We start from the raw sequence: 65,360 nt of genomic DNA, 5'->3' as shown, positions 1-65,360 counted from the left end.
AGATGCACTGCAGCAACTCGCCAAGGCTTCTTCGGCAGCAACTCCCAAACCCGCGACCTCTCCCACCGAGCAGGACAAGGGCAGCAGGTGCATGGGAATACCACCACCTCCAAGTTCCCCTCCGAGTCACACACCTACCTGACTTGGAAGTATATCGCCAATCCTTCATCATCACTGGGTCAAAATCCTGGAACGCCCTCCCTGACAGCACTGTGGGAGTACCTTCACCACACGGACTGCAGTGGTTCAAGAAGGTGGCTCACCACCACCTGCTCGGGGGCAACTAGGGATGGTCAATAAATGCTGGCCATGCCAGCGATGCCAGATGCCATTAGCGAATTAAAGAACAGTTTTATGGGATGGACAGTGGAGGCCATGACATGGAAAAGGATGCCAGATGAGACTATATTGAATGGACAAGGAAGGGTTACACACCATGGTCACAGTCACAGAGATTGGAGTTTGTGACGGTTCGGGGCAGATTAGATTTACATCGAAACTGCAGCAGAGAAAGAGTCCATTCAGCTCTAGTGGTCTATGCTGTGTTTATACTCCACGGGAGCCTCCTCCCACTCTCATTACATCTTGACATCGTATCCACATATACGTTCGAGGGCGTTAGACTCGTGACACCAATATTAAATAACATTCAGAACGCCGGAGAACCCACCCTCCTGGAGTGGATTGAGCGAGTTTGTCGCACTCCCCTCACTTCAGAAAGAAATGAGCTCATTCACGTTGGACCTAAAAAGGATCGATCAGAGAATGTTCTAAATGGTTAGAAGTTAGGAACTGTGGATGGGCAGAGAGAACGAGGGGTCCACGTAACCTTAACCGCAGAGCGAGGCCGTTCAGGGGTGATGTTAGAAGTTAGGAACTGTGGATGGGCAGAGAGAACGAGGGGTCCACGTAACCTTAACCGCAGAGCTCGGCCGTTCAGGGGTGATGTTAGAAGTTAGGAACTGTGGATGGGCAGAGAGAACGAGGGGTCCACGTAACCTTAACCACAGAGTGAGGCCGTTCAGGGGTGATGTTAGAAGTTAGGAACTGTGGATGGGCAGAGAGAACGAGGGGTCCACGTAACCTTAACCGCAGAGCGAGGCCGTTCAGGGGTGATGTTAGAAGTTAGGAACTGTGGATGGGCAGAGAGAACGAGGGGTCCACGTAACCTTAACCGCAGAGCGAGGCCGTTCAGGGGTGATGTTAGAAGTTAGGAACTGTGGATGGGCAGAGAGAACGAGGGGTCCACATAACCTTAACCGCAGAGCGAGGCCGTTCAGGGGTGATGTTAGAAGTTAGGAACTGTGGATGGGCAGAGAGAACGAGGGGTCCACATAACCTTTACCGCAGAGCGAGGCCGTTCAGGGGTGATGTTAGAAGTTAGGAACTGTGGATGGGCAGAGAGAACGAGGGGTCCACGTAACCTTAACCACAGAGCGAGGCCGTTCAGGGGTGATGTTAGGAACTGTGGATGGGCAGAGAGAACGAGGGGTCCACGTAACCTTAACCGCAGAGCGAGGCCATTCAGGGGTGATGTTAGAAGTTAGGAACTGTGGATGGGCAGAGAGAACGAGGGGTCCACGTAACCTTAACCGCAGAGCGAGGCCGTTCAGGGGTGATGTTAGAAGTTAGGAACTGTGGATGGGCAGAGAGAACGAGGGGTCCACGTAACCTTAACCGCAGAGCGAGGCCGTTCAGGGGTGATGTTAGGAACTGTGGATGGGCAGAGAGAACGAGGGGTCCACGTAACCTTAACCGCAGAGCGAGGCCATTCAGGGGTGATGTTAGAAGTTAGGAACTGTGGATGGGCAGAGAGAACGAGGGGTCCACGTAACCTTAACCGCAGAGCGAGGCCGTTCAGGGGTGATGTTACAAAGCATTTCTTCAGACACAGTGTAGTGGAAGTCTGGCACACTCGCCCTCAAGAAGCTGTTGAGGTTCGGTCAATTGAAAATGACGAAACTGTGATTGAGAGATTTGTGCTAGGCAATGGTATTTAGGGATATGGAACCAAGGCGGGGAGATGGAGTTAAGATACAGCTCAGCCATGATCGAATTGAATGGAGGAACAAGCTGGAGTGAATGAGTGGCCTACTCCTGTTTCGATGTTCCTGGGCCTCTAATTATAAAGCCAATGCTCCCATATACGTTTCTAAAAGCCTTATCATCCTGTCCTGTCACCATCAAAGATTTCTGTATCTATACCCCCAAGTTTTTCTGTTCCTGCAACCCCTTTAAATTGTACCAGTTGGTTTAAATTGCATCGCCTCATTCTTCCTTCCAAAATGCAGCATTTCACACTTCTCTGCATTAAATTTCACCTGCCATGTGTCTGCCCATTTCACCAGTGTCTCTATTTCCTCCTGAAGTCTTCTGCTGTCCTCACTGTTTACGACTTTTCCGAGATTCGTGTCATCGACAAACTTTTAAACTATGCCCTGTATACCCAAGTCCATGTCACTGAAATAAATCAAAGAGCAGTGGTCCTAATCCCGCCCCCTGGGGACACTGTAAACTTCCCTCCAGTGTGAACAATATCGGTTCACAACTACTGTCTGTTTTCTGTCCCTTCGCCAATTTAGTATCCAGGCTGCCACTGCTCCTTTAATATCATTGGCTCCAATTTTGTTGTAAGAAGTCACACAACACCAGGTTATAGTCCAATAGCTTTATTTGAAATCACAAGCTTTCGGAGCACTGCTCCTTCGTCAGGTGAAGTGGAGAGATGCATATAGACACAGCTTATATAGTCCGAGAATAATGCCAGATGATTACATGTAATCTTTCCAACTGCCATTTATCACACCTCAGCATAGAGATAATCACAGCAATCAAAGGTGTGAATGGTGTCCAAACAGGTCAGTCAGGAAAACATTACATCAAAGAACAGTGAGGTGGGGTCACAAGGGGTCAAATGTTGCAGATGCTGGGGTCTGTATGAAAAACAAAAAACAGACAAAAGACTTTTTTTGCTGGAAATCACAGCAGGTCCGGCTGCATCTGTGTAGAAGGAACAAGCCAACGACCACTCGAGTCTGGATGACCCTACATCATGTGGGGTTACATGTAGTGTGACATGAACCCAAGATCCCAGTTGAGGCCGTCCTCATGAGTGCAGAACTTGGCTATCAGTTTCTGCTCGACGATTTTGCGTTGTCGTGTGTCTCAAAGGCCGCCTTGGAGAATGCTTACCCGAAGATCGGAGGCTGAATGTCCTTGACTGCTGACATGTTCCCCAACTGGGAGGGAACACTCCTGCCTGGCGATTGTTGCGCAGTGTCCGTTCATCCGTTGTCGCAGTGTCTGCATGGTCTCGCCGATGTACCATGCTCCGGGGCATCCTTTCCTGCAATGTATGAGGTAGACAATGTTGGCCAAGTCACATGAGTATGTACCATGTACCTGGTGGGTGGTGTCCTCACATGTGATGATGGTATCTGTGTTGATGATCTGGCATGTCTTGCAGAGGTTGCCGTGGCAGGGTTGTGTGGTGTCGTGGTCGCTGTTCTCCTGAAAGCTAGGTAATTTGCTGCGAACGATGGTCTGTTTGAGGTTAGGCAGCTGTTTGAAGGCGAGTAGTGGAGGCGTGGGGATGGCCTTAGCGAGGTGTTCGTCATCATTGATGACATGTTGAAGGCTGCGAAGAACATGGCGTAGTTTCTCTGCTCTGGGGAAGTATTGGACGACGAAGGGTACTCTGTTGGTTGTGTCCCGTGTTTGTCTTCTGAGGAGGTCTATGCGATTTTTCGCTGTGGCCCGTCGGAACTGTCAATCGACAAGTCGAGCGCCATATCCCATTCTTACGAGGGCATCTTTCAGCGTCTGTAGGTGTCCATCGCATTCCTCCTCATCTGAGAAGATCCTGTGTATTTGCAGGGCTTGTCCATAGGGGATGGCTTCTTTAACGTGGTTAGGGTGGAAGCTGGAGAAGTGGAGCATCGTGAGGTTGTCCGTGGGCTTGCGGGAGAGTGAAGTGCTGAGGTGTCCGTCTATGATGGAGATTAGTGTGTCCAAGAATGAAACCGATTCTGAGGAGTAGTCCATGGTGAGTTTGATGGTGGGATGGAACTTGTTGATGTTATCGTGTCGTCTTTTCAGTGATTCTCCGCCATGGGTCCATAGGAAGAAAATGTCATCTATGTATCTGGTGTATAGCGTTGGTTGGAGGTCCTGTGCAGTGAAGAAGTCTTGCTCGAACTTGTGCATGAAGATGTTGGCATATTGGGGTGCGAATTTGGTCCCCATGGCTGTTCCGTGTGTTAGGGTAAAGAACCAATTTCATCCATTAGCTCATTCAAGTCAGCCAGGTTTGATTTGCCTTTACAAAAAATCCATTTTGTCTGTTCTTCCAAGTGACAGTTAATTTTGTTTCGGAAATGTTGTCCCGAGGAGTTTCCTCAACACCGATGTTAAGCTGAGTCACCTGTAGTTAGTTGGTTCATCACACTCTCCTTTATTGATCAGGGAAGTAATGTTTGCAGCCCTCCAGTCCTCTGGCACCTTTCCCATATCCAAGGATTGGAAGATTGTGGCAGAGCGGGTGACATTTCTACATTGAGCCCTGCCAACCTTTTTAGTTCATCGTCCAATTGCTCTACCACCTCCTCCTTTACTGTATGATTGACAGCATCCTCTCCTTTAGTGAATACGGATGCAAAGTGTTAATTTAGTACCTCAGCCATGCCCTCTGCTTCCACAAGATGGTTGCCTTTTTGGTCCTTAATCGGCCCCACCTTTCCTTGGACTATTCTTTCACTATATGTTTATAAAAGGCGTTAGTGTTCCCTATTATGTTGCCACTAATCATTTCTCACACATTCTCCTTGCCCCTCTGTTGCTGTTGTGTGTTTATTCCACTAGTGGCAGCGTTAGTGAAACAGCAAAGTACTGAATTTTACAAAGACTCAAACTGGTACTGAATTAACTGAATCGCTTTTACATTTCCACAGTGGAGAAAGGAAAGGCTGCTGATTGATAGTTTCAATGGACGCACGTGCGCGGGCTCAAACACAAATGGAGGATTCTGATTGTAAAACAGCAGTCACATCCACCAGTTGTACATTCATGGTGTTTTCTGAGATCCCAGAGCTACCAGCTGCTGTACTGATGGGGGAGGAGGGACTTGATATCATGTTAACAAGGCAACGTTCTCCTTCTCATTAATATTTCTGTCTAGCCCTCCATTAATGCTATATTTGTTACAGAGCATCAGAGCCTGGGAACGCCTGTCACCACCATGGCTGAAGGTCCAGACAGGGGAGAAGATCCAACATCTTCAAGAAGAATGAGAATGGACACAGGTAGGCACACAAAACTCTTTAAATACAACTTCTGCCCCGACAAAAGGTCCAGATCTATTGCCTGAACCTTCAGCTCTCACAGGTCGAGGGAACAGGACAGGGGCTGTGTACAAAGAGGGAAATGAGTGACCATCTAGAGTGACATTGCAGTCACAGGTGGAGGGAGGCCCTGAGTACTGGAACTGTCCAATAGATACCTAGTATTGGGGACTGTAAGGTGGAGAGAGACAGTGACTCAGGACCATATTCTTGAGCAAACAGTGTGGCCCCAGAGAGCAGGAGGCCACCCAGCGGGGCGAGAGTGAGTGGCAGGTGGGGCACAGGAATAGGAGAGCGGGACTGGTGGCAGATTGTATAGTCGGGGGAATAAACAACCTCTTCTGTAGCCCTGAGCAGCTCCTGAATGGTTAGTTACCTCCCTGGTGCTGAGGGAAGAACATCCTTGACCGGTGGGACCACCTCTGGGCAGGAAAGGAGAGCACAATATAGCCATGGTCGGAGCCAGTAACACGGATAGAAATACGTTTATAGAGGGACTATTGAGACTGAGGCACTAAACTAAGAAACCAGGCCTCAAGCTGTTGATCTCTGGATTGTTTTGCACTGGGCTGCTTAAGACGGGTAATATGAGGCTGGTCAATGTGTGGCTGAGGGCTGGAGCAGGAGGGAAGTGTTCACGTTCTTGGGGCACTAGACTGAGTTCAGTTGGAAGGGAAGTGACGGCTGTGATCTGTCCCGACCAACATTAATGGTTTTACAGAAAAGGTGAATGGAGCAGTGGGAGGGTATCTGGATGTGACTGGAGAGTGGGAAATAACCGGATCTCAGACTAGAGAGAGGAATTAATAAAAATGCTGGAGTTGAAACAGAAGATTTAAGAAATAGTGAAAAAGGTATTAGCAAGAAAAAGGAAAGAGGATTTGAAATAGTGAGTGACAAATTCACTTGTTTATTAAAAGAAAAGGGGACAAGTCAACATTCCCAGTGTTGGAGCGAGTATTGAGTTGTGTGAGTGAACAAATCATTCCAAACATTCAGAAACATGAGATGTGATCTAGTATCTATAGAAGAAACGGGGACAAGTCAACATTCCCAGTGTTGGAGCGAGTATTGAGTTGTGTGTGAGTGAACAAATCATTCCAAACATTCAGAAACATGAGATGTGATCTAGTATCTATAGAAGAAACGGGGACAAGTCAACATTCCCAGTGTTGGAGCGAGTATTGAGTTGTGTGTGAGTGAACAAATCATTCCAAACATTCAGAAACATGAGATGTGATCTAGTATCTATAGAAGAAACGGGGACAAGTCAACATTCCCAGTGTTGGAGCGAGTATTGTGTGTGTGTGAGTGTACAAATCATTCCAAACATTCAGAAACATGAGATGTGATCTAGTATCTATAGAAGAAAGGGGGACAAGTCAACATTCCCAGTGTTGGAGCGAGTATTGAGTTGTGTGTGAGTGAACAAATCATTCCAAACATTCAGAAACATGAGATGTGATCTAGTATCTATAGAGGAAAGGGAGACAAGTCAACATTCCCAGTGTTGGAGCAAGTATTGAGTTGTGTGTGAGTGAACAAATCATTCCAAACATTCAGAAACATGAGATGTGATCTAGTATCTATAGAAGAAACGGGGACAAGTCAACATTCCCAGTGTTGGAGCGAGTATTGAGTTGTGTGTGTGTGAACAAATCATTCCAAACATTCAGAAACATGAGATGTGATCTAGTATCTATAGAAGAAACGGGGACAAGTCAACATTCCCAGTGTTGGAGCAAGTATTGAGTTGTGTGTGAGTGAACAAATCATTCCAAACATTCAGAAACATGAGATGTGATCTAGTATCTATAGAAGAAACGGGGACAAGTCAACATTCCCAGTGTTGGAGCTAGTATTGTGTGTGTGTGAGTGAACAAATCATTCCAAACATTCAGAAACATGAGATGTGATCTAGTATCTATAGAAGAAACGGGGACAAGTCAACATTCCCAGTGTTGGAGCTAGTATTGAGTTGTGTGTGAGTGAACAAATCATTCCAAACATTCAGAAACATGAGATGTGATCTAGTATCTATAGAAGAAACGGGGACAAGTCAACATTCCCAGTGTTGGAGCGAGTATTGAGTTGTGCGTGAGTGTACAAATCATTCCAAACATTCAGAAACATGAGATGTGATTGAGTATCTATAGAAGAAACGGGGACAAGTCAACATTCCCAGTGTTGGAGCGAGTATTGAGTTGTGTGTGAGTGTACAAATCATTCCAAACATTCAGAAACATGAGATGTGATCTAGTATCTATAGAAGAAACGGGGACAAGTCAACATTCCAAGTGTTGGAGCTAGTATTGAGTTGTGTGTGAGTGAACAAATCATTCCAAACATTCAGAAACATGAGATGTGATCTAGTATCTATAGAAGAAACGGGGCAAGTCAACATTCCCAGTGTTGGAGCTAGTATTGAGTTGTGTGTGTGAACAAATCATTCCAAACATTCAGAAACATGAGATGTGATCTAGTATCTATAGAAGAAACGGGGACAAGTCAACATTCCCAGTGTTGGAGCTAGTATTGAGTTGTGTGTGAGTGAACAAATCATTCCAAACATTCAGAAACATGAGATGTGATCTAGTATCTATAGAAGAAACGGGGACAAGTCAACATTCCCAGTGTTGGAGCGAGTATTGAGTTGTGTGTGAGTGAACAAATCATTCCAAACATTCAGAAACATGAGATGTGATCTAGTATCTATAGAAGAAACGGGGACAAGTCAACATTCCCAGTGTTGGAGCGAGTATTGAGTTGTGTGTGAGTGAACAAATCATTCCAAACATTCAGAAACATGAGATGTGATCTAGTATCTATAGAAGAAACGGGGACAAGTCAACATTCCCAGTGTTGGAGCGAGTATTGAGTTGTGTGTGAGTGAACAAATCATTCCAAACATTCAGAAACATGAGATGTGATCTAGTATCTATAGAAGAAACGGGGACAAGTCAACATTCCCAGTGTTGGAGCGAGTATTGAGTTGTGTGTGAGTGAACAAATCATTCCAAACATTCAGAAACATGAGATGTGATCTAGTATCTATAGAAGAAACGGGGACAAGTCAACATTCCCAGTGTTGGAGCGAGTATTGAGTTGTGTGTGAGTGAACAAATCATTCCAAACATTCAGAAACATGAGATGTGATCTAGTATCTATAGAAGAAACGGGGACAAGTCAACATTCCCAGTGTTGGAGCGAGTATTGAGTTGAGTGTGAGTGAACAAATCATTCCAAACATTCAGAAACATGAGATGTGATTTAGTATCTATAGAAGAAACGGGGACAAGTCAACATTCCCAGTGTTGGAGCGAGTATTGAGTTGTGTGTGAGTGAACAAATCATTCCAAACATTCAGAAACATGAGATGTGATCTAGTATCTATAGAAGAAACGGGGACAAGTCAACATTCCCAGTGTTGGAGCTAGTATTGAGTTGTGTGTGAGTGTACAAATCATTCCAAACATTCAGAAACATGAGATGTGATCTATTATCTATAGAAGAAACGGGGACAAGTCAACATTCCCAGTGTTGGAGCGAGTATTGAGTTGTGTGTGAGTGAACAAATCATTCCAAACATTCAGAAACATGAGATGTGATCTAGTATCTATAGAAGAAACGGGGACAAGTCAACATTCCCAGTGTTGGAGCGAGTATTGAGTTGTGTGTGAGTGAACAAATCATTCCAAACATTCAGAAACATGAGATGTGATCTAGTATCTATAGAAGAAACGGGGACAAGTCAACATTCCCAGTGTTGGAGCTAGTATTGAGTTGTGTGTGAGTGTACAAATCATTCCAAACATTCAGAAACATGAGATGTGATCTAGTATCTATAGAAGAAACGGGGACAAGTCAACATTCCCAGTGTTGGACCGAGTATTGAGTTGTGTGTGAGTGAACAAATCATTCCAAACATTCAGAAACATGAGATGTGATCTAGTATCTATAGAAGAAACGGGGACAAGTCAACATTCCCAGTGTTGGAGCGAGTATTGAGTTGTGTGTGAGTGAACAAATCATTCCAAACATTCAGAAACATGAGATGTGATCTAGTATCTATAGAAGAAACGGGGACAAGTCAACATTCCCAGTGTTGGAACGAGTATTGAGTTGTGTGTGAGTGAACAAATCATTCCAAACATTCAGAAACATGAGATGTGATCTAGTATCTGTAGAAGAAACGGCGACAAGTCAACATTCCCAGTGTTGGAGCTGGTATTGAGTTGTGTGTGTGTGAACAAATCATTCCAAACATTCAGAAACATGGGATGTGATCTAGTATCTGTAGAAGAAACGGGGACAAGTCAACATTCCCAGTGTTGGAGCTAGTATTGAGTTGTGTGTGAGTGAACAAATCATTCCAAACATTCAGAAACATGGGATGTGATCTAGTATCTATAGAAGAAACGGGGACAAGTCAACATTCCCTGTGTTGGAGCGAGTATTGAGTTGTGTGTGAGTGAACAAATCATTCCAAACATTCAGAAACATGAGATGTGATCTAGTATCTATAGAAGAAACGGGGACAAGTCAACATTCCCAGTGTTGGAGCGAGTATTGAGTTGTGTGTGAGTGTACAAATCATTCCAAACATTCAGAAACATGAGATGTGATCTCGTATCTATAGAAGAAACGGGGACAAGTCAACATTCCCAGTGTTGGAGCTAGTATTGAGTTGTGTGTGAGTGAACAAATCATTCCAAACATTCAGAAACATGAGATGTGATCTAGTATCTATAGAGGAAACGGGGACAAGTCAACATTCCCAGTGTTGGAGCGAGTATTGAGTTGTGTGTGAGTGAACAAATCATTCCAAACATTCAGAAACATGAGATGTGATCTAGTATCTATAGAAGAAACGGGGACAAGTCAACATTCCCAGTGTTGGAGCTAGTATTCAGTTGTGTGTGAGTGTACAAATCATTCCAAACATTCAGAAACATGAGAATGCGATCTAGTATCTATAGAAGAAACGGGGACAAGTCAACATTCCCAGTGTTGGAGCGAGTATTGAGTTGTGTGTGAGTGTACAAATCATTCCAAACATTCAGAAACATGAGATGTGATCTAGTATCTATAGAAGAAACGGGGACAAGTCAACATTCCCAGTGTTGGAGCTAGTATTGAGTTGTGTGTGAGTGAACAAATCATTCCAAACATTCAGAAACATGAGATGTGATCTAGTATCTATAGAAGAAACGGGGACAAGTCAACATTCCCAGTGTTGGAGCGAGTATTGAGTTGTGTGTGTGTGAACAAATCATTCCAAACATTCAGAAACATGAGATGTGATCTAGTATCTGTAGAAGAAACGGCGACAAGTCAACATTCCCAGTGTTGGAGCTAGTATTGAGTTGTGTGTGAGTGAACAAATCATTCCAAACATTCAGAAACATGAGATGTGATCTAGTATCTATAGAAGAAACGGGGACAAGTCAACATTCCCAGTGTTGGAGCTAGTATTGAGTTGTGTGTGAGTGAACAAATCATTCCAAACATTCAGAAACATGAGATGTGATCTAGTATCTATAGAAGAAACGGGGACAAGTCAACATTCCCAGTGTTGGAGCGAGTATTGAGTTGTGTGTGAGTGAACAAATCATTCCAAACATTCAGAAACATGAGATGTGATCTAGTATCTATAGAAGAAACGGGGACAAGTCAACATTCCCAGTGTTGGAGCGAGTATTGAGTTGTGTGTGAGTGAACAAATCATTCCAAACATTCAGAAGCATGAGATGTGATCTAGTATCTAAGACAGGGCCTTGGTTTTCACCGGATTCAGAGGGAAATGTTCCTGGTGATAACATTTTGAAGGAAGAGTGAAAGTTTGTGGCCGCCAGTATTAATAAACATTCTATGACAGCGGAGAACAACAACATGAACAAACGTGTGTTTATATAGCACCTTTAATGTAGTAAAACGTCCCAAGGTGCTTCACAGGAGTGTGACCAATCAAAATCTTACACCGAGTCACATAAGGTGATATTAGGACAGGTGAGCAAAAGCTTGCTCAGAGTGGTAAGGTTTATGGAACATCTGAAAGGAGGAGAGCGAGTGAGAGAGAGAGGGGGAGGGGTTTAGAACATACGGGTGTTCCAGGGAGCAATGCTAAGATGGAATCCATATATAGGGAATTCAGCAACAGTAAGGGAGATAGCCCAATTCTCAGTGGGTTTTACAGGCCAGCGAGCAGTGGAGGTGAGAGAGGTGGGACTGGGGAAACTCGTTGTGGGGGAGGCAATTTTGGGGAGATACAAAATATTTCCTTTACTTTCTAAAAATGGTGGAAGTGAGAATGTTGACGTACTGGAGGAGGATGTGCGTCCACAGTTACAGAGCACTGTAGAGTAGGATTTGGATCTGAGTAAAGTAACCGAGGTGGAGAAGTCACCTGGGCTCAGAATTAATGCACCCCAGACTGTTAGAGGAAGTCAGAGAGGAGATAGGAGGGACTGACCACAGCATTTCAACCCAGGTTTAATATCAGACTGTTGGAGGAAGTCAGAGAGGTGATAAGAGGGACTGACCACAGCATTTCAACACAGGTTTAATATCAGACTGTTAGAGGAAGTCAGAGAGGTGATAGGAGGGACTGAGCACAGCATTTCAACCCAGGTTTAATATCAGACTGTTAGAGGGAGTCAGAGAGGTGATAGGAGGGACTGAGCACAGCATTTCAACCCAGGTTTAATATCAGACTGTTAGAGGAAGTCAGAGAGGTGATAGGAGGGACTGAGCACAGCATTTCAACACAGGTTTAATATCAGACTGTTAGAGGGAGTCAGAGAGGTGATAGGAGGGACTGAGCACAGCATTTCAACCCAGGTTTAATATCAGACTGTTAGAGGAAGTCAGAGAGCTGATAGGAGGGACTGAGCACAGCATTTCAACCCAGGTTTAATATCAGACTGTTAGAGGAAGTCAGAGAGGTGATAGGAGGGACTGAGCACAGCATTTCAACCCAGGTTTTATATCAGACTGTTAGAGGAAGTCAGAGAGGTGATAGGAGGGACTGAGCACAGCATTTCAACCCAGGTTTAATATCAGACTGTTAGAGGAAGTCAGAGAGGAGATAGGAGGGACTGAGCACAGCATTTCAACACAGGTTTAATATCAGACTGTTAGAGGGAGTCAGAGAGGAGATAGGAGGGACTGAGCACAGCATTTCAACCCAGGTTTAATATCAGATTCTTAGAGGAAGTCAGAGTGGTGATAGGAGGGACTGAGCACAGCATTTCAACCCAGGTTTAATATCAGACTGTTGGAGGAAGTCAGAGAGGTGACAGGAGGGACTGAGCACAGCATTTCAACCCAGGTTTAATATCAGACTGTTAGAGGAAGTCAGAGAGGTGATAGGAGGGACTGAGCACAGCATTTCAACCCAGGTTTAATATCAGACTGTTAGAGGAAGTCAGAGAGGTGATAGGAGGGACTGAGCACAGCATTTCAACCCAGGTTTAATATCAGACTGTTAGAGGAAGTCAGAGCGGTGATAGGAGGGACTGAGCACAGCATTTCAACCCAGGTTTAATATCAGACTGTTAGAGGAAGTCAGAGAGGTGATAGGAGGGACTGAGCACAGCATTTCAACCCAGGTTTAATATCAGACTGTTAGAGGAAGTCAGAGAGGAGATAGGAGGGACTGAGCACAGCATTTCAACCCAGGTTTAATATCAGACTGTTAGAGGGAGTCAGAGAGGTGATAGGAGGGACTGAGCACAGCATTTCAACCCAGGTTTAATATCAGACTGTTAGAGGAAGTCAGAGAGGAGATGGGAGGGACTGAGCACAGCATTTCAACCCAGGTTTAATATCAGACTGTTAGAGGAAGTCAGAGAGGTGATAGGAGGGACTGACCACAGCATTTCAACCCAGGTTTAATATCAGACTGTTACAGGAAGTCAGAGAGGAGATAGGAGGGACTGAGCACAGCATTTCAACCCAGGTTTAATATCAGACTGTTAGAGGGAGTCAGAGAGGTGATAGGAGGGACTGAGCACAGCATTTCAACCCAGGTTTAATATCAGATTGTTAGAGGAAGTCAGAGAGGAGATAGGAGGGACTGAGCACAGCATTTCAACCCAGGTTTAATATCAGACTGTTAGAGGGAGTCAGAGAGGTAATAGGAGGGACTGAGCACAGCATTTCAACCCAGGTTTAATATCAGACTGTTAGAGGAAGTCAGAGAGGTGATAGGAGGGACTGAGCACAGCATTTCAACCCAGGTTTAATATCAGACAGTTAGAGGGAGTCATAGAGGTGATAGGAGGGACTGAGCACAGCATTTCAACCCAGGTTTAATATCAGACTGTTAGAGGAAGTCAGAGAGGTGATAGGAGGGACTGAGCACAGCATTTCAACCCAGGTTTAATATCAGACTGTTAGAGGGAGTCAGAGAGGTGATAGGAGGGACTGAGCACAGCATTTCAACCCAGGTTTAATATCAGACTGTTAGAGGAAGTCAGAGAGGAGATAGGAGGGACTGAGCACAGCATTTCAACCCAGGTTTAATATCAGACTGTTAGAGGAAGTCAGAGAGGAGATAGGAGGGACTGAGCACAGCATTTCAACCCAGGTTTAATATCAGACTGTTAGAGGGAGTCAGAGAGGTGATAGGAGGGACTGAGCACAGCATTTCAACCCAGGTTTAATATCAGACTGTTAGAGGAAGTCAGAGCGGAGATAGGAGGGACTGAGCACTGCATTTCAACCCAGGTTTAATATCAGACTGTTAGAGGAAGTCAGAGAGGTGATAGGAGGGACTGAGCACAGCATTTCAACCCAGGTTTAATATCAGACTGTTAGAGGAAGTCAGAGAGGTGATAGGAGGGACTGAGCACAGCATTTCAACCCAGGTTTATTATCAGACTGTTAGATGAAGTCAGAGAGGAGATAGGAGGGACTGAGCACAGCATTTCAACCCAGGTTTAATATCAGACTGTTAGAGGAAGTCAGAGAGGTGATAGGAGGGACTGAGCACAGCATTTCAACCCAGGTTTAATATCAGACTGTTGGAGGAAGTCAGAGAGGAGATAGGAGGGACTGAGCACAGCATTTCAACCCAGGTTTAATATCAGACTGTTAGAGGAAGTCAGAGAGGTGATAGGAGGGACTGAGCACAGCATTTCAAACCAGGTTTAATATCAGACTGTTAGAGGAAGTCAGAGAGGAGATAGGAGGGACTGAGCACAGCATTTCAACCCAGGTTTAATATCAGACTGTTAGAGGAAGTCAGAGAGGTGATAGGAGGGACTGAGCACAGCATTTCAACCCAGGTTTAATATCAGACTGTTAGAGGAAGTCAGAGAGGTGATAGGAGGGACTGAGCACAGCATTTCAACCCAGGTTTAATATCAGACTGTTAGAGGAAGTCAGAGAGGTGATAGGAGGGTCTGAGCACAGCATTTCAACCCAGGTTTAATATCAGACTGTTAGAGGAAGTCAGAGAGGTGATAGGAGGGACTGAGCACAGCATTTCAACCCAGGTTTAATATCAGTCTGTTAGAGGAAGTCAGAGAGGTGATAGGAGGGACTGAGCACAGCATTTCAACCCAGGTTTAATATCAGATTGTTAGAGGAAGTCAGAGAGGTGATAGGAGGGACTGAGCACAGCATTTCAACCCAGGTTTAATATCAGACTGTTAGAGGAAGTCAGAGAGGAGATAGGAGGGACTGAGCACAGCATTTCAACCCAGGTTTAATATCAGACTGTTAGAGGAAGTCAGAGAGGAGATAGGAGGGACTGAGCACAGCATTTCAACCCAGGTTTAATATCAGACTGTTAGAGGGAGTCAGAGAGGTGATAGGAGGGACTGAGCACAGCATTTCAACCCAGGTTTAATATCAGACTGTTGGAGGAAGTAAGAGAGGAGATAGGAGGGACTGAGCACAGCATTTCAACCCAGGTTTAATATCAGACTGTTAGAGGAAGTCAGAGAGGTGATAGGAGGGACTGAGCACAGCATTTCAACCCAGGTTTAATATCAGACTGTTAGAGGGAGTCAGAGAGGTGATAGGAGGGACTGAGCACAGCATTTCAACCCAGGTTTAATATCAGATTGTTAGAGGAAGTCAGAGAGGTGATAGGAGGGACTGAGCACAGCATTTCAACCCAGGTTTAATATCAGACTGTTAGAGGAAGTCAGAGAGGTGATAGGAGGGACTGAGCACAGCATTTCAACCCAGGTTTAATATCAGACTGTTAGAGGAAGTCAGAGAGGTGATAGGAGGGACTGAGCACAGCATTTCAACCCAGGTTTAATATCAGACTGTTAGAGGGAGTCAGAGAGGTGATAGGAGGGACTGAGCACAGCATTTCAACCCAGGTTTAATATCAGACTGTTAGAGGAAGTCAGAGAGGTGATAGGAGGGACTGAGCACAGCATTTCAACCCAGGTTTAATATCAGACTGTTAGAGGAAGTCAGAGAGGTGATAGGAGGGACTGAGCACAGCATTTCAACGCAGGTTTAATATCAGATTGTTAGAGGAAGTCAGAGAGGAGATAGGAGGGACTGAGCACAGCATTTCAAACCAGGTTTAATATCAGACTGTTAGAGGAAGTCAGAGAGGTGATAGGAGGGACTGAGCACAGCATTTCAACCCAGGTTTAATATCAGACTGTTAGAAGAAGTCAGAGAGGTGATAGGAGGGACTGAGCACAGCATTTCAACCCAGGTTTAATATCAGACTGTTAGAGGAAGTCAGAGAGGTGATAGGAGGGACTGAGCACAGCATTTCAACCCAGGTTTAATATCAGACTGTTAGAGGAAGTCAGAGAGGAGATAGGAGGGACTGAGCACAGCATTTCAACCCAGGTTTAATATCAGACTGTTAGATGAAGTCAGAGCGGAGATAGGAGGGACTGAGCACAGCATTTCAACCCAGGTTTAATATCAGACTGTTAGAGGAAGTCAGAGAGGTGATAGGAGGGACTGAGCACAGCATTTCAACCCAGGTTTAATATCAGACTGTGAGAGGAAGTCAGAGAGGTGATAGGAGGGACTGAGCACAGCATTTCAACCCAGGTTTAATATCAGACTGTTAGAGGAAGTCAGAGAGGAGATAGGAGGGACTGAGCACAGCATTTCAACCCAGGTTTAATATCAGACTGTTAGAGGAAGTCAGAGCGGAGATAGGAGGGACTGAGCACAGCATTTCAACCCAGGTTTAATATCAGACTGTTAGAGGGAGTCAGAGAGGTGATAGGAGGGACTGAGCACAGCATTTCAACCCAGGTTTAATATCAGACTGTTAGAGGAAGTCAGAGAGGTGATAGGAGGGACTGAGCACAGCATTTCAACCCAGGTTTAATATCAGATTGTTAGAGGAAGTCAGAGAGGTGATAGGAGGGACTGACCACAGCATTTCAACCCAGGTTTAATATCAAAAATATACAGGTGGACTGAAGGAGCCCAAGTGATGTTTCTGTTCTAATGTGGAGAGAGGATTAACCTGGTAACCAGAGACCATTGTGTAGAAACCCCACCAAATCTGTTAATCCAGGTTGAATTAGCGAGCATTTAGCGAGAAAGAGGATAATGAGGGGAGGCTGGAACGGATTAGCTGCAGAAAAGTCGTATATGACAATTTTACGAACAATGACGGACAGGTAAAGACCCTTTGGTCCATCCAGACTTTCCCAGGCAATTGCGATACTTTGTCATACTTTGTTCTAGCTATCCCAAACCAAACCATGGGTGAGGTGAAAAAAAACAGGTAAAAACACAGGTCAATTTGGGGGATTTAAATAGGGGAAATTCCTCTCCGACCCATCTAGGCGATTGAAACTAGTCCAGCAGATCAATCTTGCACTGAATTCCCGGAAGTGTCTTCCTGTTGTAAGAGGTGATGTCCACACCAAACAGGAACAGGTCCAGCTCTCGCCTGAAGGAATTCACAGAGTCAGTGTCCACCGCCAGAGAAGGTATCCTGTTCCAGAGGTCGACTATTCTCTGGGAAAAGAACCACCTCCTGACATCTAACTTAAATTTGGCCTTGCACAACTTAAAATGGTGACCCCTGGCCCTCCGTAAGCTATGTAATTGGAACAAACTGTTAAATGGAACACAATTGATTCCCTTCATCATCTTATAAACCTCAATCAGATCACCGCTTAGTCTTTGCTTCTCTAAAGTGTAGAGTCCACATTCTTAGCCTATCTTGATAGCTAAATTGCTTTATACTGGGAATTAGTGTAATGTCCCTCCTCTGCATCAGTTTCAAAGCTTCAATACCACCCACCTTATGTGGGGACCATAACTGGACACAGTATTCCAAGTGAAGCCTTTACCAAGGTCTTGTACTAGGACAGAATAGGTCATCGTATACCCTACTGTCATATGAACGCACACCAATACCCCCTTTGTTCTAGCTATCACTTCACGACATTGCTCCTGTACCTTTAGAGATGTATACACCAGAATACCCGGATCTTCCTTTCTCCCCCTTATTTAATGCCATGAAGGGTGTATGAATGTTGAGCACTCGCACTGCCCACAGGCATAACACGGCACTTATCCAAGCTAAACACCATTTGCCAGTCATGTGCCCAATCTCCCAACACATTAAGATGTAGTTTTGTGGAGCCGTGACTATATCGGTTGATGGAATGTTGTACATGCGGTGTATGTGGGTTATCAGAAGGTGTTTGATAATGTGGCTCACCAGAAGGTGTTTGATAATGTGGCTCACAGGAAGGTGTTTGATAATGTGGCTCACCAGAAGGTGTTTGATAATGTGGCTCACCAGAAGGTGTCGCCGTTTGGTATACGATGACATGTAGCCGCCTGGGTAGAATGTGGATAATGTGTTTAGTTTTCTCCATTTGTGTTCACAGATCCGAACTCTACAATCACTGAGTTCTTGACAAAGTGTGACGATTACCAGCTGTTCCGGTTCACGAAATTCTACCGGGACAGTCTGGAACAGGCGATTGAAGGAGGGGTGGACGGAGTCAGCTTGTTGTTAACATACGAGAGGCATTTCAGTGGACAAGAACATCGGGTAAGTGGGAGGGACACAGAATGAGTCTGGATTATCCAAACATCACAGAACTGACAGGATATCAGATCTTAGAATCACAGAATGTTACCGAAGAGAAACTTGTCAAATAGGAACTAAATAGATAAAACTGAAAATATTGTGAATCTGAAACAACGATATGAAGAGGTTAAAATACCCAGCGGATCCGTCAGTATCTGTACAAAGGACAGGGGAACGGTTTGGGTATAACTCTTTGTGGACTGAAAACAAAGGGAACAGTTTTAGTGGGACTGGGAAAAGGAGAGGCCAGAGGCAACAGACAGGAATTTCAGGGAACGTCGTGAGTTTACTGACCTGGAAACTACTTAAAGTAAATGAAGGAAATGAGAGATGACAAAAATCATCTGTGGAGTAAATGAGAGGCTTTTCAAGAACAAAAACACAATGGTTAAAATGTCTGAGACACGAACAGGAAAACTAACTCCCCAAAGAATGAGGATTGAAAACCCGACGCTGTGCAGGTTTTTCCTCCCCCTGCATCACCGGGAGTCAATTCCAACTTTGACAGAGACTCAATACTGGCGGTAGAACCTGTCGAGGAGCGTCACTCCCCGGGACAGCACTTCAGGAAATTACAGCAAGCAGCCTGTACTGTTCTGTCAGTTACCTGTAATGGAACAGAGCTAAATGGAAATGATAATCGGGCAGGGTGTATAATGGATGGTCGACCTGCTACCAACTTTCCCAGTCGATAATCTAGGAAATTTACTCTCATCCCAACCTCCAGCTCACTACCAATTATTGTTAATATCCCACCAAGTCTAATCCCAACCTCCTGCTCACTGCCCATTACTGTTAATATCCCACCTAGTCTAATCCCAACCTCCTGCTCACTGCCCATTACTGTTAATATCCCACCTAGTCTAATCCCAACCTCCTGCTCACTGCCCATTACTGTTAATATCCCACCTAGTCTAATCCCAACCTCCTGCTCACTGCCCATTACTGTTAATAACCCACCTAGTCTAATCCCAACCTCCTGCTCACTGCCCATTACTGTTAATAACCCACCTAGTCTAATCCCAACTTCCTGCTCACTGCCCATTACCGTTAATATCCCACCTAGTCTAATCCCAACCTCCTGCTCACTGCCCATTACTGTTAATATACATAGATACATAGATACATAGAAGATAGGAGCAGGAGTAGGCCATTCGGCCCTTCGTGCCTGCTCCGCCATTCGATGAGATCATGGCTGATCCTTTAATTCAGTATCCCGTCCCCGCCTTCTCTCCGTAACCCTTAACCCCTTTTGCCCGTAGAAATATATCTAATTCCCTCTTAAATATATTTAATGAGCTGGCGTACACTGCCCTCTGTGGCAATGAGTTCCACAGGTTCACCACTCTCTGAGTGAAGAAATTCCCCCTCATCTCTGTCCTAAATGGTTTAGCCCTTATCCTTAAATTATGTCCTCTAGTTCTGTTCTCACCCGCCAAGGGAAACATTCCTTCTGCATCCAGTCTGTCTAGACCTGTCAGAATTTTATACACTTCTATGAGGTCCCCTCTCAATCTTCTAAACTCCAGTGTGTACATCCCTAAACTACATAGTCTCTCCTCATAGGTCATTCCCGCCATTCCTGGTATCAGCCTGGTGAATCGCCGCTGCACCCCCTCCATGGCAAGAACATCCTTCCTCAGATGAGGCGACCAAAACTGTACACAGTACTCGAGGTGTGGTCTCACCAGTGCCCTGTACAGCTGCAGCAAGGTATCCCTGTTCCTGTATTCTAACCCTTTTGCTATGAAGGCCAGCATACCGTTTGCCTTCTTGACCGCCTGTTGCACCTGCATGCTCGCCTTCAGTGACTGGTGTACAAGAACACCCAGGTCTCTCTGTACTTCCCCCTCTCCCAATCTATTGCCATTTAAATAATAATTTGCCCTCCCGTTCCTGCACCCAAGGTGGATAACTTCGCACTTGTCCACATTATAGTGCATCTGCCATTTATCCGCCCAATCGCCCAGTCTGTCCAAATCGCTCTGGAGCTTCCTGGTCTCTTCCTCTGAGCCCACCCCCCCTCCTAGTTTAGTGTCGTCTGCAAATTTGGAAATGCTGCATCCGACTCCCTGATCCAGGTCATTAATGTAAATTGTGAACAGCTGGGGGCCCAGGACAGATCCCTGTGGTACCCCACTTGTTACTGCCTGCCATTCAGAAAATGAGCCGTTTATTCCAACTCTCTGTTTTCTATCTGACAGCCAGTTCCCTATCCACGCCAAAACTTTCCCCTTTATCCCATGAGCCTCAATTTTCCATGCTAATCTTTTATGTGGGACCTTATCGAAGGCCTTTTGGAAGTCCAGGTACACCACATCTACTGGCTCTCCCCCATCTATTCTACCAGTTACTCCCTCAAAAAATTCCAATAGATTAGTCAAGCACGATTTACCCTTTGTAAATCCATGTTGACTCTGTCCTATCCTGTCCCCATTTGCTAAGTGCTCCGCTATTTCATCCTTAATGATGGACTCCAGCATTTTGCCCACAACTGATGTAAGGCTTACAGGTCTGTAATTACCTGCTTTTTCCCTACCCCCCTTTTTGAATAGTGGGGTAACGTTAGCTACCCTCCAATCCATGGGCACTGTTCCCGAGTCTAATGAATTCTGAAAAATCATCCTTAGTGCATCCGCTATCTCTAGGGCCACCTCCTTCAGTACCCTAGGATGCATGTTATCAGGCCCTGGGGATTTGTCCACCTTCAATCCCTTTAGCTTCCTTAACACCATATCCTTAGAGATATTGATTTGCGTCAGTTCCTCCTTTGCCAATGTCCCTATTTTTCCCGATATCCCAGGGAGGTTTTTTGTGTCTTCCTTCGTAAAGACTGACCCAAAGTATGCATTTAGTTGATCTGCCATTTCCTTATTTCCCATTATATATTCCCCCGTATCTGACTGCAATGGACCAACTTTGGTTTTCACCAGTCTTTTCCTTTTGATATACTTATAAAAGCTTTTGGAGTTAGTTTTTATATTTTCCGCCAGCTTGTTTTCGTAAGCTATTTTGCCCCTCTTGATTATGCCCTTTGCCCTCCTTTGCTCTATCTTAAACTGTTCCCAATCTTCCGCTCTGGCGCTTTTTTTGGCTATTTTATACGCCCTATCTTTGGATTTTATGCTGTCTCTAATTTCCCCTGTTATCCACGGTTGAGTCACCTTTTTAGATTTCCTTTTATGCCAGATTGGTATAAACAATTTTTGCAATTTTGTCATTCTATCTTTAAATGTTTGCCATTGTTTATCTACCTCCAGTCCTCCCAGGAACGTTGTCCAATCAGACCTACTCAGTTCCCGTCTCATGGCATCATAATTCCCCTTGTTTAATATCCCACCTAGTCTAATCCCAACCTCCTGCTCACTGCCCATTACTGTTAATATCCCACCTAGTCTAATCCCAACCTCCGGCTCACTGCCCAATCCTGTTAATATCCCACCTAGTCTAATCCAAACCTCCTGCTCACTGCCCATTACCGTTAATATCCCACCAAGTCTAATCCCAACCTCCTGCTCACTACCCATTACTGTTAATATCCCACCAAGTCTAATCCCAACCTCCTGCTCACTGCCCATTGCTGTTAATATCCCACCTCGTCTAATCCCAACATCCTGCTCACTGCCCATTACTGTTAATACTCCACCTAGTCTAATCCCAACCTCCTGCTCACTACCATTACCGTTAATATCGCACCAAGTCTAATCCCAACCTCCTGCTCACTGCCCATTACCGTTAATATCCCACCTAGTCTAATCCCAACCTCCTGCTCACTGCCCATTACCGTTAATATCCCACCTAGTCTAATCCCAACCTCCTGTTCCCTACCCATTGCCGTTAATATCCCACCTAGTCTATTCCCAACCTCCTGCTCACTGCCCATTATGGTTAATATCCCACCTAGTCTATTCCCAACCTCCTGCTCACTGCCCATTACTGTTAATATCCCACCTAGTTTAATCCCAACCTCCTGCTCACTACCCATTACTGTTAATATCCCACCTAGTCTATTCCCAACCTCCTGCTCACTGCCCATTACTGTTAATATCCCACCTAGTCTAATCCCAACCTCCTGCTCACTGCCCATTGCTGTTAATATCCCACCTAGTCTATTCCCAATCTCCTGCTCACCACCCATTACTGTTGATATCCCACCTTGTCAAATTCCAACCTCCTGTTGACCGCATTATGGTTAGTATCCCAATTAGTCCAGGTGCAATCTTCTGTTCACTCCCCATTCTCCAGCATTAATTTCTATCCACGCAGCAAAGGAAATTGATTTTATTTTTAAAAAAAGGTCCACTTGCTTCTAACATAGCTTGTGGGATTGAATTCTGCTTTGTAACCACCTCGTGTGTAATTCAGTTTATCAACCTTCACACCGAATTCTTCTAAATAGCATAAATATGTTCCCTCTGGGCAATCAGTGGAAACTATCAGTAACTATTTATTGGATCATAACTCTTCAGAATCTGAAGACTTGCAGCAAACCCTCACTTAATCTGCTCACCTCTAGTGGATTGAGTCCAACGTTCTCAAATCGCACTCTCTAACGGTAACTCCACATCCCTGCTAACAACTTCGTGTAATTGCACGCCAGCTTTTCCACTGCTATTACATCCTAAACATGGAGTGCACAAACCTGTGCACAACTGGGTAAATTACCAGCCCCTGTGCTCTTGGTGTGGGACGTCACTCCCCAGGGGGAACATGAGGAAATTGAGATTTCTCAGTCTGTAATTACCTGCCCCTGTGCACTTGGCGTGGGACGTCACTCCCCAGGGAGGAACATGAGGAAATTGAGATTACTCAGTCTGTAATTACCTGCCCCTGTGCACTTGGTGTGGGACATCACTCCCCAGGGGGAACATGAGGAAATTGAGATTACTCAGTCTGTAATTACCTGCCCCTGTGCTCTTGGTGTGGGACGTCACTCCCCAGGGGGGAACATGAGGAAATTGAGATTTCTCAGTCTGTAATTACCTGCCCCTGTGCTCTTGGTGTGGGACGTCACTCCCCAGGGGGGAACATGAGGAAATTGAGATTACTCAGTCTGTAATTACCTGCCCCTGTGCTCTTGGTGTGGGACGTCACTCCCCAGGGGGGAACATGAGGAAATTGAGATTTCTCAGTCTGTAATTACCTGCCCCTGTGCTCTTGGTGTGGGACGTCACTCCCCAGGGGGGAACATGAGGAAATTGAGATTTCTCAGTCTGTCATTTTCCATCCGCTCACTTTACTGGTTTGGTTTCTGCACCATTTTGTTCAAGGACTGAGTGACTGGGGATAAATTAGTGATAGTTTCATATTTTTGCAATAGGCCAGATTTTGCGGTAGAAATAACGGTGGGGCTAACAGCGCTCACTGTTATTCAAGTGTAAATTGGACAGTAACTTCCAGCGACTGCACATGCGGAGTTAAACAGGAAAATCGGGAAGGTCCTGTCCGAGTTGCCCTGCTGCTCACAAAGCTGAGCGAGAATGGTGTCTCGCCGAGAGACTCGCCATTGAAATGGAATGGCATAAAATAACTGTACTTACCTGATAGATACACAGGAAACTCGCCAGGAAAAGTCAGGACTTGCCTATTCCAGTGTAATTATTTGTTTAACGGTGTGATCAGTCTTAACTAATGCCAGACAACCTCTCTTGCACTGAAAATTGACCTTTACACCTGTGGAGTCTCATTCCTTCAGATTTTAATCATTGTTGGAGCTGTACAGACAAAAATTCAATAATATTGGTAACTTTTCTTTCTGTCTTTTTTTGTTCCCTCTGAACATAAGATAAGAAATAATAGCAGGAGTCGGCCATTTATCCCTTTGAGCCTGCTCTGCCATTCAATAAGATCATGGCTGATCTTCTACCTCACCTCCCCTTTCCTGCAATAACCCCATATCCCTTGATTCCCTTAAGATTCAGAAATCTATCATAGAAACATAGACGATAGGAGGAGAGGGCCATTCGGCCCCTCGAGCCTGTTCCGCCATTTAAGGAGATCATGGCTGATCATCCAAATTGAGTACCTTGTCTCTGCTTTCTCCCCATATCCCTTTAGCCTTAAGAAATATATTTAACTCCTTCATGAATATATTTAATGAATTGGCCTCAAGTACCTTCTGTGGTAGAGAATTCCACAGGTTCACCACTCTGGGTGACGAAATTCCTCCTCATCTCAGTCCTAAATGGCTTACCCCTTATCCTTAGACTGTGACCCCTGGTTCTGGACTCCCCGGCCATCGGGAACATCCTTCCAGCATCTAGTCTATCTAGTCCTGTTAGAATTTTATATGTTTTAATGAGATCGCCTCTCATTCTTCTAAACTCCAGCGTGTATAAGCCCAATCGACCCAATCTTTCTCATACGTCATTCCTGCCATCCCAGGTATCAGTCTGGTGAATCTTCGCTGCACTCCCTCCATGGCAACAACATCCTTCCTCAGATAAGGTGACCAAAACTGCACACAATACTCAAGGTGTTGTCTCACCAAGGCCCTGTACTACTGCTGCAAGACATCCTTCCTCCTGTACTCGAATCCTCTCGCTATGAAGGCCAACATACCATTTGCCTTCTTAACCGCCTGCTGCAACTGCATGCTTGCCTTCAGCGACTGGTGCACAAGCACACCCAGGTCTCGATGCACTTCCCCTTTTCTCAATCAATTGCCGTTCAGATAATCTGCCTTCCTGTTTTTGCCACCAAAGTGGATAACCTCACATTTATCCACGTTACATTGCATCTGCCATACATCTGCCCAATCACCCAACCTGTCCAAATCATACTGGATTTTCTCTGCATCCTCCTCACAGCACACACGCCCACCCAGCTTTGTGGCATCTGCAAATTTGGAGATATTACATCTAGTTCCCTCGTCTAGATCATTAATATATATTGTGAATAGCTGGGGTCCTAGAACCGATCCCTGCGGTACCCCACTGGTCACTGCCTGCCACTCAGAAAAAGACCCACTTATTCCAACACTTTGTTCCTGTCTGCCAACCAGTGCTCTATCCAAGTCAGTACCTTACCCCCAGTCCCATGTGCTTTAACTTTACACACTAATCTCTTATGCGGGTTCTCATCGAAAGCCTTCTGAAAATCCAAATACACCACATCCACTGGTTCTCCCGTATCTATTTTACCAGTTACATCCTCAAAAAATTCCAGTGGATTAGTCAAGCATGATTTATCTTTTGTAAGTCCATGTTGACTTTGTCCGATCCCGTCACTGTTTTCCAAGTGCTCTGCTATTACATCTTTTAAAATGGATTCTCTACCAACTTTTTAAATAGTGGGGTAACATTAGCTACCCTCCAATCCATGGGAACTGTTCCAGAGCCTATAGAATTTTGGAAGATGACCAGCAATGCATCTACAATTTCTAGGGCCACTTCCTTAATTACACTAGGATGTAGATTATCAGGCCGTGGGGATTTATCGGCCTTCAATCCCATCAATTTCCCTAACACCATTTCCCTACAAATACTGATTTCATTCAATTCCTCCCTCTCTTTAGACCATATGTTCCCCGACATCTCTGGGAGGTGATCTGTGTTCTCCTTTTTGAAGACAGAACCAAAATATGTATTTAGTTGGTCTGCCATTTCTTTGTTCCCCATTATAAATTCCCTTGAATCTAACTGCAAGGGACCTACGCTTGACTCCACCAATCTTTTTCTCTTCACATATCTATAGAAGCTTTTACAGTCAGTTTTTATGAACCCTGCAAGCTTACTCTCATTCTATCTTCTGCCTCCTAATTAATCCCTTTGTCCTTCTTTGTTGAATCCTAAACTGCTCCCAATCCTCAGGATTATTGCTTTTTCTTGCCAATTTATATGTCCTCTCCTTGGATCTTATGCTATCCCTAATTTCCCTTGTTAGCCACGGTTGAGTCGCATTTATTGTTTTATTTTTATGCCAAACTGGGATGAACACATTCTGTAGTTCATCCATGCAATCTTTAAATGTTTACCAATGCCTATCCACCGTCAACCCTTTGAGTGACATTCCCCAATCCATCCTAGCCAACTCACGCCTCATACCATCATAGTTTCCTTTATTTAAATTCAGGACCCTAGTCTCTGATTCAACTACTTCACTCTCCATTTTAATTAAGAATTCTATCATATTATGATTGCTCTGAACCAAGGGGCCTCGTACAACAAGAATGTTGACCTATGTTGATCTCTGTCCTGAATATACCCAATGACTGAGTCTCCACAGCCCTCTGGGGTAGAGAATTCCAAAGATTCACCACCCTCTGAGTGAAGAAATTTCTCCTTATCTCAGTCCTAAATGGCCGACCTCTGTTTCTAAGACTGTGCCCCTGGTTACAGACTCCCCAGCCAGGGGAAACATCCTCCCTGCATCTACCCTGTCAAGCCCTGTAAGAATGTTGTATGTTTCAGTGAGAACCATTCTGAATCCAATCTTTCTTTCCCTCTCTTTATTTCACTTTCTGAATGTGATTTGACATTGCATTCTATATTCTAACTAAGACTTCCTGGTTCAGACTTTGCGTAAAGATTCTTCAAGCTGATTGGTTAAGGAATCATACAGTCGCTTCTCCTGTTCCCTCTGTAGAGGGCGCTGGGCGTTTTGGCTCTAATTTACACTGACGATGAAGAAACGGCGATATCTGTTCAAGTCAGGATTGTATGATACTTGAAGTGGAACTTGGAGGTGGCGGTGTTTCCATGCGGATGATGCTCTTGTCCTTCTAGGTGGCAGAGGCTGCGAGTTTGAGAGGCGCTGTCAAAGAAGCCTTGGTGAACTGCTGCAGTTCTTTCTGTAAACAGCACACACTGCAGTGATGGTGCACCGTTGGTGGAGGGATTGGATGTTTAAGGTGGTGGGTGGGTGGACTGATGAAGCGTATTTCTCTGTCCTGGATTGCGGGGAGCTTCTTGAGTGTTGTTGCAGCTGCACCTATCCAGGCAAGTGGTGAGTTTTCCATCACACCGCAGTTGTACCTTTATAGGTGCAGGAGAGGCTCCTGGGTGGCCGGGAGTTGTGCCACTCGCCACAGAATACACAGCCTCTTACCTGCTCTAGCAGCCACGAGTTTTTTTTGTGGCTAGTAAATGGTAGGGATTTGACGATGGCAATGCCAGTGAATGACAAACGGACATGGTTGGACTCTCTTGTGGGAGATGGGCATTGCCTGACACTTGTGGCGTGCGAATGTTACTGACCACTTGTCCGCCCAAGCCTAGATTTTTGTCCAGGACTTGCTGCATGCGAGCATGGACCGCTTCATTACCTGACGAATTGAAAATGGAGCTGAACACTGAAATCATCAGAGAACATCCCCACTCCTGGCTTTATGATGGAGGGAAAGTAACTGGCGAAGCAGCTGAAGTGGTTAGTCCGAAGACGCTGCCCCAAGGAACTCCTGCAGTGATGTCCTGATGCTGAGACGATTCGCCTCCAATAACCACACTCCATGGTGCCACACACGTCGAACACTGTCCCGAGGATCTCCTGCAGTGATGTCCTGGAGCTGAGACGATTCTCCAATAACCACACACCATGGTGTCACACACGTCAAACACTGCCCCGAGGATCTCCTGCAATGATGTCCTGGTGCTGAGACGATTCTCCAATAAACACACTCCATGGTGCCACACACGTCGAACACTGTCCCGAGGATCTCCTGCAGTGATGTCCTGGTGCTGAGACGATTCTCCAATAACCACACTCCATGGTGCCACACACGTCGAACACTGTCCCGAGGATCTCCTGCAATGATGTCCTGGTGCTGAGACGATTCTCCAATAACCACACTCCATGGTGCCACACACGTCGAACACTGTCCCGAGGAACTCCTGCAGTGATGTCCTGGTGCTGAGACGATTCTCCAATAACCACACTCCATGGTGCCACACACGTCGAACACTGTCCCGAGGATCTCCTGCAGTGATGTCCTGGAGCTGAGACGATTCTCCAATAACCACACACCATGGTGTCACACACGTCAAACACTGCCCCGAGGATCTCCTGCAATAATGTCCTGGTGCTGAGACGATTCTCCAATAACCACACTCCATGGTGCCACACACGTCGAACACTGTCCCGAGGATCTCCTGCAGTGATGTCCTGGTGCTGAGACAATTCTCCAATAACCACACTCCATGGTGCCACACACGTCGAACACTGTCCCGAGGATCTCCTGCAGTGATGTCCTGGTGCTGAGACGATTCTCCTCCAATAACCACACTCCATGGTGCCACACACGCCGAACACTGTCCTGAGGACCTCCTGCAGTGATGTCCTGGAGCTGAGACGAATCTCCAATAACCACACTCCATGGTGCCACACACGTCGAACAATGTCCCGAGGAACTCCTGCAGTGATGTCCTGGTGCTGAGACCATTCTCCAATAACCAGACTCCATGGTTTCACACACGTCGAACACTGTCCCGAGGAACTCCTGCAGTGATGTCCTGGTGCTGAGACGATTCTCCAATAACCACACTCCATGGTGCCACACACATCGAACACTGCCCCGAGGATCTCCTGCAGTGATGTCCTGGTGCTGAGACGATTCTCCTCCAATAACCACACTCCATGGTGTCACACACGTCGAACACTGCCCCGAGGAACTCCTGCAGTGATGTCCTGGAGCTGAGACGAATCTCCAATAACCACACTCCATGGTGCCACACACGTCGAACACTGTCCCGAGGAACTCCTGCAGTGATGTCCTGGTGCTGAGACGATTCTCCAATAACCACACTCCATGGTGCCACACACGTCGAACACTGTCCCGAGGAACTCCTGCAGTGATGTCCTGGTGCTGAGACGATTCTCCAATAATCACACTCCATGGTGCCACACACGTCGAACAATGTCCCGAGGAACTCCTGCAGTGATGTCCTGATGCTGAGACGATTCGCCTCCAATAACCACAATCCATGGTGCCACACACGTCGAACACTGTCCCGAGGATCTCCTGCAGTGATGTCCTGGAGCTGAGACGATTCTCCAATAACCACACACCATGGTGTCACACACGTCAAACACTGCCCCGAGGATCTCCTGCAATGATGTCCTGGTGCTGAGACGATTCTCCAATAACCACACTCCATGGTGCCACACACGTCGAACACTGTCCCGAGGATCTCCTGCAGTGATGTCCTGGTGCTGAGACGATTCTCCTCCAATAACCACACTCCATGTTGTCACACACGTCGAACACTGTCCCGAGGATCTCCTGCAGTGATGTCCTGGTGCTGAGACGATTCTCCAATAACCACACTCCATGGTGCCACACACGTCGAACACTGTCCCAAGGATCTCCTGCAGTGATGTTCTGGTGCTGAGATGGTTTGCCTCAAATAACCACACTCCATGGTGCCACACACGTCGAACACTGTCCCGAGGATCTCCTGCAGTGATGTCCTGGTGCTGAGATGATTTGCCTCCAATAACCACACTCCATGGTGTCACACACGTCGAACACTGTCCCGAGGAACTCCTGCAGTGATGTCCTGGTGCTGAGACGATTCTCCAATAACCACACTCCATGGTGTCACACACGTCGAACACTGTCCCGAGGATCTCCTGCAGTGATGTCCTGGTGCTGAGATGATTCTCCAATAACCACACTCCATGGTGTCACACACGTCGAACACTGTCCCGAGGATCTCCTGCAGTGATGTCCTGGTGCTGAGATGATTCTCCAATAACCACACTCCATGGTGTCACACACGTCGAACACTGTCCCGAGGATCTCCTGCAGTGATGTCCTGGTGCTGAGATGATTCTCCTCCAATAACCACACTCCATGGTGCCACACACATCGAACACTATCCCGAGGATCTCCTGCAGTGATGTCCTGGTGCTGAGACGATTCTCCAATAACCACACTCCATGGTGCCACACACGTCAAACACTGTCCCGAGGAACTACTGCAGTGATGTCCTGGTGCTGAGACGATTCTCCTCCAATAACCACACTCCATGGTGCCACACACGTCGAACACTGTCCCGAGGATCTCCTGCAGTGATGTCCTGGAGCTGAGACGAGTCGCCTCCAATAACCACACTCCATGGTGTCACACACGTCGAACACTGTCCCGAGGAACTCCTGCAGTGATGTCCTGGTGCTGAGATGATTCTCCAATAACCACACTCCATGGTGTCACACACGTCGAACACTGTCCCGAGGATCTCCTGCAGTGATGTCCTGGTGCTGAGACGATTCTCCTCCAATAACCACACTCCATGGTGTCACACACGTCGAAAACTGCCCCGAGGATCTCCTGCAGTCATGTCCTGGTGCTGAGACGATTCTCCAATAACCACACTCCATGGTGCCACACACGTCGAACACTGTCCCGAGGATCTCCTGCAGTGATGTCCTGGTGCTGAGACGATTCTCCAATAACCACACTCCATGGTGCCACACACGTCGAACACTGTCCCGAAGAACTCCTGCAGTGATGTCCTGGTGCTGAGACGATTCTCCACTAACCACACTCCATGGTGTCACACACGTCGAACACTGTCCCGAGGATCTCCTGCAGTGATGTCCTGGTGTTGAGACGATTCTCCTCCAATAACCACACTCCATGGTGCCACACACGTCGAACACGGCCCCGAGGATCTCCTGCAGTGATGTCCTGGTGCTGAGACGATTCTCCAATAACCACACTCCATGGTGTCACACACGTTGAACACTGTCCCGAGGATCTCCTGCAGTGATGTCCTGGTGCTGAGATGATTCTCCAATAAACACACTCCATGGTTCCACACACGTCAAACACTGTCCCGAGGATCTCCAGCAGTGATGTCCTGGTGCTGAGACAATTCTCCAATAACCACACTCCATGGTGCCACACACGTCGAACACTGTCCCGAGGATCTCCTGCAGTGATGTCCTGGTGCTGAGACGATTCTCCAATAACGACACTCCATGGTGTCACACACGTCGAACACTGTCCCGAGGATCTCCTGCAGTGATGTCCTGGTGCTGAGACGATTCTCCAATAACCACACTCCATGGTGCCACACACTTCGAACACTGTCCCAAGGATCTCCTGCAGTGATGTCCTGGTGCTGAGACGATTCTCCAATAACCACACTCCATGGTGTCACACACGTCGAACACGGCCCCGAGGATCTCCTGCAGTGATGTCCTGGTGCTGAGATGATTCACCTCCAATAAGCACACTCCATGGTGCCACACACGTAGAACACTGTCCCGAGGATCTCCTGCAGTGATGTCCTGGTGCTGAGATGATTCTACAATAACCACACTCCATTGTGTCACATACGACGAACACTGCCCCGAGGATCTCCTGCAGTGATGTCCTGGTGCTGAGACGATTCGCCTCCAATAACCACACTCCATGGTGTCACACACGTCGAACACTGTCCCGAGGATCTCCTGCAGTGATGTCCTGGTGCTGAGACGATTCGCCTCCAATAACCACACTCCATGGTGCCACACACGTCGAACACTGTCCCGAGGAACTCCTGCAGTGATGTCCTGGTGCTGAGATGATTCTCCAATAACCACACTCCATGGTGTCACGCACGTCGAACACTGTCCCGAGGATCTCCTGCAGTCATGTCCTGGTGCTGAGACGATTCTCCAATAACCACACTCCATGATGCCACACACGTCGAACACTGTCCCGAGGATCTCCTGCAGTGATGTCCTGGTGCTGACACGATTCTCCAATAACCACACTCCATGGTGTCACACACGTCGAACACTGTCCCGAGGAACTCCTGCAGTGATGTCCTGATGGTGAGATGATTCTCCTCCAATAACCATACTCCATGGTGTCACACTTGTCGAACACTGTCCCGAGGAACTCCTGCAGTGATGTCCTGGTGCTGAGACGATTCTCCAATAACCACACTCCATGGTGCCACACACGTTGAACTCTGTCCCGAGGATCTCCTGCAGTGATGTCCTGGTGCTGAGACGATTCTCCAATAACCAAACTCCATGGTGTCACACACGTCGAACACTGTCCCGAGGAGCTCCTGCAGTGATGTCCTGGTGCTGAGACGATTCTCCTCCAACAACCACACTCCATGGTGTCACACACGTCGAACACTTTCCCAAGGAACTCCTGCAGTGATGTCCTGGTGCTGAGATGATCCTCCAATAACCACCCTCCATGGTGTCATGCACGTCGAGCACTGCCCCGAGGATCTCCTGCAGTGATGTCCTGGTGCTGAGACGATTCTCCTCCAATAACCACACTCCATGGTGTCACACATGTCGAACATTGTCCCGAGGATCTCCTGCAGTGATGTCCTGGTGCTGAGACGATTCTCCAATAACCGCACTCCATGGTGTCACACATGTCGAACACTGTCCCGAGGATCTCCTGCATTGATGTCCTGGTGTTGAGACGATTCTCCTCCAATAACCACACTCCATGGTGCCACACACGTCGAACACTGTCCCGAGGATCTCCTGCAGTGATGTCCTGGTGCTGAGACGATTCTCCTCCAATTACCACACTCCATGGTGCCACACACGTCGAACACTGTCCCGAGGATCTCCTGCAGTGATGTCCTCGTGCTGAGACCATTCTCCAATAACCACACTCCATGGTGCCACACACGTCGAACACGGCCCCGAGGATCTCCTGCATTGATGTCCTGCTGCTGAGATGATTCTCCAATAGCCACACTCCATGGTGTCACACACGTTGAACACTGTCCCGAGGATCTCCTGCAGTGATGTCCTGGTGCTGAGACGATTCTCCAATAACCACACTCCATGGTGCCACACACGTTGAACATGGCCCCGAGGATCTCCTGCAGTGATGTCCTGGTGCTGAGACGATTCTCCAATAACCACACTCCATGGTGTCACAGACGTCGAACACTGTCCCGAAGAACTCCTGCAGTGATGTCCTGGTGCTGAGACGATTCTCCAATAACCACACTCCATGGTGCCACACACGTCGAACACTGTCCCGAGGAACTCCTGCAGTGATGTCCGGTTGCTGAGACGATTCTCCTCCAATAACCACACTCCATGGTGCCACACACGTCGAACACTGTCCCGAGGAACTCCTGCACTGATGTCCTGATGCTGAGACGATTCGCCTCCAATAACCACACTCCATGGTGCCACACACGTCGAACACTGTCCCGAGGAACTCCTGCAGTGATGTCCTGGTGCTGAGATGATTCTTCAATAACCACACTCCATGGTGTCACGCACGTCGAACACTGTCCCGAGGAACTCCTGCAGTGATGTCCTGGTGCTGAGACGATTCTCCTCCAATAACCACACTCCATGGTGTCACACACGTCGAACACTGTCCCGAGGATCTCCTGCAGTGATGTCCTGGAGCTGAGACGATTCTCCAATAACCACACACCATGGTGTCACACACGTCAAACACTGCCCCGAGGATCTCCTGCAATGATGTCCTGGTGCTGAGACGATTCTCCAATAACCACACTCCATGGTGTCACACACGTCGAACACTGTCCCGAGGAACTCCTGCAGTGATGTCCTGGTGCTGAGACGATTCTCCTCCAATAACCACACTCCATGGTGTCACACATGTCGAACACTGTCCCGAGGATCTCCTGCAGTCATGTCCTGGTGCTGAGACGATTCTCCAATAACCACACTCCATGGTGCCACACACGTCGAACACTGTCCCGAGGATCTCCTGCAGTGATGTCCTGGTGCTGAGACGATTCTCCAATAACCACACCCCATGGTGTCACACAGGTCGAACACTGTCCCGAGGATCTCCTGCAGTGATGTCCTGGTGCTGAGACGATTCTCCTCCAATAACCACACTCGATGGTGCCACACACGTCGAACACTGTCCCGAGGATCTCCTGCAGTGATGTCCTGGTGCTGAGATGATTCTCCAATAACCACACCCCATGGTGCCACACACGTCGAACACTGTCCCGAGGATCTCCTGCAGTGATGTCCTGGTGCTGAGATGATTCTACATTAACCACACTCCATGGTGTCACACACGTCGAACACTGTCCCGAGGTTCTCCTGCAGTGATGTCCTGGTGCTGAGACGATTCTCCAATAACCACATTCCATGGTGTCACACACGTCGAACACTGTCCCGAGGAACTCCTGCAGTGATGTCCTGGTGCTGAGACGATTCTCCAATAACCACACTCCATGGTGCCACACACATCGAACACTGTCCCGAGGATCTCCTGCAGTGATGTCCTGGTGCTGAGACGATTCTCCAATAACCACACTCCATGGTGTCACACACGTCGAACACTGTCCCGAGGATCTCCTGCAGTGATGTCCTGGTGCTGAGACGATTCCCCAATAACCACACTCCATGGTGTCACACACGTCGAACACTGTCCTGAGGATCTCCTGCAGTGATGTCCTGGTGCTGAGACGATTCTCCAATAACCACACTCCATGGTGCCACACACGTCGAACACTGTCCCGAGGAACTCCTGCAGTGATGTCCTGGTGCTGAGACGATTCTCCAATAACCACACTCCATGGTGTCACACACGTCGAACACTGTCCCGAGGATCTCCTGCAGTGATGTCCTGGTGCTGAGACGATTCTCCAATAACCACACTCCATGGTGCCACACACGTCGAACACTGTCCCGAGGATCTCCTGCAGTGATGTCCTGGTGCTGAGACGATTCTCCTCCAACATCCACATTCCATGGTGCCACACACGTCGAACACTGTCCCGAGGATCTCCTGCAGTGATGTCCTGGTGCTGAGACGATTCTCCTCCAATAACCACACTCCATGGTGTCACACACGTCGAACACTGTCCCGAGGTTCTCCTGCAGTGATGTCCTGGTGCTGAGACGATTCTCCAATAACCACACTCCATGGTGTCACACACGTCGAGCACTGCCCCGAGGAACTCCTGCAGTGATGTCCTGGTGCTGAGACGATTCTCCTCCAACATCCACATTCCATGGTGTCGCACACGGCGAACACTGTCCCGAGGAACTCCTGCAGTGATGTCCTGGTGCTGAGACGAATCTCCAATAACCACACTCCATGGTGTCACACACTTCGAACACTGTCCCGAGGATCTCCTGCAGTGATGTCCTGGTGCTGAGACGATTCTCCTCCAATAACCAAACTCCATGGTGCCACACACGTCGAACACTGTCCCGAGGATCTCCTGCAGTGATGTCCTGGTGCTGAGACGATTCTCCAATAACCACACTCCATGGTGTCACACACGTCGAACAGTGTCCCGAGGATCTCCTGCAGTAATGTCCTGGTGCTGAGACGATTCTCCTCCAACAACGACACTCCATGGTGTCACACACGTCGAACACTGTCCCGAGGATCTCCTGCAGTGATGTCCTGGTGCTGAGACGATTCTCCTCCAATAACCACACTCCATGGTGTCACACACGTCGAACACTTTCCCAAGGAACTTCTGCAGTGATGTCCTGGTGCTGAGATGATCCTCCAAACCACACTCCATGGTGTCACACACGTCGAACATTGTCCCGAGGATCTCCTGCAGTGATGTCCTGGTGCTGAGACGGTTCTCCAATAACCACACTCCATGGTGTCACGCACGTCGAACACTGTCCTGAGGATCTCCTGCAGTGATGTCCTGGTGTTGAGACGATTCTCCTCCAATAACCACACTCCATGGTGCCACACACGTCGAGCACTGTCCCGAGGATCTCCTGCAGTGATGTCCTGGTGCTGAGACGAGTCGCCTCCAATAACCACACTCCATGGTGCCACACACGTCGAACACTGTCCCGAGGATCTCCTGCAGTGATGTCCTCGTGCTGAGATGATTCTCCAATAACCACACTCCATGGTGCCACACACGTCGAACACGGCCCCGAGGATCTCCTGCAGTGATGTCCTGGTGCTGAGACGATTCTCCAATAACCACACTCCATGGTGTCACACACGTCGAACACTGTCCCGAGGATCTCCTGCAGTGATGTCCTGCTGCTGAGACGATTCTCCAATAACCACACTCCATGGTGTCATAGACGTCGAACACTGTCCCGAGGAACTCCCACAGTGATGTCCTGGTCTTGAGACGATTCTCCTCCAATAACCGCACTCCATGGTGCCACACACGTCGAACACTGTCCCGAGGATCTCCTGCAGTGATGTCCTGGTGCTGAGACGAGTCGCCTCCAATAACCACTCTCCATGGTGTCACACATGTCGAACACGGCCCAGAGGATCTCCTGCAGTGATGTCCTGGTGCTGAGACGATTCTCCTCCAATTACCACACTCCATGGTGCCACACACGTCGAACACGGCCCCGAGGATCTCCTGCATTGATGTCCTGCTGCTGAGATGATTCTCCAATAACCACACTCCATGGTGTCACACACGTTGAACACTGTCCCGAGGATCTCCTGCAGTGATGTCCTGGTGCTGAGACGATTCTCCAATAACCACACTCCATGGTGTCACAGACGTCGAACACTGTCCCGAGGAACTCCTGCAGTGATGTCCTGGTGCTGAGACGATTCTCCAATAACCACACTCCATGGTGTCACGCACGTCGAACACTGTCCCGAGGAACTCCTGCAGTGATGTCCTGGTTCTGAGACGATTCTCCTCCAATAACCACACTCCATGGTGTCACACACGTCGAACACTGTCCCGAGGATCTCCTGCAGTGATGTCCTGGAGCTGAGACGATTCTCCAATAACCACACACCATGGTGTCACACACGTCAAACACTGCCCCGAGGATCTCCTGCAATGATGTCCTGGTGCTGAGACGATTCTCCAGTAACCACACACCATGGTGTCACACACGTCGAACACTGTCCCGAGGATCTCCTGCAGTGATGTCCTGGAGCTGAGACGATTCTCCAATAACCACACTCCATGGTGTCGCACACGTCGAACACTGTCCCGAGGATCTCCTGCAGTGATGTCCTGGTGCTGAGACGATTCTCCAATAACCACACCCCATGGTGTCACACACATCGAACACTGTCCCGAGGATCTCCTGCAGTGATGTCCTGGTGCTGAGACGATTCTCCTCCAATAACCACACTCCATGGTGCCACACACATCGAACACTGCCCCGAGGATCTCCTGCAGTGATGTCCTGGTGCTGAGACGATTCTCCTCCAATAACCACACTCCATGGTGTCACACACGTCGAACACTGTCCCGAGGATCTCCTGCAGTGATGTCCTGGTGCTGAGACGATTCTCCAATAACCACACTCCATGGTGTCACACACGTCGAACACTGTCCCGAGGATCTCCTGTAGTGATGTCCTGGTGCTGAGACGATTCTCCTCCAATAACCACACTCCATGGTGCCACACACGTCGAACACTGCCCCGAGGATCTCCTGTAGTGATGTCCTGGTGCTGAGACGATTCTCCAATAACCACACTCCATGGTGTCACACATGTCGAACACTGTCCCGAGGATCTCCTGCAGTGATGTCCTGGAGCTGAGACGATTCTCCAATAACCACACTCCATGGTGTCGCACACGTCGAACACTGTCCCGAGGATCTCCTGCAGTGATGTCCTGGTGCTGAGACGATTCTCCAATAACCACACCCCATGGTGTCACACACATCGAACACTGTCCCGAGGATCTCCTGCAGTGATGTCCTGGTGCTGAGACGATTCTCCTCCAATAACCACACTCCATGGTGCCACACACATCGAACACTGTCCCGAGGATCTCCTGCAGTGATGTCCTGGTGCTGAGACGATTCTCCAATAACCACACTCCATGGTGCCACACACTTCGAACACTGTCCCGAGGAACCCCTGCAGTGATGTCCTGGTGCTGAGATGATTCTACATTAACCACACTCCATGGTGTCACACACGTCGAACACTGTCCCGAGGATCTCCTGCAGTGATGTCCTGGTGCTGAGACGATTCTCCAATAACCACACTCCATGGTGTCACACACGTCGAACACTGTCCTGAGGATCTCCTGCAGTGATGTCCTGGTGCTGAGACGATTCTCCAATAACCACACTCCATGGTGTCACACACGTCGAACAATGTCCCGAGGAACTCCTGCAGTGATGTCCTGGTGCTGAGACGATTCTCCAATAACCACACTCCATGGTGCCACACACGTCGAACACTGTCCCGAGGATCTCCTGCAGTGATGTCCTGGTGCTGAGACGATTCTCCAATAACCACACTCCATGGTGTCACACACGTCGAACACTGTCCTGAGGATCTCCTGCAGTGATGTCCTGGTGCTGAGACGATTCTCCAATAACCACACTCCATGGTGTCACACACGTCGAACACTGTCCCGAGGATCTCCTGCAGTGATGTCCTGGTGCTGAGACGATTCTCCAATAACCACACTCCTTGGTGTCACACACGTCGAACACTGCCCCGAGGAACTCCTGCAGTGATGTACTGGTGCTGAGACGATTCTCCAATAACCACACTCCATGGTGTCACACACGGCGAACACTGTCCCGAGGAACTCCTGCAGTGATGTCCTGGTGCTGAGACGATTCTCCAATAACCACACTCCATGGTGTCACACACGTCGAACACTCTCCCGAGGATCTCCTGCAGTGATATCCTGGTGCTGAGCCGATTCTCCTCCAATAACCACACTCCATGGTGTCACACACGTCGAACACTTTCCCAAGGAACTCCTGCAGTGATGTCCTGGTGCTGAGATGATCCTCCAAACCACACTCCATGGTGTCACGCACATCGAATACTGCCCCGAGGATCTCCTGCAGTGATGTCCTGGTGCTGAGACGATTCTCCTCCAATAACCACAATCCATGGTGTCACACACGTCGAACATTGTCCCGAGGATCTCCTGCAGTGATGTCCTGGTGCTGAGACGATTCTCCAATAACCGCACTCCATGGTGTCACACACGTCAAACACTGCCCCGAGGATCTCCTGCAGTGATGTCCTGGTGCTGAGACGATTCTCCAATAACCACACTCCATGGTGTCACGCACGTCGAACACTGTCCCGAGGATCTCCTGCAGTGATGTCCTCGTGTTGAGACGATTCTCCTCCAATAACCACACTCCATGGTGCCACACACGTCGAACACTGTCCCGAGGATCTCCTGCAGTGATGTCCTGGTGCTGAGATGAGTCGCCTCCAATAACCACACTCCATGGTGCCACACACGTCGAACACTGTCCCGAGGATCTCCTGCAGTGATGTCCTGGTGCTGAGACGAGGCGCCTCCAATAACCACACTCCATGGTGCCACACATGTCGAACACTGTCCCGAGGATCTCCTGCAGTGATGTCCTCGTGCTGAGATGATTCTCCAATAACCACACTCCATGGTGCCACACACGTCGAACACGGCCCCGAGGATCTCCTGCAGTGATGTCCTGGTGCTGAGACGATTCTCCAATAACCACACTCCATGGTGTCACAGACGTCGAACACTGTCCCGAGGAACTCCCACAGTGATGTCCTGGTGCTGAGACGATTCTCCTCCAATAACCACACTCCATGGTGCCACACATGTCGAATACTGCCTTGATGTCAAGCACAGTCACTGTCACCTCACAGCTGGAATTCAGTTCTTTGGTCCTTTGTTTGGAGTCGATTGGTCCTGGTGGAACTCAGATTGAGCCTCGGTGAGCAGCTTATTTGTGACGAAGTGCTGCTTGATCGCAGTGTTTATAACTCCTTCCAACACTTTGAGGATGATGCTTGCGAGCAGGCTGATAGGGCGGTAATTGATTGGGTTGGATTTGTCCTGCTCTTTGTGGACAGGGCATACCTGGACAATTCTCTACATTGTCGGGCATATTCCAGTGATGTGGATATACTGGAACAACTTCACTAGATGTGCGGTTAGTTCCAGTGCACAGATCTTCAACACCACAGCCAGAATGTTAGCATTTGCTGTGCCCAGTTCATTCATTTGTTCATTGATATTGAAATGCGGGGGAACTCAGCACTAAATCTCACACCTACTGTACATTTTGGAACTTATGTCACCTTTAGTGCTTCCTCCATGTTGTGTTCAAAATGGAGGAGCACTGATTCATCGGCTGAGGGAGGGCAGTAGGTGGTAATCAGCAGGAGGTTTCCTTGCCCATGTTTGACCTGAAGGCGTGAGCTATGTTTGGCTCCGGACTCAATGTTAATGACACGAAGGGCACTTGCATCTGAGTGTATATCACTGTGCCCCACCACTGGTGGGTCTGACCTGTCCGATGACTGCTGATGGAGGTACCTGGGATGTTAGCTAATAACTGTGATTTTAAATGTATCACTACGTCACACAGTTGCTTGACTAATGTGTGGTCCACTTCTCCCTACTTTGGCACCAGTCCCCAGGAGTTAGTGAGGAGGGCTTTGCAGGGTTGACTGGGCTGGGTGTTCCTTTGCCATGTCCGAATCCAATGCCGAAGCTGAGCGGTCCGCCTGGTTTTATTCTTCCGTATCTTTCTTTGTACGGGCTTTCTAGCCCATTTCAGAGGCCATCACATTGGCGAAGGACTGGAGTCACGTATAGACCAGGCATAAAGGGCATTGGGTTTTATGACAATCTTTACTAATACCAGCTTTTTATTTTGAAATGTTTCAAATTTGAATTCAAATTCATGAAACGTCCACGATGATATTTGATCCGTTATCTCTGGAGTACTCATCCAGTAACATAACCAACAGGCTATCGTTCTCCACAGCTTGCCCTCTCTATATCATTACCCGTCCAGTAACATAACCAACAGGCTATCGTTCTCCACACCTCGCCCTCTCTATCGTTACCCGTCCAGTAACATAACCAACAGGCTATCGTTCTCCACACCTCGCCCTCTCTATATCGTTACCCATCCAGTAACATAACCAACAGGCTATCGTTCTCCACACCTCGCCCTCTCTATATCGTTACCCGTCCAGTAACATAACCAACAGGCTATCGTTCTCCACACCTCGCCCTCTCTATATCGTTACCCGTCTAACATAACCAACAGGCTATCGTTCTCGATGTCTCATCATCTCTGTGTCCATTGTCTGATTGCACCTCTGTGAAGTACCTTTCGACGCTTTCTTTTCTGCACTAAAGGTGTTATATAAATGTAATCTTTGATGATGAAAGTCCTGACTACACCAACCCCATTGCTGGATATCTGTTCCCGGTTACCGAGGTTTCATACCGGCAGCGGATGTGTAAAATAACGGGTGTCGGACATTTCAATTACCCGGGGGGGAAAGCGATTAGATTTTTCATTATTTTTATTGGTTGATTCTCCAGCCCTACACCAACAGTGATTGTTTCGATTAGTCAGTGTAATTTCTCAGGCAGTTTTCTAGCTGTTTCTCTCACTTCAGATTCGTTCCTTCCCTGCCACTACAGTTCTGACTCGCTGCTTTTTTATTTCTCGGGAAATCACAAAGTGCCGCAGCAGGAAAAACTGAGAAACAAGTCTATCATATTGTCAGTCAGTAATCTGATGTCATGTTGGACACTGAAGGACAGAGACAAATAATCACGTTAAAACTGCTGCAGCTTCTCAGTGATTCCTCACTCTCCGAGAACTATAATTCATCAAATTTCTTTGCCATTAATGACTGAAGCAAGATGTTTACAGAATATTCAGCCCATGTTCAGAATGGATCAGAACCCGGCACAGTGACTGCTTCCTGTGCTCAACAACTGGGAGATCCCATCACTGAGCAGATCCTTTCCTTCTGATTCTCGGTGTTTATCTTTCACTCAGCTCCTCAATTCATTCATTACTATTCTTTACAGAAAGTCACTGAGCTCGTGGAGAAGGGAAACCAGGCGGACAGTTCCAAACTTCTCCTAAATCTGGTGATGGAGAAAGGCTCTCGGGCCCGAAGGGTGATGTGGGAATCCTTTGTGAAAATGCGCCATGGGGTACCAAAGCTGGACAAAATACTGAAAGAAATAAAGGAACTTGGTACGGTAAAATCACACGCTGAATTCAAATTCACATTCAAACAGGATTTTACTGTAATATTACGCAGATCTGATTTCATGAACGCTAATTGATTTAAACAGGTTCTGAACCATTTGATTACATGAACATCGCATGAGGTTTAGCCGAAGTGCCCAGTCACCTGAGAGGTAAGTGATGAAATGGAGATTGCAGGCTGTTTATTTCACTATAGAATCCAAATATTTGTCTGGAGCCGATTGTTTATAAACATTGTCAGAAACTGTGAATGAGAAGTTCAAAGGCTAAGGAAATAGAATTAAGAACATAAGAACATAAGCAATAGGAGCAGGAGTAGGCCAATCGGCCCCTCGAGCCTGCTCCGCCATTCAATAAGATCATGGCTGATCTGATCCGAACCGCCAATCCCCTATCACAGAACCATCTCCTGAATCTAACAGAATTAGACACACGAAATAGGAGCAGGATCAGGCTACACGGCCCCTGGGCCCGCTCCGCTACCCACAGGGCCATGACCGATCCGCACCTAAACTCGTGTCCAAATTCCTGCCTGCTCCCCGTAACCCTTAATTCCCTTTACTTCTAGGAAACTGTCTATTTCTGTTTTAAATTTATGTAATGATGGAGCTTCTACAGCTTTTTGGGGCAGCATATTCCATGGACCTACCACCCTCTGGGTGAAGTAGTTCCTCCTCATCTCAGTTTTGAAAGAGCAGCCCCTTATTCAAAGACTATGCCCCCTAGTTCTAGTTTCACCCATCATCGGGAACATCCTCCCTGCATCCATTCAATCCAACCCCTTCACAATCTTATATGTTTCAATAAGATCGCCTCTCATTCTTCTGAACTCCAATGAGTAGAGTCCCAATCTACTCAACCTCTCCTCATATGTCCATCCCCTCAACCCCGGGATTAACCGAGTGAACCTTCTTTGTACTGACTCGAGAGCAAGTATGTATTTTCTTAAGTATGGACACCAAAACTGTACGCAGTATTCCAGGTGCGGTCTCACCAATATCTTGTACAACTGAAGCAATACCTCCCTATTTTTATATTCTATCCCCCTAGCAATGAAAGCCAACATTCCATTGGCCTTCTTAATCACTTGCTGCACCTACATACTAACCTTTTGAGTTTTGTGCACAAGGACCCCCAGATCCCTTTGTACTTCAGTACTTTCCAGTTTCTTGCCATTCAGATAATAACTAGCTCTACGATTTTTCCTGCCAAAGTGCATAACCTCACACTTTCCAGTATTGTATTCCATCTGCCAAATCTCTGCCCACTTACTTAGCCTGTCTATGTCCCCTTGCAGGTTTTTTATGTCCTCCTCACTCACTACCTTCCGTCCCATCTTTGTATCATCTGCAAACTTTGATATGTTACACTCGGTCCCCTCCTCCAAATCGTTAATATAGATTGTAAAGAGTTGGGGACCCAGCATTGACCCCTGCGGAACACCACTAGTTACTGGTTGCCAGTCTGAGAATGAACCATTTTTCCCAACTCTCTGCCTTCTGTTAGATAGCCAATCCTCTATCCATGCCAGAATATTACCCCCATCCCGTGATTTTTTATCTTAAGCAATAATCTTTTGTGTGGCACCTTGTCAAATGCCTTTTGGAAGTCTAAATACACTACGTCCACTGGTTCCCCTTTATCCACCCTATATGTTACTTCCTCAAAGAACTCCAGCAAATTTGTCAAACATGACTTCCCCTTCATAAAACCATGCTGACTTTGTCCTATTAAATGATGATTATCCAAATGTCCTGTTACTGTCTCCTTAATAATGGACTCCAAAATTTTACCTACCACAGATGTTAGGCTAACCGGTCTATAGTTTCCAGCCTTCTGTCTACTGCCCTTTTTAAATAAGGGTGTTACATTAGCAGTTTTCCAGTCTGACGGGACCTTTGCCGAGTCCAGGGAGTTTTGGAAAATTATTACCAATGCATCCACAATCCCTACCGCCACTTCCCTCAAGATCCTAGGATGTAAGCCAGGTGATTTATTCGCCTTGAGTCCCATTATTTTACCGAGTAACATTTCCTTAGTGATTTTGATTGTGTTTAGCTCCTCCCCAACTTTAGCCCCCTGTTTGTCCAGTGTTGGGATATTCTTGGTGTCTTCTACTGTAAAGACTGATGTAAAATATTCATTCAGTGTTTTTGCCATCTCCATATTTCCCACCATTAATTTCCCGGTCTCATCCTCTAAGGGACCAACATTTACGCTAGCCATCCTTTTTCTTTTCATATAACTCTAAAAACTCTTACTATCTGTTTTTATATTTTTTGCTAATTTACTTTCATAATCTATCTTCCCTTTCTTAATTAATCTTTTTGTTATTTTTTGCTGTCTTTTAAAGTTTTCCCAATCCTCTATCCTCCCACTAGAGGATATTGAACATTGTCTGGATTTGTGATTAATCCACAAAAGTTCTGCATAGATTCAAATTACAAATAACGCTGACAGTTGAATTATTGGTAAATTTGCAGGTCTTGTATGCTCCAGTTATTGCAACACACATCGCACACACCTGGCAGGATCCTGATACACTGGGAAACCCCATACACACCTGGCAGGATCCTGATACACTGTGAAACCCCATACAAACCTGGCAGGATCCTGATACACTGTGAAACCCCATACACACCTGGCAGGATCCTGATACACTGTGAAAGCCCATACACACCTGGCAGGATCCTGATACACTGTGGAACCCCATACACACCTGGCAGGATCCAGATACACTGTGAAACCCCATACACACCTGGCAGGATCCTGATATACTGTGAAACCCCATACGCACCTGGCAGGATCCTGATACACTGTGAAACTCCATACACACCTGGCAGGATCCTGATACACTGTGAAACCCCATACACACCTGGCAGGTTCCTGATACACTGTGAAACCCCATACACACCTGGCAGGATCCTGATACACTGTGGAACCATATACATACCTGGCAGGATCCTGATACACTGTGAAACCCCATACACACCTGGCAGGATCCTGATACACTGTGAAACCCCATACACACCTGGCAGGATTGTGATACACTGTGAAACCCCATACACACCTGGCAGGATCCTGATACACTGTGAAACCCAATACACACCTGGCAGGATTGTGATACACTGAAACCCCATACACACCTGGCAGGATCCTGATACACTGTGAAACCCCATACACACCTGGCAGGATCCTGATACACTGTGGAACCCCATACACACCTGGCAGGATCCTGATACACTGTGGAACCCCATACACACCTGGCAGCATCCTGATACACTGAAACCCCATACACACCTGGCAGCATCCTGATACACTGTGAATCCCCATACATACCTGGCAGGATCCTGATACACTGTGAAACCCCATACACACCTGGCAGGATCCTGATACACTGTGAAACCCCATACACACCTGGCAGGATTGTGATACACTGTGAAACCCCATACACACCTGGCAGGATCATGATACACTGTGAAACCCCATACACACCTGGCAGGATCCTGATACACTGTGGAACCCCATACACACCTGGCAGGATCCTGATACACTGTGGAACCCCATACACACCTGGCAGCATCCTGATACACTGAAACCCCATACACACCTGGCAGCATCCTGATACACTGTGAAACCCCACACACACCTGGCAGGATCCTGATACACTGTGAAACCCCAAACACACCTGGCAGGATCCTGATACACTGTGAAACCCCATACACACCTGGCAGGATCCTGATACACTGTGAAACCCCATACACACCTGGCAGGATCCTGATACACTGTGAAACCCCATACACACCTGGCAGCATCCTGATACACTGAAACCCCATACACACCTGGCAGCATCCTGATACACTGTGAAACCCCACACACACCTGGCAGGATCCTGATACACTGTGAAACCCCAAACACACCTGGCAGGATCCTGATACACTGTGAAACCCCATACACACCTGGCAGGATCCTGATACACTGTGAAACCCCATACACACCTGGCAGGATCCTGATACACTGTGAAACCCCATACACACCTGGCAGGATCCTGATACACTGAAACCCCATACACACCTGGCAGGATCCTGATACACTGTGAAACCCCATACACACCTGGCAGGATCCTGATACACTGTGAAACCCCAAACACACCTGGCAGGATCCTGATACACTGTGAAACCCCAAACACACCTGGCAGGATCCTGATACACTGTGTAACCCCATACACACCTGGCAGGATCCTGATACACTGTGAAACTCCATACACACCTGGCAGGATCCTGATACACTGTGTAACCCCATACACACCTGGCAGGATCCTGATACACTGTGAAACCACATAAAGTGGAGATGCCGGTGATGGACTGGGGTGGACAAATGTGAGAAGTCGCACAACACCAGGTTATAGTCCAACAGCTTTATATGAAATCACAAGCTTTTGGAGCGCTGCTCCTTCATCAGGTGAAGTGAAGAGATGCATATATGCACAGCATATGTAGTCAGAGAACACTGTCAGATGTTTACATGTAATCTTTCTAACTGCCCTTCATCACACCTCGGCAGAGAGATAATCACAGCAATCAAAGGTGTGAATGGTGTCCAAACAGGTCAGTCAGGAAAACATTACATCAAAGAACAATGAGGCGGGGTCACAAGGTGTCAAATGTTGCAGATGCTGGGGTCTGTGTGAAAAACAAAAAACAGACAAAAAAATTGCTGACGAAGGAGCAGCACTCCGAAACCTTGTGATCTCCAATAAAGCTGTTGGACTATAACCTGGTGTTGTGTGACTTCTCACATTTGTCCACCCCAGTCCAACTCCAGCATCTCCACATCATGACTACTATCGACACCACAAACTGCCTGCACAAAGTGGAGAGGATCTCCAAGAAGCTTGCGCATATCGACACAGACATCAAGTTTCTACAGAGATGCAAGAAAGCAGACAAGATCCTGAATGGACTACAGATCACGAACCCACTCAAGTCGACCTACAACACAGACTACGCTGAGAGACTCTGCCGTCGTACCTCTCGCACACTCCTCAAACATCTCGTACACCAGCTCTACAGCAGACGCCTCAACCTCGAAACCGAGATGGAGTCCATGTTCTCAGCCTGTGCTCAGGACACAGCAGACCAGCTACGAGACACCGCCAAACAGACGAGGCAATGGAACTACGCTACCTACATGCACACCAAGAACAGGAAACTTGAGAAACTCGGCATCACCACCAGCAACAACCAAGCCTCCCCCGGTACCATGGTTGAAACCACAGGGAAGTCCATCGTCAACTTGTCCGACCACACCCTTCAACCAGACGAATTCCAAGTTCTCAGCTGAGGGCTCAATTTCTGCCCCACCACCAAAATGGACCCCATCGGTCTCGCGGCAGACACAGAGGAATTCATCAGGAGAATGAGACTCTGGGAATTCTTCCACAAATCCCATGATGCCAGCAGCGAACCCAATGAGACAATCGATCCGGAACAGCAGACAGAGGGATCCGCAGTGCAGCAACCGAAGAAGAGTGAGTCAAATCGGACTCCTCCAGAGGTTCGCTGCCCTAAGCTTGACATGTATGCTCAAGCTGTCAGGAGATGCATCAACGCCAGATTCATCAGCTGCACTCACAAGACAGCCCAGAATGTCACCTGAGCACAACGCAATGCCATCCACGCTCTCAAGACCAACCGCAACAACGTCATCAAACCAGTAGACAAAGGAGGAGCCAGCATTATACAGAACAGAACGGACTATTGCAAAGAAGCATACCGACAACTGGACAACCAGGAACATTACAGACAGTTACCCGCAGATCCGACCAAGGAAAACGCCAGCCAACTCAACAGACTGATCAAAACCTTTGATCCAGACCTTCAAAGCATCCTACGTGCTCTCATCCCACGTACTTCCCACGTGGGAGACTTCTACTGCCTCCCAAAGATACACAAAGCCAACACACCCGGACATCCTATCGTATCAGGCAACGGAACCCTGTGTGAGAACCTCTCTGGATAAGTCGAGGGCATCCTGAAACCCATCGTACAGGGAACCCCCAGCTTCTGTCGTGACACTACAGATTTCTTACAGAAACTCAGCACCCACGGACCAGTTGAACCAGGAACACTCCTCGCCATGATGGACGTCTCGGCACACTACACCAGTATCCCCCACGATGACGGCATCGCTGCGACAGCCTCAGTACTCAACACCAACAACAGCCAATCTCCAGACGCCATCCTGCAACTCATCTGCTTCATCCTTGACCACAATGTCTTCACCTTCGACAACCAGTTCTTTACCCAAACACACGGAACAGCCATGGGGACCAAATTCGCACTCCAATACACCAACATCTTCATGCACAAGTTCGAGCAAGACTTCTTCGCTGCACAGGACCTCCAACCAAAGCTATACACCAGATACATCGACGACATTTTCTTCCTATGGACCCACGGCGAAGAATCACTGAAAAGACTACACAATAACATCAAGTTCCATCCCACCATCAAACTCACCATGGACTACTCCTCAGAATCGGTTTCATTCTTGGACACACGAATCTCCATCAAAGACGGACACCTCAGCACTTCACTCTACCGCAAGCCCACGGAGAACCTCATGATGCTCCACTTCTCCAGCTCCCACCCTAACCACGTTAAAGGAGCCATCCCCTATGTACAAGCCCTGCAAATACACAGGATCTGCTCAGACGAGGAGGAACACGATGGACACCTACAGACACTGAAAGACACCCTCGTAAGAACGTGATATGATGCTCGACTCGTTGATTGACAGTTCCGATGGGCCACAGCAAAAAATCTCACAGACCTCCTCAGAAGACAAACACGGGACACAACCAACAGAGTACCCTTCGTCGTCCAGTACTTCCCCGGTGCGGAGAACCTACGCCATGTTCTTCGCAGCCTTCAACATGTCATCGATGACGACCCACACCTCACTAAGGCCATCCCCACGCCTCCACTACTCGCCTTCAAACAGCCGCCTAACCTCAAACAGACCATCGTTCGCAGCAAATTACCTAGCTTTCAGGAGAACAGCAACCACGACACCACACAACCCTGCCACGGCAACCTCTGCAAGACATGCCAGATCATCAACACAGATACCATCATCACACATGAGAACCTCCCACCAGGTACATGGTATATACTCGTGTGACTCGGCCAACGTTGTCTACCTCATACGTTGCAGGAAAGGATGCCCCAGAGCATGATACATCGGCGAGACCATGCAGACACTGCGACAACGGATGAATGGACACGGTGCAACAATCGCCAGGCAGGAGTGTTCCCTCCCAGTCGGGGAACACTTCAGCAATCAAGGACATTCAGCCTCCGATCTTCGGGTAAGCATTCTCCATGGCAGCCTTCGAGACACACGACAACGCAAAATCATCGAGCAGAAACTGATAGCCAAGTTCCGCACTCATGAGGACGGCCTCAACCGGGATCTTGGGTTCATGTCACGCTACATGTAACCCCACCTGATGTATGTAGGGGGCATCCTTTACCTGGTTTATGGTAATTTAGCTGGTCAGGCAGCCTTTGCCACTGCACTGTGACCAATTCCAATCAGCGGTTTTGAATCGCTAAACCCCCCTCCAGTTCTGACTGGAGTAACTTATAATTGATATACTAAACAGGGACAAATGGTCTGGATGCAAGAAAGTCAAATTTTATTAAAACTAAAGAAACTACACCACACGATCAAAGTAATCACGGTAAAATTGCTTAAATACGGGAGGAAAAACGGACACAATGAGGGAAAACGACTAAAATCACAATTCTAACGGAATTCCCACTTTACTCCCACCCCTAAGCCTATCCATAGCTGCCTTGCGGAAGGCCAGAAAAATATATGCTCACCACTGCAATGCCACCTCTGTGCCCTGCGAAACTTAGATCTTCACTGCCCCGAAGTAAAGAAACACCCCAGTGTTACAAAGGAAAATACTAGTGTTTTACTCCTTCAGACAGACTCCACGCTGTAGAGGCACATGGAGGCAAGGCCAGAGAGAGAGAGATGCTTCTGAGAAGCTGTCTCTTATACCTCAATTTGGGGCCAAAATGTTCCTGCCCAAATCCAGGTTCATCTGGGCTGAACAAAAGGGATCCGACTGCCCATTGTCCATGCGGTCTGATGGCCATTTTGGTCCCTGGATTCAAACAGTCCAAAACTCAAGACTACATCTTTTAATAAAATGTACAATCTTAAAGTGTGCGATTTTCACAAAGTTCTTTGATTCCAGTGTCCAAGTGCTGCCTAGCTTACGAGCTTTTTAACGCAGCCTTTTGCGGTTCTGGGTCTGTTTTAAAACATTGTCCAACCCGGAGACAATTTAAATCACACAAGTCTTCGTCCACGATGTGGATTAATATTTCCCGATCTTTGGGGGCTGGGGGGATTTTGCAAACCCTACATTCATAGAAACATAGAAACATAGAGATAGGAACAGGAGTAGGCCATTCGGCCCTTCGAGCCTGCTCCGCCATTCAATGAGATCATGGCTGATCTTCGTCTGAGATCATAGCTGATCTTACCAGTTCAGTACCCCGTCCCCGCCTTTTCTCCGTAACCCTTAATCCCCTTAGCCTTCAGAAATATATCCAATTCTCTCTTGAAAATATTTATTGAATTAGCCTTCACAGCCCTCTGTGGCAGGGAATTCCACAGGCTCACCACTCTTTGAGTGAAGAAATTCTTCCTCATCTCTGTTTTAAATGACTTGCCCGCTATTTTTAGACTGTGGCCCCTGGTTCTGTGCTCCCCGGCCATTGGAAACATTCTCTCTGAATTCAGCCTGTCCAGGCCTGCCATAATTTTATATGTTTCGATGAGATCCCCTCTCAATCTTCTAAACTCCAGTGAGTACAAGCCCAAACTATTTAATCTCTCTTCGTAGGTCATTCCCGCCATTCCAGGTATCAGCCTGGTGAATCGCCGTTGCACTCTTTCCATGGCAAGAACATCCTTCCGCAGATGGGGCGACCAAAACTGTACACAATACTCCAGATGCGGTCTCACCAGCACCTTGTACAGCTGTAGTAAGGTATCCCTATTCCTATACTCGAACCCCCTTGATATGAAGGCCAACATACCATTTGCCTTCTTAATCGCCTGTTGCACCTGCATGCTCCCCTTCAGTGACTGGTGCACAAGAACACCCAGGTCCCTCTGCACTTCCCCATCTCCCAATCTATTGCCATTTAGATAATAATCTACCCTCCTGTTTTTACCCCCAAAGTGGATAACCTCGCATTTATCCACATTATAGTGCATCTGCCACGTATCCGCGCATTCCCCCAACCTGTCCAAATCGCACTGTAGCCTCCTGACATCCTCATCAGAGCCCACCCCTCCTCCTAGTTTAGTGTCGTCAGCGAATTTGGAAATATTGCATCCAATTCCCTGATCCAGATCATTTATATATATTGTGAACAGCTGGGGTCCCAGGACAGATCCTTGCGGCACCCCGCTGGTCACTGCCTGCCACTCCGAAAACGAGCCGTTTATTCCAACCTCTCTGTTTTCTATCCGCCAGCCAGTTCTCTATCCACGTTAATACTTTGCCCCCAATCCCATGAGCCTTAATTTTGCATGATAATCTTTTGTGTGGAACCTTATCGAAGGCTTTCTGGAAGTCAAGGTACACCACATCCACTGGCTCTCCCCCATCTATTTTACCAGTTACTTCCTCAAAAAATTCCAGCAGATTAGTCAAACACGATTTACCCTTTGTAAATCCATGTTGACTCTGTCCGATCCTTTCCCCATTTGTCAAGTGCTCCGCTATTTTATCCTTAATAATGGACTCTAGCATTTTGCCCACAACCGATGTAAGGCTTACTGGTCTATAATTCCCTGCTTTCTCTCTACCCCCCTTTTTAAATATTGGGGTAACATTAGCTACCCTCCAATCCACGGGTACTGTTCCTGAGTCAATGGAGTTCCAGAAGATGATCCTTAGAGCATCTGCTATCTCCAGGGCCACCTCCTTAAGTACCCTAGGATGTAGTTTATCAGGCCCCGGGGATTTGTCGGCCTTCAGTCCCCTCAACTTACCCAACACCATATCCCTAGAGATACTAATTTCTGTCAGCTCCTCCCTCTCATTAGTCCCTATGTTTGCCGATATTCCTGGGAGGTTATTTGTGTCCTCCTTTGTGAATACAGAACAAAAGTATGAGTTTAATTGGTCTGCCATTTCCTTATTCTCCATTATATATTCTCCCGAATCGGACTGCAAGGGACCGACTTGGGATTTTACCAGTCTTTTCCTCCTGATATACCGATAAAAGCTTTTGCAGTCTGTCTTTATGTTTGCTGCAAGTTTACTTTCGTATTCTATTTTCCCCTTCCTGATTAATCCCTTTGTCCTCTTTTGCTGTATCCTGTACTGCCCCCAATCTTCCGGTCTGGTGCTTTTTTTTGCCAGTTGATATGCCCTTTTTTTTGATTTTATGCTGTCCCTAATTTCCCTCGTTATCCACGGTTGAGTCACCTTTTTAGGTTTATTTTTATGCCAAACCGGTATAAACATGTTCTGGAATTCTTCCATTCTATCTTTGAATGCTTGCCATTGTCTATCCACTGTCAATCCCCCCAGAAACACCACCCAATCAATCTTACCCAATTCCCGTCTCATACCCTCGTAATTCCCTTTATTTAAGTTCTGGACCTTAGTCTCTGATTCAATTTCCTCACTCTCCATCTCGACTGAGAGCTCGATCATATTATGATCGCTCTGACCCAAGGGGCCTCGTACAAGAAGATTGCTGATAAGTCCCTTCTCATTGCACAATACCCAGTCTAAAATGGCCTGATCTCGAGTCGGCTCCTCGACATATTGGTCCAGATAACCGTCCCGAAAACATTCCAGGAATTCCTCCTCCTCAGAATTTTTACTAATTTGGGTAGTCCAATCAATATGTAAATTAAAGTCACCCATGATGACAGCTGTGCTCTTATCGCACGCTTCTCTAATTTCCCTTTTTATGCCTTCCCTCACCTCCATATTACTATTTGGAGGCCTATATATCACACCCACTAACGTTTTCCTCCCCTTGCTATTTCTCATTTCTACCCATACAGATTCCGTTTCATCCGAGTTAATATCCTTCCTTTCCATTGCATTAATCCCCTCCTTTACCAGCAATGCTACCCCACCTCCCCTACCTTTTTGCCGATCCTTCCTAAATATTGTATATCCCTGGATGTTAAGTTCCCAGCCTTGCCCACCCTGCAGCCACGTTTCTGTAATCCCAATCAAATCATACTTGTTTACCTCTATTTCCACAACTAATTCATCCACCTTGTTCCTAATGCTTCTAGCATTAAGATACAAAGCCTTCAGGCTTGCTTTTTTCACACTCTCATTATGAATTAGTTTGGCCCTTTGTGTTTCTCTCCTTTGCTTATTGCTTCTCACCTTTCTACCATCTATTTCTGACTTCATATGACTTCCCTCTTTTCCACTACCTAGGTTCCCATCCCCCTGCCAAATTAGTTTAAATCCTCCCGAACCGCCCTAGAAAATATTACCCCGAGGACATCGGCTCCCTCACAGTTCAGGTGTAGACCGTCCCCTTGGTACAGGTCACTCCTCCCCAAGAACTGGTTCCAATGCCTCAAGAATTTAAATCCCTCTCCCTTGCACCACTGCTCAAACCACGTATTTAGCTTATCTATCTTACTCTCTCTAAACTTATTAGCTCGTGGCACTGGTAGCAATCCAGAGATTACTACCTTTGAGGTCCTACTTTTCAATTTAGCTCCTAACTCCCTAAATTCAGCTTGTAGGACCTCCTCCCTCTTTTTACCTACATCGTTGGTACCTACATGTACCACGACAACTGGCTGATCCCCCTCCCCCTTCAGAATGCTCTGCACCCGCTCCGAGACATCCTTGACCCTTCCACCCTTGGATACTTCCAACTTGCTTGTAGTATCCTCTTGAAGAAGTGAGCAAAATATTCTGACCCCCCCCCCACAAACAACCATCCCCTGTGTTTACCTATAGCTACCTATCACTGATCCCCCGACCCATCTATTCCCTTCAAATCCGAGAAAAACCGTGGTACGGTAGGCATCTAGAGATACATCAATTACAAATGGTACAATAAGGGGTCTCATACCCCTGCACCACTTGTTACATTATAACATACTAGCAGGGGGTGCCCGGCGTTGCCAGGGCAATTTTGGGCCACACAGTCTCCCTGCCCGTGTCTGTCCCCTCTCTCCCTCCCTCCCGTCCCTCCCCCTCTCTCTGTCCCTCCCTCCCGCCTCCCTGCATAGTGCGTCAGGCCCGGTGCCGTTGTGATACCGGCAGTGCGGGGCCTAGTGGTTGAGGGCCGGCAGGGACCTCGGGTGGAGACGGATCTGAGCTGAGCTCCCCAGGGGATTGCGCGGTTGATGGCCGGCAGCTGCAGCTCACCAGCCCGCTGTGTGTCTGGGGCCTAGCGCTTGAGGCCCGGCTGGGCTCTCAGGGCGAGACGGACCGGAGCTGAGCTCCCCCACGGGTGGCACGGTTGACGGGCGGCTGCTGCGGATGACCCGCCCGCTGTGTGTAAACTCACCTGCCGCTCCCGGAGTCACAATGTGGGGGTTTGTTTGGCTGGTGCTGTCCCTGTGGGGATGAAAAAAATGGCGGCAAAGTTTAGGGAGACTGGAGGATTAGGTCCCGCCCGTGATGCACTGATTGGTCAACCATCAGGTCACTGAGCTGTAGGATTGGTCAAGCAGCACGTCACTCAAAGCTAATGAGGTAGGATTGGTCAACTGGTAATGAGTGGATTTTTGAGGATTTTTGAAAGTTTTTTGTATACTGTCCGAACAATTTTTTTCTGACCAAAAAGTAAATACGCCTGAGAGTCCCCTAATGATAAGCTTTCTTTTGATATAACATATGTGTAAGTACGCTCTATACCTTTTGATTGTAAAGCCGGACAGACAGAAAGATGGAAAGATAGACGGAAAGATGGAAAGACAGAGGGAAAGACGTACCGTTTCATATATATAGATTACAAAATGTTGCAATCTTGGTTGTACAATGTAATCAAAATGATCCCAAGCATGGAGAGGGTCCTACGCCTCTGCACCGCTTCGAACTGTAAAACAAAATACAAAAATCTTCATTAAACATTTGAAACAAAACTCTGAAATAAACCCCGACCATCACGTGCCAATGATGGGTCGCAAAATTCGAGTGGGTATTGCTCCTCCCACCCGGGCAGTAAATGTTCCTTCCACCCCCACCCCTATAATGGTCTTAAACTTTTAAAACATACAGAATGGATTTTACAGAGCAGTCTGATCCGCCAGCCCCGAGCCGTTCCCTTGTCCCTTTGTGGAGGCGGGGTACCCCTCATGTTTCACAGGCCGAGACCGGGGAGTATGTGATCGCGACTCCCAGTCCCTCCCCCTCCCGTCGTCCCTCGACTGGCTGGAGAAAGTGATGGGTGCCTGTGTGGCGGCTCTCACTGGCCCCACACTCAAACTTGGATCCCAGATCCGGCCACCCACTCATCCTTCCCAGCCACACTTGCACTCTAACTTTGCCCGTGGGCTCTGGGTGAGTTCCTCCCTTCCCCGAACGCACCCACGTGACTCTTGAGTCTCCCCCTCCCCTTTACAATCTTTCCCGGGCCATCACCACCCACTCCTGGGGAACGCGTCCCTATCTGACAAAGCGCCCGCGCTTCCCCACCATGACTCCTCAATAGCGAGGTCTCCGGCAAAGTGAAATTCGGTCAGGATAGTGCTGGGTTGGGGCCGTGTCCCACCCAGCTGGGGCCACCTCTTCCATGTAGGATGAGAAGGCAGGTTCCTCCGGACCCTGTCCGGTTTCTCCCGAAGGTCGCTGCGGGTTCTCCTCCTGGATTTGTCCAGTGGCGAGGTGATCCCCCAACAGTCTGTATAACCATATCTTTATTCGATGCCCAGCTTGGACTGGGCAAACAGGGCTGCTCCTTTGTCCACTCTCCTGCAAAAGAACTTAAAAGGACATGCAGCCAGGTCTCTCACTGACCTGTCTTAGGTGGAGACATGGTCGGGTCCCCCGACCTCGGACCAAAATACAAGCATTTGGCACACTTATAAACTTAAACTTTTACATTCTAAACTTAAAATTTAAACACCTTAAAAGCAAGCTATAAACATTGGTAACTTAAGACAAAGCTACAATACAAATGCCGCCCATCTCCGGATGGCCAGGCTAATCTCTTGTGTCAGTGTCGCAGATTACTGCTGCCTGCAGCGAAGCTGGACTGCCTCCTGCTTCTGGTCCCTGGCAGCTTATGGCTGCTAGTTGGGGACCTCTGTGATCTGTTTCCTCCCGGGCTCGGGAGATTGGTCTTTGTGGCGGGTACTCTGGTGACCATCTTATCTTGGGCTTGTGGACCCGCTGAGACCTTCTGAGGGGCGTCTCTGTGGGGGAAACTTTGGCTGACGGACCCTGAGCCTGGGTCACAGCCCTAGTTGGCTGGGAACCTTCTCCCCCTGATGCCAACAGCCCGCACTGTTTAATTTACATGGCAGCCTGCCAGTAATCCGGGTTTGTCTACTTTTCCCTACCCACTCCTGTACTGGGGGCAGGTATCCCCTCACCACCCGCTGCTGGTGGCTGAAAATCTTCCTCTCCAGGTCCAAAACCTGGTACCAGCTCCTTCCATATGTCCCCTGCAAGAGGAATTGCTATCCCTTCCTCCCCAGAGTCCCACACCATAGGGGGAAACACTCTAGAAGCGGGCTGGGAAGATTGTCCCTTTAAACAGGCGACTGCGCCTGCACGAACCACCGCCCCGGAGTCCCACAGCAGAGGCTGTGAAACCTCTGTATTCAAACAGGCGACTGCGCCTGCGCGGGAATACTGTAGAGGAGCCGCTGGGGTCACGGGCTGGGGAACTGTGCCTGCGCGAACCCAGTGTTGGGAAACCTCTCCACTCAGGCACGTGACTGTGCCTGCGCAGGGAAACTGAAGAGGAGCCACTTTGGTCACGGGCTGGGGAACTGCGCCTGCGCGAACAGGCCGTTCAAAAGACTGGGGAATTCCTGTCTCCAGACCAGCAACTACGCATGTGTGAACAGTCTCTTCAAAAGGCGGCTCCTCCGTGGAGCCCCCCAAGCGATTTTCTGTGAATGAACTCGCAGCAGCCTGCAGATTTCTTCTCTCAGGCTACGGTTTCTCTATTTCTGAACTAAATAACTGGTTCAAATTTAAACTTTGGCCAAAACTTGGGTCCCACTGGGGCGGGGAAGTGTCCCAATTGGTGGGCCAGACAACTTTTCCCTTGAAACAAGCCACAGCACCTGTCTTTACAGCCTGTGAACTTGAACTTGTATGGTCAGATTTATACAATTTACATTGGTTGGCGTGGAATCACTTTGTGCACCGGAATAGTTTTATTGCATAGACCATGGGGCTGGCCCTATCAACTATACTATAGGGTCCCATGTAGAGTGGCTCTAAACTTCCCACCCGGGCATAGTTTCTTACCATCACTAGGTCTCCTATCTCCCACTGGTGGCTCTTGCTAGGCTCGAGCAGCAGCCGGTTATTCCGATGCTGCTTCCCCATGCTGTCTGCTGCCTGCCCATAAATTCGTTTGACTGAGAGGGGTCTGGAGTATACCCCCGCCTGCTCCTGACCGGTGAATCCCGATAGTATGTATGGAACCCCGTTAGACAGAGGTGAGGTGGTGGGATTATCCATATGGATCATGGTGCATGATGCCCCCGTATCCAATAGATAAGTTCCTGTAACCTTCTCTACCTCCATCTGTACGAGCAGTCTCTTCCATTCATCGTACCGGCGATTACACAGGTGGACAGGCTGCGCGGGTCCAGTCATTGTGGGGAGGCAGAGGTGGGCGAGGGGGCTGCAGCACCACTGATGGCTGCTACCTTTCCCTGATTGGCCCTGAGGAAAGATTTTATCGCCTCCATGACGGACTCGACTGTATCGGGACGAGTTTCTGTCTCTCCCTTCGGAGCTGGGGCTGCGGGAGTCTTGGCTTTATCGTCTCTCCCAGGCATTTCACAATCCCCGCACTTGTAACAAGTGACCTTGTTCTGGGAGGGACGGCTCCCCTCCTGGTGCCACTCTGTCTTGTATTGAGCCATAGGTTTAACCTCGTGGACCTTACCCTTTTGCTGGGGGGTCCCACTATTCCTACCGTTCCTATATGCTACCGTGAGCTTCCGGATTACAGTCTCTTCAGTTGCTAGGGGGTTTCGGTGGTCAAACCAAGTATCAGCCTTTGCTTTTATCTGGGGCAGGCAATTGGACACCAGGCAATGAAGCCATTGGATCCGCTGCCACTGGTTCAGGTGTGCCCTATCTTGTCCCCCTGTACACGCGCTGTTGTAGACTGGCCACAGCCTGTCTGCGAAAAGCAAAAGATAGGAAGGAGAAAAACAAATGTGGCAGTCAGAGAAATCAACGATTTAAATCAAACGTGGCCACAGTAAATAATAATTCTAATAAGTTTAAGAGCGTTAAAAAAACAAGCCTGAAGGCTTTGTGTCTTAATGCAAGGAGCATTTGTAATAAGGTGGATGAATTGGCTGCACAAATAGAGGTAAACGAATACGATTTGGTTGGGATTACAGAAACGTGGCTCAAAGATGGCCAAGACTGGGACCTCAACATCCAGGGGTATTCGATATTCAGGAAAGATAGGCAAAAGGGAAAGGGAGGTGGGGTAGCATTACTGGTTAAAGAAGGGATTAATACAATTGTAATGAAGGATATTAGCTCTGATGATGTGGAATCTGTATGGGTAGAATTGAGAAATACTAAGGGGAAAAAAACATTAGTGGGAGTGGTATATAGATCTCCCAACAGTAAGGTGAAGGTTGGGGGTGGCATTAAAAGGGAAATTAAAGAAGCGTGCAATAAGGGCACAGCAGTCATCATGGGTGACTTTAATCTACATATAGATTGGGCCAACCAAATTAGTAACAATACTGTGGAGGAGGAATTCCTGGAGTGTTTACGGGATGGTTTCCTGGACCAATATGTCGAGGAACCAACCAGAGATCAGGCCATCTTAGACTGGGTATTGTGCAACGAGAAAGGATTAATTAGCAATCTTGTTGTACGAGGCCCCTTGGGTCAGAGCGATCATAATATGATCGAATTCTTCCTTAAGATGGAGAATGAAGTAGTTGACTCAGAGACAAGTGTCCTCAATTTAAATAAAGGAAACTACGATGGTCTGAGGAGCGAGTTGGGTAGGATTGAGTGGGGAATGGCACTCAAAGGGTTGCCGGTGGATAGGCAATGGCAAACATTCAAAGACCAAATGGATGAGCTACAGAATTTGTTCATCCCAGTTTGGCATAAAAATAAAACAAAAAAGGTGACTCCACCGTGGCTAACAAGGGAAATTAGGGATAGCATAAGATCCAAGGAGAGGACATATAAATTGGCTAGAAAAAGCAATAATCCTGAGGATTGGGAGCAGTTTAGGAGTCAACAAAGGAGGACAAAGGGATTAATTAAGAAAGGGAAAATAGAATATGAGAGTAAGCAGCAGGGAACATAAAAACTGACTGTAAAAGCTTTTATAAATATGTGAAGAGAAAAAGATTAGGGAAGTCAAGCGTAGGTCCCTTACAGTCAGAATCAGGGGAATTTATAATGGGAACCATGGAAATGGCAGACCAACTAAATGCATACTTTGGTTCTGTCTTCACAAAGGAGGACACAAATAACCTCCCAGAGATGCCGGGGAACATAGGGTCGGATGAAAGCGAGGAACTGAAAGAAATCAGTATTTGTAGGAAAATGTTGTTAGGAAAATTGATGGGACTGAAGGCCGATAAATCCCCAGGGCCTGATGGTCTACATCCCAGAGTGCTTGGGGAAGTGGCCCTAGAGATAGTGGATGCATTACTGATCATCTTCCAGAACTCGATAGACTCTGGAACGGTACCCATGGATTGGAGGGTAGCTAATGTTACCCCACTATTCAAAAAAGGTGGTAGAGAAAAAGCAGGGAATTATAGAGCGGAAAGCCTGACATCGGTAGTGGGGAAAATGCTAGAGTCTATTATAAAAGATGTAATAGCAGAGCACTTGGAAAGCAGTGACAGGATCGGACAAAGTCAACATGGATTTACGAAAGGTAAATCATGCTTGACTAATCTACTGGAATTTTTTGAGGATGTAACTGGTAAAATAGATAAGGGAGAACCAGTGGATGTGGTGTATTTGGACTTTCAGAAGGCTTTCGGTAAGGTCCACACAAGAGATTAGCGTGCAAAATTAAGGCACATGGGATTGGGGGCAAGGTATTGACTTGGATAGAGAACTGGTTGGTGGACAGAAAGCAAAGAGTTGGAATAAACGGGTCATTTTCTGAGTGGCAGGCAGTGACTAGTGGGGTACCGCAAGGATCGGTCCTAGGACCCCAGCTGTTCACAATATATATTAATGATCTGGACGAGGGAATTGGATGTAATATCTCCAAATTTGCAGACGACACAAAGCTGGGTGGGCGGGAAAGCTGCGAGGAGGATGTCGGGAAGCTCCAGTATGATTTGGACAGGTTGGGTGATTGGGCAGAAACATGGCAAATGCACTATAATGTGGATAAATGTGAGGTTATCCACTTTGGTGGCAAAAACAGGAAGGCAGATTATTATTTGAATGGCAATTGATTGGGAGAAGGGGAAGTGCAAAGAGACCTGGGTGTCTTTGTGCACCAGTCGCTGAAGGTAAGCATGCAGGTGCAGCAGGCGGTTAAGAAGGCAAATGGTATGTTGGCCTTTGTAGCAAGAGGGTTCGAGTACAGGAACAAGGATGTCTTGCTACAGTTGTACAGGGCCTTGGTGAGACCGCACCTTGAGTATTGTGTGCAGTTTTGGTCACCTTACCTGAGGAAGGACGTTCTTGCCATGGAGGGAGTGCAGCGAAGATTCACCAGGCTGATACCTGGGATGGCAGGAATGACGTATGAGGAGAGATTGTGTCGATTGGGCTTATACTCACTGGAGTTTAGAAGATTGAGAGGGGATCTCATCGAAACCTATAAAATTCTGTCAGGTCTGGACAGACTAGATGAAGGAAGGATGTTTCTGATGGCCGGGGAGTCCAGAACCAGGGGTCATAGTCTAAGGATAAGGGGTAAGCCATTTAGGACTGAAATGAGGAGGAATTTCTTCACCCAGAGAGTGGTGAACCTGTGGAATTCTCTGCCACTGAGAGCGGTGTAGGCCAGTTCATTAAATATATTCAAGAAAGTGTTGGATATATTTCTTGAGGCTAAAGGGATCAAGGGATATGGGGAAAAGGCAAGGACAGGGTACTGAATTTGGATGATCAGCCATGATCAAATTGAATGGCGGAGCAGGCTCGAAGGGCCGAATGGCCTACTCCTGCTCCTATCTTCTATGTTTCTATGTTTCTAAATGCCTGTCAGTTAATAGTGGGCTTCTGATCTTTCGCAGTCTGTCCATCACCCAATGTACACAATATCATAGATAACGTGCCCAAGGTCTGATAAATTAATAGTGGGCTTCTGACCATTCACAGTCTGTCCATCACCCAATGCACACAATATCATCGATAACGTGCCCAAGGTCTGATAAAATAATAGTGGGCTTCTGACCATTCACAGTCTGTCCATCACCCAATGTACACAATATCATAGATAACGTGCCCACGGTCTGATAAAAAAGTAGTGGGCTTCTGACCATTCACAGTCTGTCCATCACCCAATGTACACAATATCATAGATAACGTGCCGATGGTCTGATAAAATTACAGTGGGCTTCTGACCATTCACAGTCTGTCCATCACCCAATGTATACAATATCATAGATAACGTGCCCACGGTCTGATAAAGCAATAGTGGCCTTCTGACCATTCACAGTCTGTCCATCACCCAATGTACACAATATCATTGATAACGTGCCCACGGTCTGATAAAATAATAGTGGGCTTCTGACCATTCACAGTCTGTCCATCACACAATGTACACAATATAATAGATAACGTGCCCAAGGTCTGATAAAAAATAGTGGGCTTCTGACCATTCACAGTCTGTCCATCACCCAGTGTACACAATATCATAGATAACGTGCCCACGGTCTGATAAAATAATAGTGGGCTTCTGACCATTCACAGTCTGTCCATCACCCAATGCACACAATATCATAGATAACGTGCCCAAGGTCTGATAATATAATAGTGGGCTTCTGACCATTCACAGTCTGTCCATCACTCAATGTACACAATATCATAGATAACGTGCCCAAGGTCTGATTAATTAATAGTGGGCTTCTGACCATTCACAGTCTGTCCAGCACCCAATGTACACAATATCATAGATAACGTGCCCAAGGTCTGATAAATAATAGTGGGCTTCTGACCATTCACAGTCTGCCCATCACCCAATGCATACAATATCATAGATAAAGTACCCACGGTCTGATAAAATAATAGTGGGCTTCTGACCATTCACTGTCTGTCCATCACCCAATGTACACAATATCATAGATAACGTGCCCATGGTCTGATAAAATAATAGTGGGCTTCTGACCATTCACAGTCTGTCCATCACCCAATGTACACAATATCATAGATAACGTGCCCAAGGTCTGATAAAATAATAGTGGACTTCTGACCATTCACAGTCTGTCCATCACCCAATGTACACAATATCATAGATAACGTGCCCACGGTCTGATAAAATAATAGTGGGCTTCTGACCATTCACAGTCTGTCCATCACCCAATGTACACAATATCGTAGATAACGTGCCCAAGATCTGATAAAATAATAGTGGACTTCTGACCATTCACAGTCTGTCCATCACCCAATGTACACAATATCATAGATAACGTGCCCACGGTCTGATAAAATAATAGTGGGCTTCTGACCATTCCCAGTCTGTCCATCACCCAATGTACACAATATCATAGATAACGTGCCTAAGGTCTGATAAAATAATAGTGGACTTCTGACCATTCACAGTCTGTCCATCACCCAATGTACACCATATCACAGATAACGTGCCCAAGGTCTGCTAAAATAATAGTGGGCTTCTGACCAAACACAGTCTGTCGATCACCCAATGCACACAATATCATAGATAACGTGCCCACGGTCCGATAAAATAATAGTGGTCTTCTGACCATTCACAGTCTGTCCATCACCCAATGAACACAATATCATAGATAACGTGACCAAGGTCTGATAAAATAATAGTGGGCTTCTGACCATTCACAGTCTGTCCATCACACAATGTACACAATATCACAGATAACGTGACCAAGGTCTGATAAAATAATAGTGGGCTTCTGACCATTCAGAGTCTGTCCATCACCCAATGTACACAATATCATAGATAACGTGCCCACGGTCTGATAAAATAATAGTGGGCTTCTGACCATTCACAGTCTGTCCATCACCCAATGTACACAATATCACAGATAACGTGCCCACGGTCTGATAAAATAATAGTGGGCTTCTGACCATTCACAGTCTGTCCATCACCCAATGTACACAATATCACAGATAACGTGCCCACGGTCTGATAAAATAATAGTGGGCTTCTGACCATTCACAGTCTGTCCATCACATAATGTACACAATATCATAGATAACGTGCCCACGGTCTGATAAAATAATAGTGGGCTTCTGACCTTTCACAGTCTGTCCATCACCCAATGTACACAATATCACAGATAACGTGCCCAAGGTCTGATAAATTAATAGTGGGCTTCTGACCATTCACAGTCTGTCCATCACCCAATGTACACAATATCATAGATAATGTGCCCAAGGTCTGATAAAATAATAGTGGGCTTCTGACCATTCACAGTCTGTCCATCACCCAATGTACACAATATCATAGATAACGTGCCCAAGGTCTGATAAAATAATAGTGGGCTTCTGACCATTCACAGTCTGTCCATCACCCAATGTACACAATATCACAGATAACGTGCCCAAGGTCTGATAAAGTAATAGTGGGCTTCTGACCATTCACAGTCTGTGCATCACCCAATGTACACAATATCACAGATAATCTGCCCAAGGTCTGATAAAATAATAGTATGCTTCTGAGCATTCACAGTCTGTCCATCACCCAATGGACACAATATCATAGATAACGTGCCCACAGACTGATAAAATAATAGTAGGCTTCTGACCATTCACAGTCTGTCCATCACCCAATGTACACAATATCATAGATAACGTGCCCAAGGTCTGATAAAATAATAGTGGGCTTCTGACCATTCACAGTCTGTCCATCACCCAATGTACACAATATCATAGATAACGTGCCCAAGGTTTGATAAAATAATAGTGGGCTTCTGACCATTCACAGCCTGTCCATCACCCAAAGTACACAAAATCATAGATGACGTGCCCAAGGTCTGATAATATAATAGTGGGCTTCTGACCATTCACAGTCTGTCCATCACCCAATGCACACAATATCATAGATAACGTGCCCACGGTCTGATAAAATAATAGTGTGCTTCTGACCATTCACAATCTGTCCATCACCCAATGTACACAATATCATCGATAACATGCCAACGGCCTGATAAAATAATAGTGGGCTTCTGACCATTCACAGTCTGTCCATCGCCCAATGTACACAACATCATAGATAACGTGCCCACGGTCTGATAAAATAATAGTGGGCTTCTGACCATTCACAGTCTGCACATCACGCAATGTACACAATATCATAGATAACGTGCCTAAGATCTGATAAAATAACAGTGGGCTTCTGACCATTCACAGCCTGTCCATCACCCAATGTACACAATATCACAGATAAGGTGCCCACGGTCTGATAAAATAATAGTGGGCTTCTGACCATTCACAGTCTGTCCATCACCCAATGTACACAATATCACAGATAAGGTGCCCACGGTCTGATAAAATAATAGTGGGCTTCTGACCATTCACAGTCTGTCCATCACCCAATGTACACAATATCATAGATAACGTGCCCAAGGTCTGATAAAATAATAGTGGGCTTCTGACCATTCCCAGTCTGTCCATCACCCAATGTACACAAT

General features: G+C 47.3%; 1 protein-coding gene across 1 annotated transcript; it reads left to right on the top strand.

The window, feature by feature from the left end:
• Positions 1-4,626: 4,626 nt before the first annotated feature.
• On the top strand, positions 4,627-42,397 carry LOC147084233 (uncharacterized). Its single transcript, XM_085979324.1, has 4 exons — positions 4,627-5,300; positions 18,191-18,357; positions 42,101-42,277; positions 42,374-42,397. The coding sequence occupies exons 1-4, from the start codon at positions 5,237-5,239 to the stop codon at positions 42,395-42,397; spliced, it is 432 nt and encodes a 143-aa protein (XP_085835450.1). The 5' UTR covers positions 4,627-5,236.
• The last annotated feature ends 22,963 nt before the right edge of the window (positions 42,398-65,360 follow it).

The sequence above is a fragment of the Somniosus microcephalus genome, unplaced genomic scaffold (assembly GCF_052327205.1).
Source record: "Somniosus microcephalus isolate GS21.2 unplaced genomic scaffold, FLI_Smic_1.0 unresolved_chr9, whole genome shotgun sequence".
Taxonomy (NCBI): Eukaryota; Metazoa; Chordata; class Chondrichthyes; order Squaliformes; family Somniosidae; genus Somniosus; species Somniosus microcephalus.
This window is presented reverse-complemented; position numbering and strand designations above follow the sequence as displayed.

Coding starts and splice junctions, on each gene's coding strand:
- LOC147084233 (XM_085979324.1), top strand. CDS start 5,237: ATGGCTGAAGGTCCAGACAGGGGAGAAGATCCAACATCTTCAAGAAGA. Junction 5,301..18,190: donor AAGAATGAGAATGGACACAG/GTAGGCACACAA, acceptor TTGTGTTCACAG/ATCCGAACTCTACAATCACT. Junction 42,278..42,373: donor AAATAAAGGAACTTGGTACG/GTAAAATCACAC, acceptor TGATTTAAACAG/GTTCTGAACCATTTGATTAC.